General features: G+C 39.0%; 4 protein-coding genes across 4 annotated transcripts; 1 reads left to right on the top strand and 3 right to left on the bottom strand.

The window, feature by feature from the left end:
• Positions 1-35274: 35274 nt before the first annotated feature.
• Positions 35275-38403, bottom strand: rbm15b (RNA binding motif protein 15B). Its single transcript, XM_062415808.1, has one exon. The coding sequence runs from the start codon at positions 38401-38403 to the stop codon at positions 35851-35853; it is 2553 nt and encodes an 850-aa protein (XP_062271792.1). The 3' UTR covers positions 35275-35850.
• A 1589-nt stretch (positions 38404-39992) lies between these two features.
• manf (mesencephalic astrocyte-derived neurotrophic factor) lies at positions 39993-49549 on the bottom strand. Its single transcript, XM_062416438.1, has 4 exons — positions 49329-49549; positions 46418-46545; positions 44730-44871; positions 39993-42138 (listed from the first exon to the last, which is right to left on the bottom strand). Exons 1-4 carry the CDS (start codon positions 49414-49416, stop codon positions 41954-41956), a joined length of 543 nt encoding a protein of 180 aa, XP_062272422.1. The 5' UTR covers positions 49417-49549; the 3' UTR covers positions 39993-41953.
• A 3208-nt stretch (positions 49550-52757) lies between these two features.
• Positions 52758-58529, top strand: oser1 (oxidative stress responsive serine-rich 1). Its single transcript, XM_062416355.1, has 4 exons — positions 52758-53058; positions 55145-55254; positions 56394-56507; positions 57093-58529. Exons 2-4 carry the CDS (start codon positions 55178-55180, stop codon positions 58009-58011), a joined length of 1110 nt encoding a protein of 369 aa, XP_062272339.1. The 5' UTR covers positions 52758-53058; positions 55145-55177; the 3' UTR covers positions 58012-58529.
• Positions 58530-59427: 898 nt separating this feature from the next.
• Positions 59428-68224, bottom strand: LOC133976707 (uncharacterized). Its single transcript, XM_062414935.1, has 6 exons — positions 67957-68224; positions 65055-65324; positions 63010-63114; positions 62378-62653; positions 61397-61444; positions 59428-60115 (listed from the first exon to the last, which is right to left on the bottom strand). Exons 1-6 carry the CDS (start codon positions 68222-68224, stop codon positions 60051-60053), a joined length of 1032 nt encoding a protein of 343 aa, XP_062270919.1. The 3' UTR covers positions 59428-60050.
• Between the last annotated feature and the right edge of the window lie 1347 nt (positions 68225-69571).

Here is a 69571-nt window from a genome sequence, read left to right as displayed (position 1 = left end):
CCTTCCTTCTTCCTCCCTCCTTTCCTTCCTTCCTCCCTCCTTTCCTTTCCTCCCTTCCTTCCTTTACTCGAGGACAACGGGGGGATTAAGAACATCACTGCATCCTTCCTTCCTCCCTCCTTTCCTTCCTTCTTCCTCCCTCCTTTCCTTCCTTCCTTCTTCCTTCCTTCTTCCTCCCTTCCTTCCTTTACTCGAGGACAACAGGAGGATTAAGAACATCACTGCATCCTTCCTTCCTCCCTCCTTTCCTTCCTTCCTTCCTTCCTTCCTTCCTTCCTTCCTTCCTTTACTCGAGGACAACAGGGGGATTAAGAACATCACTGCATCCTTCCTTCCTTTTTTCTTTTCGGTGGTTATTTCTGGAGGATTAAGGAGGAAGTGAGGGGGGATTTTAGGGGATCTGATGGAGAGAAGGTGAAGCACTGAGCAAGCTGGATTAAAGGAGAGTCGGATATTCGGCCCCTTGAAGCAGCAGTTGTTCCCTTTAAGCCTCCATCTGCCAGCGTGGTGCTTTGGCCTCAGGCTCAGGTTTTAGTTACTTCATCACAAAGGCTCCAGCGAGGGGAGGGGAGAGGTTTCAGGGAGCGGATGTGACCCCCGAACACCTTTCCCCCCCGACCTGAAGGAAGTGTTGTATAGTCTGAGTCTGAGGCTCGGATCAGATAACTGGGAGACTGAACAACAGCTGATCTGGTTTAGAGGTAAAAAAGGAATAAAGGATGAAAAAGATGCCAAAAAAATGCAACAATAGCACAAACATTATATATGATAGATAGTTTTTTTTATATAGTTTATAGCCTTTAATTTTATTCTATTGTGTTTGTTTTTGATGTTTTAAATTTCATATTTCTTTTTTATTTGTATTTATTTATTGTCTATTTTTTTATCTATTTATTAATTTTTATGTTATTATTATCATTCTATAGTTTTATCTCCTCTTTTGTCTTTTAATCTCTTTCTTAACCTCATTTTAGTCTTTAACTTTTATTAAACTTCATTTTCTTTTAGTTTTCTTTTGTCTTTTTTAATCCATTTTTTTACTCTAACTTTTAATAAACTTTTTTTCTTATTTAACTTATTTATTTAATAATTTTTTTATCTATTTAATTATTTATTTTCACATATTTTATTTACATTTTTTAAGCATTTTTATCATTTTTATTTTCTCTTGCGTGCATTGGTCTCCAGTTTTGTCTTTAAATTGTTTTATTCCTTTTTAAAATTACTATTATTATTATTATTGTTAGTTTTCTCTTTTTTTTATTTAGTAATTTCTTCTGACTTATTATCAGCTTGTCAATAAAATAATTGTAAAGCACTTTGAACAATAGTCAGACTTTTCTAATGTGACTCAAAGTGGAAATAAAATGCATTTTTTCTTCTTAAATTTTTTATGGAGCTGATTAAACATTTTTGTAAACCAGAGTTATTATAGTAAACTTAAACTAAGACTAACGGTGAAAAAAGAAATGTAATTAATTGAAATAAAAATAAAGCAAGGCAGCTTTATTTATAGCACGTTTCATACCCAATGGCAACTCAATGTGCATAAAACAATCATTTAACATTAAGAATTGGAAACAAAAAACATAAAAACATACAATAAAAATAAAACCCAATTATAGTAAAAATTGGAAACATTAAAACATATAATTCAAAACAATAATAGTAAAACTAAAAACAGAGTACAGAACGAGAAAAAGAGACAAATAACATAAAAACTAGAGATATTAACCCTAAAACAGAAGTGTAACTATATTAATTAATACTATTAATTACAGTAAACTGACAGTAATTAACCTTTGTGTCGTGTTCGTTTCTCCCCCCTTACTTTGGTGCTCCCGGTCAAATTTGACCGGCCTGTTTTAACTGCTCTTACATTAACACAAAAACCATTGATCGTCACCAAATTGTATTTAACTCCCTTTTAACCTGTAAACAATGTCTCAGACTACTGGTTACATGAATAACTGCTGTGAATAGACACAGAAATTGAAAGTTGTATTCCAAAATTAACATTTATTGTAGAAAAATCAAAACAGAGACCAAATTCACAGAATATCAGAACATCAACATGAACACATTGTGTGTGTGTGTGTGTGTGTGTGTGTGTGTGTGTGTGTGTGTGTGTGTGTGTGTGTGTGTGTGTGTGTGTGTGTGTGTGTGTGTGTGTGTGTGTGTGTGTTCAGACACAGGAGTGGCATTTTGCAATCAGGTCACAGTGTGCCTTGCAAACGTAGGCATCACATTTGAAACATGTAAGACTTGTCTTATTGTCTCTAGGGGCACATAGCTTGCATCTCTTCCGTTTCTGCCCCTGTTTTGGGGGGAGAGTGGCCAGGGCAGTGGCTGGGGCTTGCAGACTCCTCCATAATTCTTGAGAGGACATGAAACTGTTGCAGGGACATAGTTGACCGGAATATAGGCCTCCCTGACTCTGCATCCCACACACTTTTTGTAGCCTCATTGTTGGACCGATGTACTCCTTCTAGAATCAACTGACCCATGTAGGCTTGGAGGTCTACCTGGTCCAAGGCCTTCCATGTGTCCGCAAACACACGCCCCCCTTCCAGGTTTGTCATCGCCAGTATAATTTCTACAATGGACTCTGGTAAAAAGAGTTGGAAGCTGGACTTGATGTCATCCACACAAGATGTTGCATACCGTGTTGGCCCTGGTGACATCCTAATGATATTTTCCCCTCTTGCTCTGGTATTCAGTCCCTGGGGGGATGAATACCAGAGCAAGTTGCCATCCTTGGACTGGAATGTCACCTCAGGTGTGTCTTCCACAGGGGCCTCTTCCCCAGGTGCCTCTTCCTCAGGGGCCTCTTCCTCGCCATCTGTTGACTGTTCGGTCTCATGATTGTCTGGATCAAAATCAGGATCGTTGTCTTCTATTTCTGAAACATCCTCCTCTATTTCTGGTCCAACTCCAATCCCGTCTTCATCAGTTTGAAAAAAAAGGTCAAGAGCCTCTCTGACAGAAAAACGTCTGATCGGGCGCCGACTCATTGTGTTCAGAGTAAAATAAGAGCAATGCACAAGCAAGCTATATATAGGGGATCTGTGAGAAGATATCATACGTTTTGTATCGAAAGTGTGGTTCACGTGGGGGGATGGACACATTAGCCCGGGAAAGAGCCAGGTTCCCATAACACACACCTAATTGGTAACTTTGAAGTGTTACACGTTTAGTCTGGAAGGTGTGGTTCACGTAGGGAGACAGGCACAAAAGCACGGGAAAGAGAGGACACATGGTCAGTCTGAAAGGGGTTCACGTGGGGTGGAGTGTGTGTGTGTGTGTGTGTGTGTGTGTGTGTGTGTGTGTGTGTGTGTGTGTGTGTGTGTGCGTGTAGGTGTGTGTGTGTGTGTGTGTGAGTGTAGGTGTGTGTGTGTGTGTGTGTGTGTGTGTGTGTGTGTGTGTGTGTGCGTGTAGGTGTGTGCGTGTAGGTGTGTTTGTGTGTGCGTGTGGTGGTGGTGGTGGATTTGTGGTTGTGTACTATCTGATGAATGAACACAATCTAGGGTCACCCATTCATTTCCTATGGCGGTCATTTTTGACCGGGAACACCGCAGGTGTTACAAAGTTGACTAGACAACTCAAAATTCAATGAAAGTAGTGATCAGCAATTGTATATGTTCAAATGCCTAGTGTGGAGGATATCATAAGCCCTTGAGACAATAAAATGTAAAACACAATATTTATGATTGATCGAAATGGAAATCGGTCAGATTTGACCCGAACACGACAGGAAGGATAATGTGTTCATACTGTAAAAGTAGAAATGATGAAATATAAACATTATTAACTCTGTTTTATTCTCTCAGGAATAAATAAATATCAGATATTAAAGCTGAAAGTGTTAAAATGAAAACATCACTTTATCATCATCTGTGTGCTTAGTTTATATTAACCCTCCTGTTGTCCTCGAGTCAAGGAAGGAAGGGAGGAAGGAAAGGAGGAAGGAAGGGAGGAAGAAGGAGGGAGGGAGGAAGGAAGGAAAGGAGGGAGGAAGGAAGGGAAGAAGGAAAGAAGGAAGGAAGGGAGGAATAAGGAAGCAAGGGAGGAAGAAGGAAGGGAGTAAGGAAGAAGGAAGGGAGGGAGGAAGGAAGGGATGAAGGAAGGGAGGAGGAAGGAAGGGAAGAAGAAGGAAGGGAGGGAGGAAGGAAGGGATGAAGGAAGGGAGGAAGAAGGAAGGAAAGGAGGGAGGAAGGATAGAAGGGAGGAAGAAGGAAGGAAGGGAGAAAGAAGGAAAGAAAGGAAGGAAGGAGGGAAGGGAGGAAGGAGGAAGGAAGGGAGGAAGAAAGGAGGAAGAAGGGAGACAAGAAGGAAGGGAGGAAGAAGGGAGACAAGAAGGAAGGGAGGAAGATGGAAGGAAAGGAGGGTGGAAGGAAGGAGGGAAGGGAGGAAGGAACAGAAGGAGGAAAGAAGGAAGGGAGGAAGGAAAGGAGGGAAGGAAGGACAGAGGAAAGAAGTAAGGAATGAAGGTAGGAGGGGAGGGATGAAAGAAGGAATGAGGGAGGGAGGGAGAAAGAAAAAGAGGAAGGAAAGAAGGACAGAGGAAAGAAGGAAGGTAGGAGGAAGGAAAGGAAGGAAGGAAGGAAAGAAGGAAGGAAAGAAGGGAGGAAAGAAGGAACAGTCAAAACAGACGGGGTCAATTTGACCCGGCAGGACGACACAAAGCTTAATATAATATTGTTCCATTTTGCACATTAAGGTTGTAAAATAGACTTTCAGGTCACATGTCTCTGCATCACGCTGAGGTGTAATCAGTCAACGGACGCAATCTTTTGGACCGATGACTCCGAGAATCAGCCGCTCGAAATATGCAGCAGAGAAAAATGTCTGAAACGTTTCTAATGTCTGCTGTGATGACTCATTATGGAAAGCAGTGTGTTCCTGCAGCCTCCTGAACTTCTCATCATGTGTTAATATAACAGTTGACCCCATTTTTTTCTTATTATTACTTTACTCATTCATCTCTGTAAGTGTGTTAAGTGGAGTTACATTTTTTATATTTTAACAGCATATTATTTACAGCTGTAGCGTCACAATGAGTCTCCACCAGGCGGGGAGTTCTGGTCCTCTGAAATGAGGCCAACCAGGAAGTAACTTAAAACTGCATTCTATCAAAAGGCCACCAGGGGGCGACTGTTTTGGTGTCAAAAGGACTTCCGTCTCTATACAAGTCAATGGAGAATTCACCAACTTCTCACTTGATTTCCCTCCTCCCTTCCTTCCTTCGTTCCTTCCTTCCTTCCTCACTCCTTCTCTCTCTTTCCTCCCTTCCTTCTTTCCTTCCTCCATCCCCCTTTCTTCCTTCCTTCTGTCCTTCCTTCCTCCCTCCCTCCTTCTTTCCTTCCCTCCTGCCTTTCTTCCTTCATTCCTCCGTTCCTTCCTTCCTTCCTCCCTCCCTCTTTTTTTCCTTCCCTCCTTCCTTCCTTTCTTCCTTCCTACCTTCTTCCCTTCCTTCTTTCCTCTGTACTTCTCTCCTTTCCATCCTCCCTTCCTCTTTTCCTTTCTCCTCCCTCCCTCCTTCCTTTTTTCCTCCCTCCCTCCGTCCTACCTTCCTTCTTTCCTCCGTCCTTTCTTCCTTCCTTTTCTTCCTCCCTTCCTTTTTTCCTTTCTTCCCTTCCTCCCTCCCTCCTTTCCTTCCTTCTTCCTCCCTTCCTTCCTCCCTCCCTCCTTTCCTTCCTTCCTCCCTCTTTTCCTTCCTTCTTCCTCCCTCCTTTCCTTCCTTCTTCCTCCCTTCCTTCCTCCCTCTTTTCCTTCCTTCTTCCTCCCCCCTTTCCTTCCTTCTTCCTTTCTTCCTTCCTTCTTTCCTCCCATCCTTCTTTCCTTCTTCCTCCCTTCCTTCCTTGACTCGAGGACAACAGGAGGCCTCCCTGATTTTATATGTGACGATAAAGCAGGGTATGCATTAGGGCGTGGCTACGTCGTGATTGACAGGTTGATTGGTTCACAGGTTCAGGAGGGCGCCTCATGCTCCTCCTGATGCCCCTATAAGTAGAATCCGTGTTTTTATTTTTCCCAGCATGCACCTGAAATGTTCAAGATGGCGCTGCTCAGATCCGATACTATTGGCCTCCGAGCAGCAGTCCACAAACCAATGGGTGACGTCACGGATGTTACATCCATTTTATATACAGTCTATGTTGCTAAATAATGATCCCATATTTATCTGTATTCTCAGCTTTGTCTTCATGTTTCTTTGCATCTAATTATGAGCATTTATTTATGAGTTACAAACTATTTTAACACTAAAAAGAGCCTTATTATTATTATTGTAAAGTGTAAAACATATCACCATGCAGCAGCAGGAGGAGGTAAAATAACTTAATAATAACAAGCTGACCTATAAAAACCTTATTTCTAACTTGTTGCATGTTTGTGTGACTTTATAAGACTCATTTTATAGCAGTTATAAATATCTATAAATCATAATTTAATTCTCATAATGAGATTAGATAGATGGGGGAATATGGGATTAGGTTATAACTCATTTATAACTGTTAATTAACGGTTTATTATGTGTTGTTTCATTGAGAAAAATCTTTCTACTGGGTTTTAAAGATGTATATTATTGGCAGTAAAATGTCATTAACCTTTGTTTTTATATATAGCCGTTATATAAATTCTCTTTTATATCCATAATGTCTTTTATGTGTCTCATTGTTTGTTGTTTTATGTATTTTATTCGGTTTTTATGTGTTATTAAATGCTGGGGACACATTGTACTAACTTGCAATGACAAAGATGTTGAATTGAATAGTTAGATATTTAAGTCCTGAAAGAAAACTGCAGTAAAAAAAACTAAAAATGTATTTAAATACCTAAATGGTTAAAAGGGAACATGTTTTTTCTTTCTTTTTCTGCGTTGATTTGGGAACTTTTAAGTCTTAAATCTAACTTAATAAAGCAATAATTACCTAAATGAGCACAAGTAGACTTATTAGAGGGCCTGAATTCAGAGATTCAGACCATAATGATATGTTGAAATCAAGGATTAAAAAAAAAAAAAAAAAATTATTTGCATATAAAAGAAGAAAAAAAACAAGCAGAATTTTTTTTAAGATTAGGAAAGATATCCAAGAAAAGAGAAATGTGATGAGAAATGCAACATAAACACTTAAATAGTAAAGATATACAGACAAAAACATAAAAACTAAAGTATTAAACTGTATTTCTAAAGAGAAGTTGAGGCTTTTTTAATGGGAGTCAGTCGGAGCCTCTAGTGACACCTGGTGGTGAGTTAAGGAACTGCAGCCTCAAGCCGTGATAGTTGCTGTTTGCTTTAATGTTTAAAAAGTCATCAGGAGGTTATGTTTTATTTTTAATCAACTCGTGAAGCTTTATTTATCTTAATTTACTTGCTAGCTGATTAAATCACTGATGGAGAGAAACTTCTTTTATCTGAAATTAAACAACAAGAACTTAAACGATAAAAACCTGATTCTGTTATCATCGTAAACTGCAATCATGTTGGTTCAAGTGTTTCCTGTTTTTCTTCTTCACATTCCCCAGAACTCTCTCATCCTCCTCCTCCTCCTCCTCCTCCTCCTCCTCTTCCTCCTCCTCTTCCTCCTCCTCTTCCTCCTCCTCCCCCCTCCTCCTCCTCCTCCTCCTCTTCCTCCTCCTCCTCCTCCTCCTCCTGTCCTGTAGACAACAGTGACATTTAACCACAGCTCATCAGCAGCTAAACTTATCTCTTTCTCTCCAGGCTGCTCACAAATCCTCCTATTGTTCTGACTGTAGCACCATGCTGTGAGCAAGCGGTCACCAACTCCTCCTCCTCCTCTTCTTCCTCCTGTTTATCCTCCTCCTCCTCCTCCTGCTCCTGTTTCTCCTCCTCTCTTTCCCTCAGCTTTCTTCACCATCCTCTGTTTCTGTACCACGCCCTCCTCCTCCTCCTGCTCCCTCCTTCACACCATCTATTTCTCCTCCTCCTCCTCCTCTTCTTCCTCCTGTTTGTCCTCCTCCTCTTCCTCCTCCTGTTTCTCCTCCTCTTCCTGTTTCTCTTTCTCCTCCTCCCCCCTTCTCCACGCTTTATGTCTCCTCCCATCTTTTCTTTGCTTTCATTTTCGTCCTTCACACCATCTATTTCTCCTTCTCCTCCTGTTTCTCCTCCTCCTCTTGTTTCTCCTGTTTCTCCTCCTCCTGTTTCTCCTCCTCCTCCTGTTTCTCTTCTTCCTCCTCCACGCTTTGTCTCCTCCCATCTTTTCTTTGCATTAATTTTCATCCTTCACACCATCTATTTCTCTTCCTCTTGTTTCTTCTCCTCCTGTTTCTCCTCCCCCTCCTCCTTTTTCTCCTCCTCTCTTTCCCTCAGCTTTCTTAACCATCTTTTTTCTGTACCACATATTATGTCTCCTCCCATCTCTTCTTTGCATTAATTTCCATCCTTCACACCATCTATTTCTCCTTCTCCTCCTCCTCCTCCTGCTCCCTCCTTCACACCATCTATTTCTCTTCCTCCTCCTGTTTCTCATCCTCCCCCCTCCTCCCTCCTTCACACCATCTATTTCTCCTTCTCCTCTTCCTCCTCCTCCTGCTACTGTTTCTCCTCCTCCTCCTGTTTCTCCTCTTCCTGCTCCTGTTTCTCCTCCTCCCCGTTTCTCCTCCTCCTCCTCCTCCTTTTTCTGCCCTCTCTTTCCCTCAGCTTTCTTTACATCCTCCTTTTCCTTTACCACGCGTCACGTCTCCTCCCATCTTTTCTTTGCATTAATTTCACACATCTATTTTCTCCTCCTCCTCCTGATCCTCCTGCTCCCTCCTCCACACCATCTATTTCTCCTCCTCCTCCTGCAGACAGCTGTGATATTTAACCACAGCTCATCAGCAGCTCATCTCGTCCTTCTGCGGCCTGAAGAGGAATCTGTTGTTATGTTGGTCCGTCTCCTCCTCCTCCTCTTCCTCCTCCTCCTCCTGTTCCTCCTCCTCCTCCTTTTTCTTCCCTCTTTCCCTCAGCTTTCTTAACCATCCTCGTTTTTCTGTACCACACTTTGTCTTCTCCCATCTCTTCTTTGCATTAATTTCCTTTCTTCACACCATCTATATCTTCTTCTCCTCCTCCTCCTGTTTCTCCTCCTCCTCTTTCTCCTCCTCCTGTTTCTCCTCCTCCTCCTCCTCCTGCTCCCTTCTTCACACCATCTATTTTCCTCCTCCTCCTCCTGCAGACAGCTGTGATATTTAACCACAGCTCATCAGCAGCTCATCTCGTCCTTCTGCGGCCTGAAGAGGAATCTGTTGTTATGTTGGTCTGTCTCCTCCTCTTCCTCCTCCTCCTCCTGTTCCTCCTCCTCCTCCTCCCCCTGTTCCTCCTCCTCCTGTTCCTCCTCCTCTTCCCCGTTCCTCCTCCTCCTCCTCCTGTTCCTGCCCGTTCCTCCTCCTCCTGTTCCTCCTCCTGTTCCTCCTCCTCCCCGTTCCTACTCCTCCTCCTCCCCCTGTTCCTCCTCCTCCTCCTGTTCCTCCTCCTCCTGTTCCTCCTCCTGTTCCTCCTCCTCCTCCTCCTCCTCCCCCTGTTCCTCCTCCTCCTCTTCCTCCTCCTCCCCCTGTTCCTCCTCCTCCTCCTCCCCCTGTTCCTCCTCCTCTTCCTCCTCCTGTTCCTCCTCCTGTTCCTCCTCCTGTTCCTCCTCCTCCTCCTGTTCCTCCTCCTGTTCCTCCTCCTCCTCCTCCTCCCCCTGTTCCTCCTCCTCCTCTTCCTCCTCCTCCCCCTGTTCCTCCTCCTCCTCCTCCCCCTGTTCCTCCTCCTCTTCCTCCTCCTGTTCCTCCTCCTCCTCCTGTTCCTCCTCCTCCTCCTGTTCCTCCTCCTCCTCTTCCTCCTCCTCCTCCAGCCTCAATGGACAAACATTTGTAGCATCTGTACAAAAGTAGAACATTTAATATATTTTCATTTTTGTGCATTTTGGGCAACTTTAGGAAAAGTCATTTAGGGAAAGTGTTTCTACAGCTTCTAGAATCAGATTTAACTAGTTGGCTCCTTTAAGCTGCATCATCTTCATCGCTTTACTCTTCCTCTCTGCTAACTTTCTTAATCTCATCTCCGTCCTTTCCCTCAGACTCATTCCAGCTTCGTCCTTCCTCTGCCTCTCCTCATCTTCCACCAATTCTTCTTCTTCTTCTCTTCCCAAAATAATTACTTTGCACTCACTCTCACAATCCTCCTTTTTTTCCTGTGTTATTTCTGCAGCTGTTGTTTTCCTTTCTCTCCTCCTCTTCCTCATCTTCCTCCTCTTCCTCGTCTAATCCTCCTCATCTCATTCGTTTTTAAGGAGCGTCTCCATCCTTTGATCTGAGTCCTGTCAATAATCTGTCGCTATATTCTGTTAGATGTCTTCATGATAGGAAAGAAAGTTTAATTTATTTGACTTCTTATCAAAATGATGATTTAATAAACATTTACTTAACCTTCGTGTCGTCCTCCGGGTCAAATTGACCCCGTCTGTTTTGACTGTTCCTTCTTTCCTCCCTTCCTTCCTTCCGTCTGTCCTTCCTCCCTCCCTCTTTCTCTCTTTCCTCCCTTCCTTCTTTCCTTCCTCCATCAACCTTTCTTCCTTCCTTCTGTCCTTCCTTCCTCCTTCCCTCCTTCCTCTTTTCCTTTCTCCCTCCCTCCCTCCTACCTTCCTTCCTCCTTTCTTTCCTCCGTCCTTCCTTCCTTTCCTCCCTTCCTTTCCTCCCTCCTTTCCTCCCTTCCTTCCTTCTTCCTTCCTTCCTTCCTCCCTTCCTTATCTTCTTTCCTCCCTCCTTTCCTTCCTTCTTCCTCCCTTCCTTCCTCTTCCCTTCCATCCTCCCTTCCTTCCTTCTTCCTCCCTTCCTTCCTCTTCCCTTCCATCCTCCCTTCCTTCCTTGACTCGAGGACAACAGGAGGGTTCAGTTAAACAAATTATTATCACTTTTATTATTATTATGAACACACAGGTTAAACCTTACTGTGGGTCATAATAATAATAATAATAACAATAACAATAATAATAATAACAATAATAATAATAATAATAACAATAATAATAATAACAATAATAATAATAATAACAATAATAACAATAATAATAATAACAATAATAATAATAACAATAATAATAATAATAATAATAATAATAATAATAATAATAATAATAATCTTTATAAAGAACTTTTAAAAATCCAAGTTACAAAATACACAAATATTAAAATAATTGCATTTTAAAAGAAACAAATAAAAACAATCCGATGAGTAAAAACACATTTCAATGAAGAAAAAAAGATAATATATATAATAATATAATATAATAAGAAGAATAATGCATGCATTTTATTTATAGGAGCCTTTGAAAGCACTGAAGGACATTTTACTAACATATAAACACACAATGCAGCATCTTCAAGAGAAAAGTGGTTTTGGAGCAATTTAAGGAAAAGAACAATTAATTAAAATCTTTTTTAACATCAAACACAAAACATACAAGACGCAGGGTCAAGGCCATTTAACTAAGAGATTATTAAAGATCTAAAAACACATAAATAATAATAATAACTTTATTTTTATAGCATCTTTCATACAAGAAATGCAGCTCAAAGTGCTTTAAAGGAAATAAATTACATAAATTACAAGTGCTGCAAATTAAAAGGACATAAAAACATGAAATCAATGTAATATTCAATCCACACTTGATGACATAAATAGAAATAAGATGAAATAAAGTGACAGTGCAGTACACAGAAACAACCCTCCCAACCAATAGTATATCAGTTTAAGTCTTTTTCAGTCATTTTTATGTCTCTTTTTTGTATTTTTTAGTCAAATTGTGTCTTTTAGTCATTTTTATGTCTCCTTTTTATATATTTTATGTTTCTTTAATCAATTTAAGTGTTTTTTGGTCATTTTTATGTCTCTTTTCTTGTAGTTTGTAGGTTTCTTTAATCAATTTGTGTCTTTTTTGGTCATTTTTATGTCTCTTTTTGGTACTTTTTAGGTGTCTTTAGTCAATGTGTGTCTCTTTTTAGTCATTTTTATGCCTCCTCCTCTTCCTGTTTCTCCTCCTCCTCCTCCTGTTTCTCCTCTTCTTTATTCCCTTTCTTCCCTCCTCATCTTCTTTTCCTTAAACCACTCATGTTCCCTTCTTCTGCTTCCTCTCTTCAATTCGTCCTCTATTTTCTGTTCCTCTGCTCCGTCCTTTGATCAGTAGACGTCCACCCTCCTCCTCTTCCTCCTCCTCCTCTCGCTGCCTCTTATTTCTGTTTCATTTCCTCTTACCTATCGCCTCCTCTTGTTTTGTTCTCTCTCCACTTCTTTGCCTGATTTCTCCGGCTTCTCCTCCTGCAGCTTCACCCCTCTCCTCATCTTCTTTCTCCTTAAATTTCTCCTTCTAACCTCCAACTCACACCAAATCTACATCCACCATCTTTTTATCATCTTCCCTTCACTCCTCTCTCATCTCTTTCCTTCTTTATACTCCCCCCCCCCCTTCCTCCCTTCCCTCATCATCACCCTCCACTCTGCGCCCCAGACAGCTGTGATATTTAGTAAGCATTCATGAGCATCAGCAGTAAATCTCTGCCTCTTCAGGGCTTGTTAGAAATCTGTTGTATTGTGTAGCTCGTGCACCATACTGTCAAATAACTAGGTTCTCTGCTCGAGGGCTTCGTTTCATAAGAAATCTAATTCAAAGGCATTCACAGCTCAGAAAACATCTCTCCCACTGTCTTTATTTACTGCTCCTAACATATTTATAGATCAAGTTCAATTGTTTCATACAGATATAGAAGCAGAGGGCTCAATTTTTTGGGCCAAATTTCAGTTCCAGTGCTTCGACCATTGTCCACCAGATGCTGTTATAGTCGGTGTGGAAATGTGCATCACCTCTGCTTGTAATGGATGTATTATAAGAGCTGGATACTGGACTGAAAATGGCGCCAATTTAGTCTAATAGGGATTTCTTGGCTGGTGCATACACCATAAAAAAGTTTCTAGCTTCCAGGATTGCTTCGGCATTATTCGGCCCACTGCACATGCTCAGTAGTGTTCCTCCTGCTCGGCCCACATACTCTACATTGTGATGACGTCACTTTTCTCAGCTTGAGTAAAGTTTTACAAATATAAAACCTCCATGAATGATAAGTTCATAACAGAAAGAGTGATAATTGAGCTTGTCTGCAGTTCCTGTCAACAGATTTACAGACGTCTCTTTTACAATGGTGGTCTATGGGGAAGCTGCAGTACCGTAAGTCACCACTGGGGGAAAATCAGCTGCAAGTCTGAGTGGTGGCGCCCTATGAAGAGGAGCTATATCTCTTTCTTTTCATCACATCACAGTTGATCTAGTAAGAAATAGGACAAACACATCTCATTAAACCTCTTCTCATTAAAGTTTCTAGCTTCCAGGATTGCTTCCACATTTTTCGGCCCACTGCACATGCTCAGTAGTGTTCCTCCTGCTCGGCCCACAGACTTTACATTGTGATGATGTCAATTTTCTCAGCTTGAGGAAAGTTTCACAAATATAAAACCTCCATGGATGATAAGTTCATAACAGAAAGAGTGATAATTGAGCTTGTCTGCAGTTCCTGTCAACAGTTTTACAGACGTCTCTTTTACAATGGTGGTCTATGGGGAAGCTGCAGTACCGCAAGTGACCACCGGGGAAAATCAGCTGCAAGTCTGAGGGGTGGCGCCCTACCAAGAGGAGCTATATCTCTTTCTTTTCATCACATCACAGTTGAGATTTAGTAAGAAATAGGACAAACACATCTCATTAAACCTCTTCTCATTAAAGTTTCTAGCTTCCAGGATTTGCTTCGGCATTATTCGACCCACTGCACATGCTCAGTAGTGTTCCTACCGCTCGGCCCACAGACTTTACATTGTGATGACGTCACTTTTCTCAGCTTGAGTAGAGTTTTACAAATATAAAACCTCCATGAATGATAAGTTCATATACAAAAAGAGTGATAATTGAGCTTGTCTGCAGTTCGAGGTCTCCTGTCAACAGTTTTAAAGATGTCTCTTTTATGGTGGTCAATGGGGGAGTTGCAGTACCACAAGTGACCACTGGGGGGAAATCAGCTGCAACTCTGAGTGGTTCTGCTACGTCTCTTTCTTTTAATCACATCACTGCCAACATCTAGTAAGAAATAGGACAAACACATCTTATTAAACCTCTTCTCTGTCCCTTCCTGCTCTATGTTATATAGAGGTCTTCATATATCCGACTTAGACCATGTCCAAATTCTAGATAAAATTCTGGGTTTGATAAATGAAATTAATCTCATGACGTTAAGGGTCATGTTTGTGTGTGTGTAAATGTAATTGTCAGCCTGGCTTCCTACATGTCTGTCTGTATTAGTTTCTCACCCACTGGTCAGTCTGTACAGCTTCCCACCAATCAGCCTTCCTTTCCTTCCTGTCTGCCTTGTGTCTCTGCCCGCCACCGATCAGCTTGTCTGCTCGGTCTAATTACTAAACACGACTAAAGGCTCATTCAGACAGGATGAACATTACAGGAGGAGGTGGAGGATGAAATACTCACTGTGCTCCTCTGTAATTAACTCACTGTTCCGGGCGACATTTTAACCACGGGGAAATTGACAGGATCTGGTCTGTAATAGAAATGGACTTTCACTGGGAACGAGCCAAAAGCCTCCACAGGGGTGTCAAAGGTGAGCCGAGGATACTGCGTGAGGTGAAGAAGGGTCAAAACTCTTCGGAGCCATAACTCTGAAAACATGAAACACATATTGATATCATTCAGTGTGACTTTCATTTTCTGAGGATGTCATTATCAGCGATGTCCATCACCAATTAACCTCCGTAGGTTCACTCAGAAATCAGAGAAAAAAGAGGCTGCAGAACTGAGAATGATCACATTTTTAAGTCTCATTCGGTATCAAAGTAATCCATTCATAGTTGTCTGTACATAAGATAAGATAAGAATATTCCTTTATTAGTTCCACAATGGGGAAATTTGCATTATTGCAGGAACAAGTGGACAGTAAAACAGAAGAGTAGCAATAAGAAAAAGAATAAAGAACAATAAATAATAAGTACAAAAACAATAAGAACAATAATAGTAAAAATATACAGGGTGTCCACAAAGTCTCTTTACAATTTAAAAAAAATCATTACAAAAGCAATTGATGAGATCTGTTAATCAGATTTGTTGTATGTAGTCAGCGGTTATCAGAGTTTTTAATCACATTGCATTAGTGTATCATGAATGGAACAAAGATACAAGACATCAACGACCTGAAGCTAAACATCACTGATGCCATTGATGAGGCGAAGCTGCAGCGAACATGGCAAAAAATCGAGTACCGTCTTGATGCTTCGTGCAACTAATGGATCCATATAGAGGTTTATTAAATGATTACATTTCCACAGATTTGTCTATTCATTTGCTTTTGTAATAAATGTGTTAAATTGTAAAGACACTTTATGGACACCCTGTATAATAAAAATAATTGTGACATTATTTACATTATTTCGAAGAGTTCATCTTGCTACACTGCAAACAAGAGCTGCTTACACCTGATTCAGCAGACTCTTACGCCGGGAACACACCGAAGAGCTGCGAAAAGCGGCCTGCGGCGAGTTGCCATGCAATCTCTATCGGCTGTGGCGGCGAAGTGCAGCCGCTGCAAGTTTACATAGAGATTGCATGGGAACTCGCCGCAGGCCGCTTTTCGCAGCTCTTCGGTGTGTTCCCGGCGTTAAAGGTGCAGTGTGTAGGTTTTAGTGGCATCTAGTGGTGAGGTTGCAAGTTGCAGCAAAGTGAATTCCACCCTCTGCTTCCAAGCATGTAGGAGAACCTTTAGTGGCCCCAAAACTCACGAAAGACCCTCTTTAGAGCCAGTGTTTGGTTTGCTAATGTAGAAACACGAATGGCCACGAATGTCAGAAGAAAGTTTTGTACCAATCCATCAAGAACATTGATATGTCGATTGATATTTCACTGCTTACTGGCAATGTTTGACCTGTTGGTGGCGTTAGAAGTAAAGTGGGATCACCAAAGTCAGTAGGATTTATCCTCTGGGGATCATGAATGTCTAAATGTCATTGCATCCAACAGTCTGAATGAATGCACTGACCATCAGATCGACGTCATGCTGCAACAAAAACTGGAAAAAGAACACAAGAAAGACGAGCAGTCAGAGAAACCAGGACGAGTTTGTGGTGAGAAGGAAGAGATCATTTAAAAAAGGACCAGAGAGACAGATGAAGGGAAAGATGACAGCAGAGAGGAAACCACTGCTGTCGGGTCTGCCGGTGTACATTTCTGCTGTGCTGGTATAAAAGACGATATATGTAGATGTGGGAAAGCGGAGAGGCCTATTGACTTCTGTATCAGGAACATGTAGAGAGGTCTCGAATAGCCTGCTCTTTCTATTGATTGTGTGTCCTTGTAGATTGCATTTGATCACTGCTGGCCCTGCATTAGATACCTGAGCCACCATTTGAACTCAGAGCATTTATAGGAGTGTTTTCTATTCACAGACTTCAGTTCAGTTGTTATAATGCATAACTTATGGTATGAAGGTGTCTGAAAAGGTGGAACATGTTGATTTTGTTGCTTTCGGGGGAGCTCGGGTCTCTTTTAGGGGAGCTAGGCCGCCAATGCCTCCATAATTTGAGTACTGCATTAAGCTCAGCAGTTGGACTAAAAAGCGACGACTGTTTGATATTGATTTTAGAGGCCTGAGGAGTTTTTAAGAGTACAAATATCCAGTATTTTGAAAGAAAAAAAAGCACAGATTTAACCCTCCTGTTGTCCTACTGGGTCAGTTTTCACCCAGGAGGACAATAGATGTTAACTCTATTTCCAAAAATATGAGTAAAACCTGTGGAAAGAGATGGAATGAAGTTGGCTAAAAAGGTCGAACCAGGTCCATTTTGAGGGGGAGACAACAGGAGTTTTAAGAAAAGACATAAAAAACACATTACTTTAGTTTTTCCTGTCCACTTAATCACTCCATGACCCCTCACATTTATCTTGCAACCCCAACGTCTAAAGGTTGAAGGGCCTCTAGACTACTTTATAAAAGACTTTTGGTCTTAACAAAACTGGACTCACAGAATAAAAACATGGGGAGTAATTCACACATTTCATTACAGCACACTATAAAATGTACTGTTGACTTATTTAAAATCAATATTAGTGGTAATATTTATTAAAAACACACTTGACTACAAACATTACCTTGATATTTCATTAAGGAATCTACAAAGGCACATTTCTACCACCTAATCCCCTGTAGATACTCTATTTTACTTCTATCTTTATCTTCATCAGGGACATTTAGAGGAAGGGGAGTCTGGCTTTGCTTACTCATCCCATTGATTTTAACCCTGCTAATGGATTTCATCAGGCCTCCCATGATTCTACATTAATATTTCATCATCCCGCCATTTCCACCACCACCGCTGCTGCTGCTGCTGCTGTCGGATTACTGCAAACCGGGGGAAGACGAGTATGTGCGATGGAGATACTGAGGTTGTGTTACGGCTGTATATCGGAAAGGAAAGGAAAGGGAGGGATGGAGAAAGAAAGATAATGAGGGAAAAGACAAGGCAGAGAATTTTCATAATCAAAGGCCACACACTGAGGAATCTCTGCATCGCCCGTCGAGCGTCTAATGAGTGAATTTAGTTTATTGATTGTGCCGTTGCCTGGTTTTCCACAGCTGGGCCATGATGGGCTTTATCTGGGGCGGAGTGACACAGCATGCACTTCGAACCAAAAGAATATAGATTTTTTTTTTTTAAATGTTGGATAGTTTTAATTTTAATCTGAAATTGAAAACCTCTCCAAAAGATGTACACACTGGAGCGTTTATTGAAATTGCACAGCTTGAAAACGACTATTAAAATTTAAATGAGAGGAAGTCAGACCACATAGATGCAGTAGATCAGTGGTGTCAAACTCATTGTAGTTCAAAGGCCACATAAAGACCAATTCGACCAGTAAAACCATTACATGATAACCTATAAATTCTCTATATATATATTATGACATTACTGTAATAAACCATCTATAATATTTACAACACAGATAAACAGCCTGAGATATCTGAAGAGGGTCTAGGTCTGATCTAGTTGAAAAACCTCTGAAGCAGCAGAAAAATAGCAATTTTCATACTTTGCAGACTAATCCAGAGGGCCAGATTGGGCCATTTGGCGGGCTGGTTGTGGCCCACGAGCCGTATGTTTGACACCTCTGCAGTAGATGGTTTTAAAAGTAAAATATTACGTTTTAATAATCAAGTCAAAATTTCACAAATATGTATTCAGATGCTTTAAGACGAGTTTCTGAGATGGATTTTGGAGGAAATGGATGTAAACATGTTTATATCCTGTTAGCTTAGAGTTCAGAATCAGCTGTTAGCTTTGAGCTTTTACTCTGAAACTTTAGGAGGAAATGCTAATTTAAAGGTCAGACAGCTTCCTGTGTTACTGTGTTTTTAGCGAAGAGTGAAAATGTTCGTCAGACTCCGATCAATATGTTAATGATCAGTTCAAGCTTCATAATACGTACTGTAGATATATGCTATAACTTGTCAAATGCTAAAAATATCAGATAATGTGATTTAGTACTGTATTGTTTGTTTCAATGGTTAAATGTGGTACAATGTATAACAGTGAAAACATGATGTGTGTCATAAGGATAGGAATACATGAAAAGCATGGGAACCAGTATCACACGGAGGTGTGATTGGAAGGGGGTGACTGTATTAACATAGTCCTGAGCCTCCATCTGTTGATCAGCTGGTAACAACAGGGTCAGAAAACATATGGATTGTTTGTATGGGTAACTTTTAACCTTTTGTTGGACAATGGGAACAAACCCTTGAAAGACCCCCCGCAGAATTTCTGGAGATTCTGTAGGGGTCAACACGGGAATCACACCTTACCACCTGTAAGGGATTTTCACAGGGAGGTCACAGATCCTGGAGTCAGAAGATGAAGGATGAAGCCAGACCTACAGCCCAGCGGGAGAAGGCGCAACTCACATTCAATTTGCATTCTGTTTTCCTATTTAAGAAGGTCAAGGGAAAGAGATAGGAGTCAGAAATTTACGAACGCTGACAGAGATGCTGTTGACGTCAGGGAGAGTAAATTGACCCGGAATTCTGTATATGCTTTATACATTTACTGTTAAATAAATAGCGTGTTGAGACCGAATATTCTTCTCCTATTTTTTCATCAAAACGAACACGTGGACTGAGCTCACACATAGAGAAAGATTTAGCAAGTAGAATAGCTCAGACCGCAACAATTGGTGACCCTTGACTGTGATGAAAAGGGAGAGATGACGGAGCACGGAAAAGAATTGGAAAAACAGCAGACAACTCACGTTTTAGTGACAACAAGTGGCCACAAATACAAGGTAAGCAGACGCCTGTTTTTTTCGAAGTTCTGCAATTGGATATACCAAATTTAGTGTTGTCATTATACTGCAAGTGTCTTAGTAAAAGTAAATGTATAAAGCATAAAATATTTTTAAGGGGTTTGAGGCCCATGGATTCTTAAGTTCCATAAATTCTAAATTTGGGTTAGAGGCCCTTGGACTTACTTTAAGTTCCATAAATTCTAAGGTTGGGTTAGAGGCCCTTGGACTTACTTTAAGTTCCATAAATTCTAAGGTTGGGTTAGAGGCCCTTGGACTTACTTTAAGTTCCATAAATTCTAAGGTTGGGTTAGAGGCCCTTGGACTTACTTTAAGTTCCATAAATTCTAAGGTTGGGTTAGAGGCCCTTGGACTTACTTTAAGTTCCATAAATTCTAAGGTTGGGTTAGAGGCCCTTGGACTTACTTTAAGTTCCATAAATTCTAAGGTTGGGTTAGAGGCCCTTGGACTTACTTTAAGTTCCATAAATTCTAAGGTTGGGTTAGAGGCCCTTGGACTTACTTTAAGTTCCATAAATTCTAAGGTTGGGTTAGAGGCCCTTGGACTTACTTTAAGTTCCATAAATTCTAAGGTTGGGTTAGAGGCCCTTGGACTTACTTTAAGTTCCATAAATTCTAAGGTTGGGTTAGAGGCCCTTGGACTTACTTTAAGTTCCATAAATTCTAAGGTTGGGTTAGAGGCCCTTGGACTTACTTTAAGTTCCATAAATTCTAAGGTTGGGTTAGAGGCCCTTGGACTTACTTTAAGTTCCATAAATTCTAAGGTTGGGTTAGAGGCCCTTGGACTTACTTTAAGTTCCATAAATTCTAAGGTTGGGTTAGAGGCCCTTGGACTTACTTTAAGTTCCATAAATTCTAAGGTTGGGTTAGAGGCCCTTGGACTTACTTTAAGTTCCATAAATTCTAAGGTTGGGTTAGAGGCCCTTGGACTTACTTTAAGTTCCATAAATTCTAAGGTTGGGTTAGAGGCCCTTGGACTTACTTTAAGTTCCATAAATTCTAAGGTTGGGTTAGAGGCCCTTGGACTTACTTTAAGTTCCATAAATTCTAAGGTTGGGTTAGAGGCCCTTGGACTTACTTTAAGTTCCATAAATTCTAAAGTTGGCAAAGCGTGTGGGTTTGAACACCCGTGAGGTTAAATCCTGACGAAAGCTGGACATACACGCAATAAATTAAAAGAGAGTGGGTTTAAAGTCCGTTGGGTATTTATTTCTCATAAAAGCGACGCTCTCTATGTATCATTTTCAGTTGTATGAGAATGAATGTGATATGTGTTTAAACTGACGAAATAGGATTTGTATTGTGCAGTGAAATATAAAATCTTTTTTAGTTGGTGGGATCCCTGCTCATGTAATCTCCTGTGTGGTATTGACAGACTAGTTTAAACGTAGGCCTAGAGAGTAGCTGCAGTTATATATTAAATGTGCACACTAAGTATACTATACACACGCGTTATATAATTCTTTTTTCTTTATATGATTATTATATTATTAATAACATCTTGTGTGTGAAATTTGCGAAGAGGATAAAGGGATCTCTAGCTGATTTTTATGACACAAGTTAAAACATTCTTGTTATAGTATCATTTGTTTTGGTGTAACTCAAATTCAGTGTCTAGTACTGTAAGTACTAAGGGGTGTGTTGCTCGGAACGAAGGTGTCGTTGAAACCCCCTGGCTGAAGTGTGTTACTCAAGGGCAGTATGTGCTTGATAAGATCAGAGTGACTGTGAATTTTTTTTTTGTATGCTGTCTCCTTGTTCTACAGCAATATTTGTTTAATCTTCAACCAAGCAGTGTTGTGTATTATTCTTTTTTTTTATGTTTACTGTTTTAGACAATTTCCAAGTTATTACTTGAAGGTTTGCACCAAAATGCCACAATCTGTTGTCTGTTTCAAGGAACGATTTTCATCTTGTGATCAGGGCAGCTACATTAGGTAACTGGGGAAACCTCTATCTCATCCTAGTGGGTGTGATGTTAAGAGATGCCTGTGATTTTCCTCTCCTCTGAAACAGGACACAGTACGTGCATTTCACTTTTGGTGGATCATAGAGATTTAATTGATGTGAAAATTCTGTGGAAATTGTATTTTGTTACTTTTCCACATTTTAAAAGTGCATAGGTGTGGTTTAAGGCACACACTGCTTATGGTTGAAGTTTTGTTTGTCTGTTTGTGTTTTTCTAAGCTTAGAAAGGGAGAAAAGATTATTTCCGGGTCCGTTCGGTGTAAAAAAGCCGATAAAAAGTGTTTAGTGAGTGGAAAACTCACTCTTTTTGTTTCTTGTGGATTGTTGTTGTTGTGTTATTGTTAAAAAGTTTGTGTGCTGTTTTGCTGGAAGTGTGTAAAGATAAGGCAGATCACACATGCGTGTGATCCAGCTGAGTGCTTGTGCCCCCCCTTCCTTATATGTGTGGGTGAAATGAGTGTTAGGTGTTGTATGTAAAAAAAAAAATATATATATATAATAATAATAATTCTCAAGATTTCTGGTTTAATCTATCACTAGTAATAGTGTCTTTAATCCTGATTGAAAAGTTTTAATTTTACTATTGGTTTCCGGTTATTCTTTTTTAGTTTTTAACAGAAGAATGTTTCATTGAAGAACAATTATTTGGGGACATTGCAGGATTATTTTCATTTGGAAATTAATATAGTTCACTGATATGAATTGCATCCTGGATAAAATGCCTCCCCCCACTGAGGGAGGGGGAAAATGGATGACTAAGTTTTGTCAATACACATTAGGCCATAAACTAGCACTGGGAGACTGGAGAGCATCATTGGGGAAACAATTGAGTTTTTGGGAAATTAAACAGATCGAAAATACTGCAGGGACGAAGACTCTACCCGATTCAGAGGCGTTTGCTCCACATGCTACAGAAATAAGGGGTGCTATGAGTGAAAGATTTCCAATTCCACACGGGGCAATGCACTCACATCACATACACCACATGGGAAGACACAGGACAGATGAAGATAAGCAGAATATATTGGCAGCTCAAGTACAGCGGTTGACATTACAATTAAAAGACGCTAAGAAAAAGTTAAACGATGCAAAGAAACACTGTTTCGTATGCGGCCAACCAGGGCACTGGAAAAGGGAGTGCACGCTGTGGGAAACCCAAGGGAGACAAGCCCACGCAGACACCCGGTTTTCCCAACCAAGCATACCCCAACAAAGAGGGATAACTACAAGCCTACGCTTCCCCCGCAGACCCCCTCCACGCAACCCTGCATTATGATAGAGAAAGTAACAATAAAAATTCAATTCCAATAAAAATGGAATGGTATGAGCGTTCCTGATTAAAAGGTTAGCAGAGACCAAAACAGCAAGAAATCAGGAAACAGACTTAGACAAGCCATACTATGCTCAACTAATAGCTCTGGTTTAAGCTTTTCTTTTTCAAAACAGATTGGAGCTGTAACCCCCAGAGTCAATGTCCCATCAACCACAGACTGTCCAAGAAGGACTTGAGCACAGATAACACAAGGAGAAGCAAAATGGAGAATTATTAACACATTTTTCTTTTTAGCAGCCTGCGGACAATATTCTGGTAGAAGTGATACCTGTTCAAGGATGAAATGTGAAATGTTTAGTGGTCTCATGTTTTATGAGACCAAAATGGGGAGTTGTAGATATATGCTATAACTTGTCAAATGCTAAAAATATCAGATAATGTGATTTAGTACTGTATTGTTTGTTTCAATGGTTAAATGTGGTACAATGTATAACAGTGAAAACATGATGTGTGTCATAAGGATAGGAATACATGAAAAGCATGGGAACCAGTATCACACGGAGGTGTGATTGGAAGGGGGTGACTGTATTAACATAGTCCTGAGCCTCCATCTGTTGATCAGCTGGTAACAACAGGGTCAGAAAACATATGGATTGTTTGTATGGGTAACTTTTAACCTTTTGTTGGACAATGGGAACAAACCCTTGAAAGACCCCCCGCAGAATTTCTGGAGATTCTGTAGGGGTCAACACGGGAATCACACCTTACCACCTGTAAGGGATTTTCACAGGGAGGTCACAGATCCTGGAGTCAGAAGATGAAGGATGAAGCCAGACCTACAGCCCAGCGGGAGAAGGCGCAACTCACATTCAATTTGCATTCTGTTTTCCTATTTAAGAAGGTCAAGGGAAAGAGATAGGAGTCAGAAATTTACGAACGCTGACAGAGATGCTGTTGACGTCAGGGAGAGTAAATTGACCCGGAATTCTGTATATGCTTTATACATTTACTGTTAAATAAATAGCGTGTTGAGACCGAATATTCTTCTCCTATTTTTTCATCAAAACGAACACGTGGACTGAGCTCACACATAGAGAAAGATTTAGCAAGTAGAATAGCTCAGACCGCAACAGTACGAAAATAAGTTGTGTTGATACGTTCAACGGTTTACAGGAAGCTAACGTTACAAATATAAACAGAACCTGTGCTGTGCAGCAACGTATCAAGCTAACGTTACTTTTATTGTTTTCACACTTACAATATTTTGTTTTAATGCTAACGTTACTTTGTTTAAATATTATTTATTTAATTGTATTCACTACTTTATTGTTTTCATACTAACGTAACTATAGTTTGCATGCTAACATTACTTTATTGTTTTCAAGCTAACGTTACTTTGTTTTTATGCTAACGTTACTTTATTGCTTGAATATTATATTCTCGTAAAAATAATTTGTTTTCACGATAACATTGATTGTTGTCTCGCTAACATTACTTAGTTGTTTTATGCTAACGTTACTTTATTGTTTTCATGCTAACGTTACTTTATTGTTTTCATGCTAACGTTACTTTATTGTTTTCATGCTAACATTCTGTTTTTAACTAACTTTTTAACTTTAACTGTTTGAATAGTTTATCTCAGCCTGTAAAGCTAACTTCGTGTAGCCTGTGTTAGCATTATCACTGCTACTAGCTGCTATTTCTCTGGTCAACATGTGTCCCGTTAGCCAGCGAGAGCTAACGGATGTCTGTCAAAGGTGGCGAGGAAATGTGTCACATACTAACGTTACTTACTGGTTATTTTACTGGTTTTCAGCTAATTGCTTTGATAATAAATACTAAAAAAGTCCAAATATAAGCTTCCAGGAAACTGTGGCGACGGACTTTCTACCACATTTTTGCTTTAAAGTGACTCAAGAGGTTATAACTATTTACAGATTATTTTTCTTCCTCTATGATTGACACAGAGGAAGAAGTATGAACCCTCCCGTCTGTCAGTTCCAGTACACTGAAGCTTTGAGCTGATTGGAAACCAGTTTGTCAGTTTGAGCCGACGTCAGCGTCTGAGTTCAGTCCCAGTTAAACCCTGAAGAGTCTTTTCCCTTCGGCTCGCTCTCCCTTCAGAGTGGAAAGATTAGATTAAGGAACTGCAGTCTCATGTTTGAGTCATCGCTGTTTCCTTCTCTTTGGCTGTGCTGCCCCCTTGTGGTCAGACAGAGGGGGTGGACACAATAACGTGAACAGGATAATGCAATCCAATGCAACACTACAAAGAGCATCCTCTGAAGGTGATGCATCAGCTGGTTGACAGTCGTTGGGTTTTTATTACACAGCTGCTGTAGTGGATTGCATTATGAAGCATTCAACCTGTAGTTATGCTGCTTTAACTCTTTACTTTAAAGTGTAACTTGTCGTAGATGTTATTACTTAACTATCATGATAAATCTATACAATGCAGAGCAGAACTATGAAACTGTAGGGCTCAGTTCTATGTTCCCACAGGGTTAGGGTTATATTTTACAACTGCATCCATTACATTCACCCCCCAAAATGTTCCCCACACTCGTCTATGGTCTATGGTAAAAATAGCAATATGTCAAAGGGAAATTAAACAAACTCTATAACACAGATTAGTACAGAAATACTGGCAGAAAAATGTACTTAACACTTGATGCTCCGGGGGTCGTTAGATGTAGCTGTGCACATCACTCGGTCCTGATATCTCTCCATCATCACTAACTGCTGTCAGCCAGTAATCAATTAACCTGTCGTCCTCCCGGGTCAGATTGACCCCGTCTGTTTTGACTGTTCTTCTTTCATCCCTCCCTCCTACCTTCCTTTCCTTTCCTTCCTCCTTCTTTCCTTCCTCCCTTCCTTCCTTCCTCCCTTCCTTCCTCCCTCCTTACCTTCCTTTCTTCCTTCCATCCCTTCCTTTCTTCCTCTCTTTTCCTTCCTTCCTTCCTTCCTTCCCTCTTTCCTTCCTTCTTCTTTCCTTCTTCCTCCTTCCCTCCTTCCTTCCTCGCTTCATCCTCCCTTCCTTCCTTCCTTCTTCCTCCCTTTCTTTTTCCTTCCTTCTTCTTCCTTCTTCCTCCTTCCCTCCTTCCTTTCCTCGCGTCCTTTCCTCCCTTCCTTCTGTCCTTCCTTCCTTTCTTTCTCTCTCTCTCCCCCCCTACCTTCCTTCTTTCCTCTGTCCCTTCTTTCATCCCTCCCTCCTACCTTCCTTCCTTTCCTTCCTCCCTTCCTTCCTCCCTCCCTTCCTTCTTTCTTTTTCTCCTTTCCTCCCCTCCCTCCTTTCCTTCCTTCCTTCTTCCTCCTTCCTTCTTCCTCCCTTCCTTCCTTCCTTCTTCCCTCCTTCCTTTCCTTCTTCCTCCCTTCCTTCCTTCCTTCCTTCTTCCTCCTCTCCTTCCTTCCTTCCTTCTTCCTCCCTTCCTTCCTCCCTTCCTTCCTTCTTCCTCCTCTTCCTCCCTTCCTTCCCTTCTTCCTCCCTTCCTCCTTTCCTTCCTTCCTTCCTTCTTCCTTCCTTCCTTCCTTGACTCGAGGACAACAGGAGGGTTAAAGAAAACAAGTATTAAAGTTACTGTTATGAATGATGACTCAGCACATTTCTGTCAGATCAAACATTGAACGCTGACTCTCACATATACATGTTTTTAATCTGGATTTATCTCAACTATTTAAAAAAAAGACTTTGAGACGTGACGATTTATTGAAATGTAAGGGGAAAAACGGTTACTTTTTACCATTATTTACCGTAAAAATAATCTTAGTTTTATGTTAAAGAATCAAAGATCAGATTACTTGTTATGCTTAATGTCTCGATTAAGATTTATTTATCATATACTTTATATTATTATATGAATATTATTATTGATCCATCAAAAAGTCAAAAGCATTTTAATTTTGAACAATTTAAACTGTCATTGTAGTGTAATCTACAACAATACTGATTTATAAAGTTTTATTTATAAAATTACTGATCTGAAAAATAAGTTTTATGTAAATGCAGTAAAGTAAAAAGTACAATATTTCATTATGAAATGTAATAAAGTGGAAGTATAATTTTACTTAATTAAATTACATGAGTAAATGGACATTAATAATATCATTAATATTATTATTGTTATTATAATAGAAATCATAATCATATCTACACATGTCAATAAATTAATGAATAATCATACTTGCACATGTTCTGTGACTGTCTACATAATTATAGATATGTATATATAATATTTTATTATTATTAGACAGTCACAAAACACCTTTATATATGATTCAATTACAGACAAAGAGCTTAAATGACATTTTTCTGATGTAATTTCTGTAAGGAATTATTTACATTTTACTAATTAATTACATTTTTAATTAATAACCTGAAGAGATAATTTCCAGTTAAATGTTGTTGCTGTTGTTGTATTTTCTACATTAATCTGCTAATTTACACGAGTTTAACAGGTCAATATATTACTATATATATATATTATACTACATAATATATTAAACATACTACACACTCTATACAATATACACATAATGTCTGATAAAAGTCTTAGAAAGAGCATAAAATGTCAATTACACCTTAAAGAGCTTAAATGGCATTTTTCTGATGTAATTTCTGTAAGGAATTATTACTTTTAGTACATTTTTAATTAATAACCTGAAGACATATTTTTTTACGAGATGATTTCTCAGGTAAATGTTGTGTTGTTGTATTTTACCCTGTTATAAGAAACTAATAAACGTGATGTACGACATTAATCTGGTAATTTAAACGAGTTTAACAGGTGAATATATTACTACATATATACTGTAAATATATAATACTACATATATACTGTAAATATATAATACTACATATATATATTAAACACATAATGTCTGATATAAACAGCACATCTCCATCCAGTCTTAGAAACAGCATAAAATGTTTATTACATTTCTTATTTTTAATACATTTTTAAATGTCGACACAAAAACAACCAGAACAAGAATCTGTGTATAAAAACAGATTGTCTTCATTAATCAAACTAAACTTTATATTCACAACGTTTCTTTATTTATATTTTATAAACATGAAAACTGGTGAATTTATTATAATTAATGCAGTGATGAACATTCAGGGATGTGTGTGTGTGTGTGTGTGTGTGTGTGTCTGTGTGTGTGTGTGTGTGTGTGTGTGTGTGTGTGTGTGTGTGTGTGAACTCGTGTTTCTCTCTTTTATTTATTTATTTTAATTATATTTTATTTTATTATTGCAGCTTCAGCTTCTCTACATTAAACACTTATTTTAAAAGCAAAAAAATCCAAAAAATCTGATGTAAAAATGTGACAATAGTAAATATCAGAGGTGAAAAGATACGAAAATATAAAAAATAAAAACACTAAATAAAAAGGTTAATTAACTTCATAAATCCTCATTATGCAGAATGGCTCCTTTCATAGTTTCATATATATATTAAAGGATTATTATTATGATGATGATGCATTAATGTATAATATAATAAATGGCTTATAACACACTTTAATGTAATAGTTAGCAGATATAAATGTTTATTAATGTAACTTTAACTCCTTCATAAGTCTGTGCTGCTGTTTAAACAGGCAGTAAATGTAAATATCAATAAAACACAGCTGTAATAATATAAAATATAACTTTTATAACAGCTGATAAATACTGTACATTAATAAACAATCCTCATATCTGCTTATTAATACATTAAAGTGTTAAATTGTTACTTATACTGCTTGTAAATGCTCAATATGCAGATTTAATTTGGTTGTTTAACTTGAAAAAACAACTTTTACAAAGATTTTTTGTTTATTTTTGAGTCTTAAAATCAGTGTAGTAATATTTAAACCTGTTTTTTAATTTTTTTATTATTAAATCAGCTTGTTTAAATTCTATAAAGAAGCATTTGTGTCTGAGATATTGAGGTAAAGGTTGATTTTTTAAAGAAAATAGTTAAAATAAGTTGATTTACATTAAAAACAGGTTGAAATATTACACAGCATCTCATGTTTTCCACCTAATAATAAGAGAAAATACAGTTTTACAGCTTAATTTCAGACTAATATGAGATAATAAAAGGGAGATTTTTGTTTTAAAGTGGAATAAAAAGTGAAATATTTCCATCTGAAGTGTCGAGAAGAAGCAGAATCAGAAAGAAAAATGATTTAAAAATCTATAATAAATGTTCTTTCCACTGCTGGTAGTTACAGTCACATTATGAACTGCTGCAGGAACCCAAAGATGAAAGCAGACAGTAATTTAATTTGTTGATATAAACTAACATTAATCTGCAATAACTTTAATATTCGTCATTATTTAAAGCAGAAATTTAAACTATTTGATGTTTTCAGCTTTTTAAATGTGAGTATTTGCAGCTTTTTGTGCTCTGTGATACATTTTTTTAGTCATTTTCTGATGTTTTATAAACCAAATGATGAATTAATTTAGATAATAATCAATAGTTGCAGCCCTGTGTGTTATAATTTATTTAAAAACAGCAACACTGCCCCTACAGGCCATCAGTGGAAGCACAACTACAGGAGATGTTGCTGCTGTTTGTGTCTGTATTTTGAGGTAAATTACATATTTTGGAGAATCTGCAGAAAACAGATATTAATAACAGAATATAATAGGCAATAAAAGGTATTAAATTAAATTGAATTGAACTGAATTAAATTGGAAAGTTAGATAATTAAGTCCTGAAATAAAACTGCAGTGAAAACAAATGAAAATAACCTAAATACTTAAATTAAAAGGGAGCAATATTTACCAAAAATGAGCACCAGTAGACTTCTTAAAGAGTCTGAATTTAGAGATAGAAACCAGAATGACTCGATGAAAACAATTATTTTTCTTTCCTCGTGACTTTTAAACTCTTAATTTACCTTTTTTTCTGGCTTTAATTAAACAATAAATATTAGACTAAAGGTGGCTGACAAGTGTTATAAATCAGATTAAAGTTGTTTTAATGCAGACGAGGTTTAATATAATGATGTAATAATGTCAGATAAAAACTCTCACATGATGTCACCGCTCCTCGTTTCCATGACAACGGGGAAAAAAAGTGTGCTGAAGAATTTATAGCATGCTTTTAATTAGAAATCTCTATGGTCAGTATCACCTGATTGGCTGAAATCTGTGTTTTTTTTACTCTTTAATTATAAATGAGTGAAGGCCAGTTTAGTAAATAAAATATAATAATTAAATCTGAATCTAATTTAAATCTTACCGGGCTTTTTTGACTCGTGTTGGAAACGTTTAAAAAGCAGAAAAAACATGATTTCTGCTGCTTGAACATGAAGTTTTGGTTTATAAAAGATATTTTTTGGAGCTGCAGTAAAGTGTTTGATGCTGCAGTAAAGTGTTTGATCCTGCAGTAAAGTGTTTGATGCTGCAGTAAAGTGTTTGATCCTGCAGTAAAGTGTTTGATTCTGCAGTAAAGCGTTTGATGCTGCAGTAAAGTGTTTGATCCTGCAGTAAAGTGTTTGATGCTGCAGTAAAGTGTTTGATCCTGCAGTAAAGTGTTTGATTCTGCAGTAAAGCGTTTGATGCTGCAGTAAAGCGTTTGATGCTGCAGTAAAGCGTTGATCCTGCAGTAAAGTGTTGGATCCTGCAGTAAAGCGTTTGATGCTGCAGTAAAGTGTTTGATGCTGCAGTAAAGCGTTTGATCCTGCAGTAAAGTGTTGGATCCTGCAGTAAAGCGTTTGATGCTGCAGTAAAGCGTTTGATGCTGCAGTAAAGTGTTTGATCCTGCAGTAAAGCGTTTGATGCTGCAGTAAAGCGTTTGATCCTGCAGTAAAGCGTTTGATCCTGCAGTAAAGTGTTTGATGCTGCAGTAAAGTGTTTGATGCTGCAGTAAAGCGTTTGATCCTGCAGTAAAGCGTTGGATCCTGCAGTAAAGCGTTTGATGCTGCAGTAAAGCGTTTGATGCTGCAGTAAAGTGTTTGATCCTGCAGTAAAGCGTTTGATGCTGCAGTAAAGCGTTTGATCCTGCAGTAAAGCGTTTGATCCTGCAGTAAAGTGTTTGATGCTGCAGTAAAGTGTTTGATTCTGCAGTAAAGTGTTTGATCCTGCAGGAGGAAGCTGTACGAGACTGTTTGTGTTCACTTTATAAATATAGTTGAAATAAACACATTTGTATATTTCTCGACATCAGAAATACATCGTTACTTTAAACTCTTTACATATTAATGATTTAAGGCAACTAAAGATTACGTCATTAGTTGAATCTTTGTGTTTACGGCTCAAATGAATCTCCAACTATTTTAATGATTGATGATTAATTGGTTTGAGTCTTTTTTTTTAAAAGTAAAAACGCCACATTATCTGCTTCTAGTTTCATCCTGCAGGAGAATATTTGGTGCTTTTCTCTGTTTTTAAGTCAAATAAAAGATATAACTCTGAATATTTTAAGGTTTGGAGATGTTGGTCGGATAAAATAAAATGTTTGAAGACGTCTCCTTGAACTCTGGGAAACTGTAACGGGTATTTTTCACTATTTTCTGACATTTAACATTACATAAATAAGGCTGCAATTAATCATTACTTTCATTTGTTTTAAATTAACAGAGAATTACAATTAATTGGTGGAAAACATTGAAATAAGTATTAGTTGCAGCCATATTTTTGTCAATAAAATGTCAGAAAATAGTGGAAAAAACAAAATAAAATATATTTAAATGTCTTTTTTTATTTTACCAACAGTCCAAACCCCAAAAACATCCAGTTTACTGTCATTTAAGACACATTAAATATCCAAATCCTCACATTTGAGAAGCTGCAACAAGCAAATATTTAACATGTTCCCTTTAAATAAACGACAGAAAGAATTAAACAACAGTCAAAATCAACTAATCCATTAACTGATGAATCGTTTGAGTCATTTTTAAAATAAATAAACCACATTTTGTGCTTTTAGTTTCTCCTGCAGGAAGATTTTGATGCTTTTTTCCTTTTTTTACATCTTTTGAATGAACTGAATATTTTAAGATTTGGATGTTTAAAGACGTCACCACCAACGTTTTTCCACTATATTCTGACATTTCACATTTACAGAAATAAGGCTACAACTAATTATTATTTTCATTTGGTTTAAAATGTGACAGAAAATTGTTAAATTGTGATCAAAAATCAAGTTTCTGACATCTGCAGGCGTCACATTGGACTCTGGAAACCTGACACAAAGGATAACAAATTGATTAAGTGGGAAATAATCATTAGTTGGAGCCTTATTCTTATCAATAAAATGTCAGAAATGATCTTAAAGTATAAGATGGTATCTTTAAATGTCAGTCCAAACTCCAAAAACCTTTTAAAACACTGAAATCGTCACATTTAAGAAGCTGCAATAAGCAAATATTTAACATTTCCTCTTTAAACAAATGTCAAAACAAATTACCCAACAGTGAAAATTAACCTCTGGCCTGATTTCACCTCAAAAAAACAGTAAAACTGCCTTTAAGTCAAGTTCACATTAACAGGAAATTAAAGAGAATTAAAAGAAAAGAAAGAAAGGAAGCAGAGATGGATGATAAATGGATGGATTGATGTATTCAAATTGAACAAAAAAAAAAAAATTCAGCTTACAATATATAAAATCTGCACCAACGTGAACCTTTTTATAGCTCGAAGTCACTCGATAAAAGGGGGGGGGGGGGGAGGGGCGTACAATTTCAGACGGACAAAAAAAGAAATTAACCTTTTTTTTTCTTTATATCTTTTTTTTTTCTCTCCGCTACTCATGCATGCAACAACAGACCAAACACACCTTTCCAAAAATGAAAGAAAACAAACTGGAATGGTTTCAATTGATAAAAACACTAGCTATGTAAAATATACAGTCACAGAGGGGGAGGGGGGTTGGGGGGGGGGGGGGGGGGGGGGGGTTTAGGGTTCGGATGCTCCGTCTGTCGGCCGGCGGCATCGCGAAAAAAAGCCTCAACCTGTGAGTTTTAAAAATGGCCGACAGAGGAAACACACTGGAGCTTACAGTACAATCACTTCTCGTAGAAAACCTCCGATATAGTCCAACTTATACTGGAAATACAGAACAACGTAGTAAACCTCGTAAAAGAAAAAAAACAAACAAACATAAAAGACAAATAAAGTAAACAAGCATATAAAACAACATTAACCCTCCTCTGATTTTAGTGTTGCAGGGTTTTTGTTTTTTTTAGCGTTTTGCCTGTTTTTGTTTTTTTTGTGCAGCTACATTTAAACCCTCGCTTCTTTTTTTCATAAAGTGTTTTTTTGTTGTTTTTTTAAGAAATGTACATTTAATGCTTTTAACATGTTAATTCTTCTACAACGTTAACGGTGAACGTGGCGACTACAGCTCGACACACGCAGGAGGTTTCATTATTCTTAATTTTCACACAACACGTAATTTAAATTAACGTTATAACGTGTTTTTAAGTTTATCGTAAAACTACACTAACAGGCTCAAATGTACGTTAAAAGAGGTTTTTTTGTTTGTTTACGTTCCTCCTGGACTTTAGCCTGAAGGCAAGTTACATAAAAGTGATAAAAGGGACAAAATTAACTCCTTTAAATACTCGATAAAAGTTCAGCTGAAGCTTAAAACAGTCCGATCAAAACATTTTTCTTACTAAATGAGAATTTTTTTTGGATGTGAAATTCCTTCTTTGTGATTCTGTCTTTTTTTATCTGAGGCACAAAACTGGAATAAAGTAGTAGAAAAAGAGAATTAAAGGTAAAACTACAGGTTATTTATCTCGATAAGTTTACTAAATTGTATATAACGGTGTAAAAAATAAGAGAAAAGGGCAATATAGTCATATATGACCAAAAAACATCACATTTGAGAAGCTGGAACATCAGAATATTTTGTATTTTTCTTTTTAAAAAATCACTGAAATGATAAATATATAAAAATATTTCAATTTTTCTGTTGACTGACTACTATAACTGTTTAATATTAGTTTTAATCCGCCAATTATTGCCTCAATAAGTCTTATAAATGTTTAAAAACAGTGTCAATTGTGATGTTTTCAATTAGCTTTTGTTTAACTGATAATCTTAAAAGCTTCAGATGTTCAATTAAAGTCATATAAAACCAAAAAAAAGTCACATTTGAGAAGCTGGAACATTTGAATATTTGGTATTTTGTTTTTTTTAAATTGCTGTATAATGAATTTTCTTTTGAGTGACTAATAAATAAACTTTAGATAATAACTTTAGAGGAGACGTTTCCATACTACTACATCTTATTTACACTAATTTTGTCCCCTCCATTCATAAACTATTGTTATTTAACCTGGACGTTAATTCTCTCTGTAGACTGATATTACGTGCTGGAGGTTTAACGGTATCGCGTGTTTATCCGTGACATTCCGTTTCGTGACCCAAATAATTAGTTTAATAATTCACGTAATCTTGTTCTTAACCCGTAACATTTCGTTTCGTGACCCAAAGAATTAAGTTTAATAAATCACGTAATCTTGTTAGTTTAATAAATCACGTAATCTTGTTCTTAATCCGTAACATTCCGTTTCGTGACCCAAATAATTAGTTTAATAAATCACGTAATCTTCTTCTTATTCCGTAACATTCCGTTTCGTGACCCAAATAATTAGCTTAATAAATCACGTAATCTTCTTCTTAATCCGTAACATTCCGTTTCGTGACCCAAATAATTAGTTTAATAAATCACGTAATCTTCTTCTTATTCCGTAACATTCCGTTTCGTGACCCAAATAATTAGCTTAATAAATCACGTAATCTTCTTCTTAATCCGTAACATTCCGTTTCGTGACCCAAATAATTAGTTTAATAATTCACGTAATCTTTTTCTTAATCCGTAACATTCCGTTTCGTGACCCAAATAATTAGTTTAATAAACCACGTAATCTTATTCTTAATCCGTAATTTTTCGTTTCGTGACCCAAATAATTAGTTTAATAAATCACGTAATCTTTTTCTTATTCCGTAACTTTTTTTGGGAGCGCATCACGTAGCCGTAACATTGACTGAGTGCAAAACGTATTATTAGAATATGAATTATATATCTGAGCTACTTTATATACAGTTAGACCGAAAATCACAGTTTCAGTTAAAATTACGTTTTTTCTGAATTAAATCACCAAAAATCGTATCGAACCGTGAAGTTTGTGCTTCGGTTTGTTTTTACAGTCGATCTGCTGAAGGAGGAAAGTTTCTACGGAGCCGAAACCGGACCGTTAGTTTCCTTCTTTCTATAAAGAGACGTGAGAGTGAAAGTTTTGATGTTGAATTTTGAAAAAATACAAAACTGTATTTTATTATTTTTTCTTTTCACAGAGTCAAATCTCATCTTTTTGGTTTCAGATCTTTTTTTTTTCACTTTCAGGTCAATTAGTTTCTTTTTATTCCAATTTTTTAATTTTAATACATTGTCGTATTTGTTCAAAATTCAATATCAAAACTTTCACTTCCAGGTTTTGATGTTGAATTTTGAACAAACACAACGATGTATTTAAATATATATAATTTGAATAAAAGGATCTGAAACTGAAAAAACTAATTGACCTGAAAGTGAAAAAAAAGATCTGAAACCAAAAAGACTTTCACTTCCACGTCTCTTTTTTTTTAATGAAGAAAACTAACGGCTCAGATTTGGCTCCGTAAATTACTCTGTGCTTAAATCTTTGTGACGTCAAAATCTAGTTTAAAGCCGATCGTGGTCCAGTTTACAACCTACTGTACGCTGAATATCTGACATATTAGTCTAAGAAGATTATTTTTTACATTTTAAAATGTCTCAAGCAGATTTTAAAGGATTAATCTTTGTCCTCCATCACTTACACAACAATTAAAGCAAACATTAACTCTCTAAATGCACATATGGAGCCTGTCAGTAATGTTTTAAGATTGAAAAAAGTCAATTTATCCTTTAAATTTAGTTTGTTTTTAACCTTTCTGTACTTTGAGTGTCATTAATCAGCTGTTATAATCTGATTTAGCCTCCTGGTTGTTTATCGGTCGAGCTGTAGCCGCCGTAGCCGAACACGAGAGAGAGGAGGATAAAGTAACGAGGGAGTAAAAGAAGAGATATAGTGTAAATTTTTGTTGTGTTTCAACTTATAAAGAATATTGGCTAAAACAATAAAAACGTCTTTCATAAAAACAACATGGAAGTAAATGAAGTCACCGAGCTCGTCCTGCGTGTTCATGCCTGTAAGTGTCTGTGTCCTCTTCAGTGTAATAATCAATAATCAATAATCAATTAGTGTCATTGACGATAACGATCACCATGTGCTCCTCGTCCAGGTTTCCCACAGTCCTTTTGGCGGCCTGCAGGTACTGCTGGGAGAAGTCTCCGGGGGGGAAGGCGTACAGCATCGCCCCCGGCCCGCCTTCCTTAGCGGCGGGAAGGCTCACGACGCCGGCCGCCTCCTTGTTCCGCAGGTAGGTCACAAGGTGGCGAAGCAAACGCACCTGCAAGCCGGGCTCGAGGGCCGGCGCCTGGCGGTCGACGGGGCCCTGCAGAGCGAGCAGGATGGCGAACCCGTCGGGGCGGCCAAGTTTGATGCGCCGCGTCACCTCGTCGAGCCGCGTCTGGTCCATGCGGAGCCGCTGGGCGATCTTCAGCTGGCTGGGCTTCTGCTTCAGGCTGTCCCTCATCACGCCGCTGAAGAAGGCGGCGCCGCCCTCCAGCAGGAACAGCTCAGTGGGGAAGCTGCTGTTCTTCAGGGCGAAGAAGCCGTGCCACGTCTTGGCGAGCGTCGCCTGGGCGAACTCCGACAGCGAGCCGGGCGAGGACGAGGTGTGCGTGTCCGTGTGGGCGGCGGGCGAGCCGGCGGCGATGACTTCACTGTTCCGGTGGTGGTGGTTGTTGAGGCGCTCGCTAGAGGAGCGTTTGCTGTGGTGGCGGCCCGATGGTGGGTCTTCTTCGTTGGTGGTGGTGTTGGAGGAGGTGTGGCGCCCCCCCACGGCGATATCGGGGGAGTGGCTTCTGGGCTCTGTGGTGGAGTCTGGGGCTCGAACTCTCGCCCGGTCGGGGCTCGCGTCCGGAGACACCGCCCCTCCCGGCGCTCGAACCCTAGACCTCCCCCGCTCCCGCTCCCTGTCCCACTCCCGCTCCCTCTCCTCCGGCTGCCGCTCAGCAGACGCGCTCCTGCTCCTCCTCCTGCTCCTCCTCTCCTCTCGCTCCTTCAACCACCGCTCCCGGCTGCGGCTCCTCGCTGCGCGCCCGCTCCTCCCGAACGCTTCCACGCCCCCTCCCGACGCCGCCCCCCTCCTCTCCAGGCTGCGGGTGGGGCTGGTGGGGAAGTCTCTCTCTCTCTCCACAAGGGTGCGCTCTCTCTCCCTCGGCTCCCTCGGGGGGGCGACACTGTGGGAGGGGGGCGACGAGCGCTCCCTCGTTTCCCTCGTTCCCCTCAGCTCCCTCTCCAGGCTGCGGTGGCGGCTGTACGCCTCCCCGATGAGCTCGTAGTGGGCGGGGAGCGGCACGGGCGGCTGGTAACCAAGCGGAAACGGGCGAGAGGGGCTTTCCTCAACTTTCGCAAAATCCACCCTGAGTCTCCGCTCGGGGCCCCCCAACGGAAACCCCCTCATCTGCGTGCAGGCGGCTTGAGCTGCGTCCAAACTCTCGTATTGAATGTAAGCAAAGTTGTCCCCCTTCACGTAATCGATGTTCCTGATGCTGCCGAAGCGATCGAACTCTCTGGCGAGGGCGGCGAGCGAGTTCCCCGGGCCGAGCCCCCCCACCCAGAGCCTGGTAGTCGGGTTCGCTTTCCCGTAGCCGATCTTTATGGGGTTGCCTCCGATCAGTCGCCCCTGCATGGCCACTTTGGCGCGGTGAGCCATGTCCAGGTTCTGAAACTTCACGAAAGCGTACGCCCCTCCTTGCCCGCGAGCCGGACGTTTAATCACGACGTCTTCGATGATGCCGTACTTATCGAACCCTCTCCGAAGCTCCACCTCCGTAACGTTACCATCAAGGTTTCCTATGAATAGGTTGCTCGTCGCTCGCTGGTCGTCCTCCGGTTTTAAATCCTCTACGACGGGCATCGGAGGGAAACCATAAGGTCGCCCTCTTTCATCTAGCATCCCATAATAATCCAGCAGCCTCTCCCTCTCTCTGCTCAGCCCCAGCGTCTCCAGAGCGTAGTGCCTCGCCCGGATGTCTCTGATGGTGCTGGCGCCCGGCGTCGGCGGGGAGAGGGAGCGCTGCCGGTAGGGGTACGGAGCGTGCACAGGAAGATAACTCACATCTGGCGGCGTCACGCTCCGCCTCCTCACGTACATCGGTTCGATCTTCAGCTGGCGGTCCCCTAACACCAACCTGGAAGATTTGGCGTGCCGGGCCTCCTTCGCGTCCTCAGGGTGCCTGAAGTTGACGTAGGCGACGCGTCCGAGCTCAGGCGTGTGAGACAACTTCACGCTAACGTCCCCAAACTTCTTAAACTCGTGAAATAAAGCGTCTTCTACATCTTCGTCAGACACCTGTGGACCCAAGCTGCTGATGAGCAGGGTTTTATACTCCAGGGTGCCCGGCCTGGTGGAGGAGGTGGTGCAGGAGGAGGAGGAGGTGGAGGTGGAGGAAGGGGGGGGCGGCCGGCCCAGGAGGCTGAGCTCATGCCGGTGGTGCAGCTCCACAGCCGGCCGTGGCTTCTCCCTCTCCCTGCTGCGGCTCCTGCGGTGGTAGCTTCGGCTCTCCGCCAGCAGCAGAGCCAGAGGAGGTGGAGGCAGCTCCTCCCGCCGCTCCCGGTCCCGCTCACGGAAGCGTTTGGCGGCCCTGGACGGACTCTCTCTGCCGGCCTGCCTCTTCATCTCCTCCCCGCTGATGGAGCTCCAACTTCTGCAGCAAAGCGATCAGACCTTTTAGATGGAGCTGCTACCGTCTGTGTTAGATATTAATTAACGCGAGACGGCGGGGGACAGCGCTCTAACCTTCCGGATGCTCAATTGTTGCATAAACGTGTGAAAAAAGCGGTTAAAATGGTTTAAAAACATGTCAGCATCAGAGCCTCTGCACCTCCGCCGCCATCTTGGACAATAGGAATGTGCGCGTTCCCAGCCGAGGGCGGGACCGCGCTTACGTAATCGGCGTAGTGACGTGGTACGTTTTTGTTTTGGACAACAATCAAAATTTAAAACAACAGAAAGTTTTATTTAAAAGTACATTTCTTTTATCCACTAGAGTATGGAGGCATAAATGTGGCAAATAAATTATTAATAATAATAATAATGTTTTTTCTATTAATTATATATAACAGATTTATTTAGATTTACTGTTTATAGTTTTTTTTGTGTTTGTTTCTTTCTATGCAAAGATGCAGTTAAAATGAAAATAAACAATAACATTAAATATATATATTTAAAACGTTTGTTTGATCACAATACAGTAAATTATATTAACATTGATACCAGTGAACTGATATAAAAAAGAGGTTTATTTATAATTTTAAATAATGTAGATAAGTAAATTATTAAGTATTATAATTAGTAGTATTTGTATCCTGTGTTATTTAAGTAATCTGAATGTATTTACTTACCTTTACATTAAATAAAGATCCACATTTAAAAACATACAACACATTAAAACATTTATAAGTACATAGTTACACATTGAAATCCTTCAATTTCCCTTTTAAATATTCTTTACAACTATTTAGAAAATATCTAATTTACTAAGATCTTTTTTTTTAAACATGTAAAAAAATGTTGATGAAAAAAAGATTTTAAAATCAATTGTAAAAGATAGTTAGATGGTGTGGTGATGCAAGCAGAGGGATATTATTATTATTATTATTATTATTATTATCATTAGTAGTAGTATCGGGCCAAATCCTGGCTGCAGCGTTCTGAATTAACTGTAATTTTTCTATATTTTTTCCTTTTTTAATATATATATTTGTGTGTATGTATGTTTATATATCTATATATACATATATATTTAATCTGAATGTATTTACACTATAACTTGCATTTATGTTAAATTAAGATTAATTAAGAAATATTTACACGTTTGCAAATTTAAATCCTTGAATTTCCCCTTTTTTAAATGTTCACAATATTATTAATAATAATAATTTATTAACACTGAAACTTAAATTCACAGGAAATGAAATCAGAGGGTTTTTTTTCATATTTTAATGAAAAAGTAGAATAAGTACAGTTTGTAACAATGACTGGGCTTTTACAGGAAAGGTCAAAATGAAACAACAGCATCTTTTATAAGTTTCCCGTTTCAAGTCTTCATCAAACGTCACACACTCATTTTATATCATGATTTTTGCTTCTTTTTCCAGCAAACACCTTTTTTTATCTGCTTACATCAAACAATGAAACATTTTCCCTTTCCCCCCCCGTTCCTTTTCCCGCCATGTTCAAGAGTCAATTTTTCTTGTTTTTATTCAAATTTTTAACCCTTTTATTTGTTTTATCTCTTTCCCGACTGGATTAAATCATTCAAGTGCTGATTGGAGGTGGAAGTGTGTTTTTTTTATGAGTTATTATATTCACAACTTTTAACAGCAGCAGTACAGAAACCGTCTGGGATTTAATCATTTGGACCAAAAAAAAAAAAACAACCCAAAACAACAACTATCACTTTTTAAGAAATTTAAAAAAGAAGAAAGGCAAATCTTAAAAAGAAGAAGAAAAAAAAAAGTCCTTAATAAATATCTTGAGTAAATAAGTCTGACTTTGCTGACCGGTTTGTGCCGTTTGGACCCTCGAATTGTTCACATCAACCTTTTAACACAATCACCCAAAAATCTGCATAAATCCAGCCGACTTCAAGCTTTAAATCCAGTTTTATAAACATTTCTAATATCTGGATTTTACAGATTCAGTCAGTACAAAACCTTCATTTTATACGTGGAAGCTGCTTTTAATTAAAATAACTCGTTGTGTGTGACTGACCGGCTGCTTACGGGCGACTGTGTTAAACTCTTAAATTGAAACAGAAAGACTAAATTGGAGATGAAATGAGGTTTGAAAGCAGAGAAAGTCTCTACAGGAAGGAGATCAAGGGTTTTATTTTATTGTTTTTTTTAATATAATGTAAATTATTCACTTTCTTGCTGAGGGTTCGATCTCATACGGCTCATTAATTAACACGTTACATCTCATTTGTTTTCATTTCTACAAAAAAAACCCACAAAGTGAATAAATGAGAGATATAACGTGTTAATTAGTGAATTTTTAATGTTGAATTATTCCTTTAAAGTCTCAGTATCGGAGGGGGAAGTGGTTATATTGATCCTGGATATATAAAAAAAAAAAAAAAAAAAAAAAAAAAGGTAAAGATGGAGCAACATCACAGAAAACACAACGATGATTTATATCCAGAAGTGTAATCAGCTGTGAGAAGTGATGCAGGACGCTGCTGCAGAAGCTCGAGAGCGGCCGGCTGCAGATTGAAATCCTGGAGCGGTGTGAACGACAAAAAAAAAACAACTTTTAAAACCTCCGACTGCTGCAGGAAGTCTCCAAAAGTGTGCTGTAATTTTTTATTTAAAGTGAAGCTTTTACTGTTAAACACCATCCGATCCACTCTGAGCATGCAGGAGGAGGCAGCTGCTACCCTGTGACAGTCTGCTGCTTAGTTTCATTCCTCTAACAGTGAATTAAAGGATGCTGACATTAGGGAATAAAGCTATAAAAAAAAAGCCCTTTTCAGACATGCAGCTCTTTAATCTGATGGAAGTTTATGACGTGTTGGTTTTTCATAAAAGCAACGACACAAACTGAACTGAAGCTTCGTCATCTTTTATGCACAAAATCAGTCGATATTAAACCTGGAAACTGCGTCAATAAACCTCAGTAATAATCAGACAAGCAAACCCTCTCTAGAGGTTTTTTTTTTAATATACAAACAAATTAAATGAGAGTCTCCACTAAACATGCTGCTGTCACTCAGTGCTTGAAATGATGAAATATTCACTGATTCATTAAGACGTCAGCAGCTAAATTCTGAAAATCCGTCAGAATCAGGCTTCTTTCGCAGCGTCAGTGTCTCTCCTGTCACGTCTGAATAAAACTGTAAAGAACTGTAAAAGAAAAAAAGACACAAAAACCCGTAATTTGAACAGTGAATGAAGCTTTAAGTGTCTGAAAAGGGCTTTGTGTGGGAAAAATGCTAAAGTTAAACATTAATGATGAAATGCCTCCCTTCACCGTTTCCTCCTCTTCTTCATGTGTGTATTAAACTAATATCTACACTTCTGAATCTGTGTTGGATTATCACCTCCCCCCCAAAAAAAAAAACACCCCAAAAAAGACCCAGACAAACACGTCCTCCTCCTCCTCCTCCTCCTCTCCAAAAATGCATTCTGGTCCAAGTCGAGTCCAAAGTTGTTGTTTTGTTTTTAGTTTAGAGGTCTGTCCGTGCTCTGGCGGCCGCCGGCGCGTACTTGGGCATGAGCTCCGTGATTTTGCGGATGAAGTCGGACTTCTCGGCGCAGCCTTTGCAGGACTCGCCCCACTCCTCCAGGATCTTCTTCAGGTCTTTCACTTTGAGCTTCTTCAGGTCCACCGTGGTCAGGTCCAGCTGTTTGTCTGCAGGAGAGAAGAGGAGAGACACAGAGTCAGGAGAGGAGAGGAGAGACGCAGAGTCAGGAGAGGAGAGAAGAGGAGAGACACAGAGTCAGGAGAGGAGAGACACAGAGAGTCAGAGACAGGAGAGGAAAGACACAGAGACGGGAGAGGAGAGACACAGAGTCAGGAGAGGAGAGACACAGAGTCAGGAGAGGAGAGGAGAGGAGAGAAAGAGTCAGGAGAGGAGAGACACAGAGACAGGAGAGGAGAGACACAGAGACAGGAGAGGAGAGAAAGAGTCAGGAGAGGAGAGACACAGAGACAGGAGAGGAGAGACACAGAGACAGGAGAGGAGAGAAAGAGTCAGGAGAGGAGAGACGCAGAGTCAGGAGAGGAGAGACACAGAGTCAGGAGAGGAGAGACGCAGAGACACAGAGTCAGGAGAGGAGAGACGCAGAGTCAGGAGAGGAGAGACACAGAGTCAGGAGAGGAGAGACACAGAGTCAGGAGAGGAGAGACACAGAGTCAGGAGAGGAGAGACACAGAGACAGGAGAGGAGAGAAAGAGTCAGGAGAGGAGAGACGCAGAGTCAGGAGAGGAGAGACACAGAGTCAGGAGAGGAGAGACGCAGAGACACAGAGTCAGGAGAGGAGAGACGCAGAGTCAGGAGAGGAGAGACACAGAGTCAGGAGAGGAGAGACACAGAGTCAGGAGAGGAGAGACACAGAGTCAGGAGAGGAGAGACACAGAGTCAGGAGAGGAGAGACACAGAGTCAGGAGAGGAGAGAAAGAGTCAGGAGACTAGAGACGCAGAGTCAGGAGAGGAGAGATGCAGAGTCAGGAGAGGAGAGACACAGAGTCAGGAGAGGAGAGACACAGAGTCAGGAGAGGAGAGACACAGAGTCAGGAGAGGAGAGACACAGAGTCAGGAGAGGAGAGACACAGAGTCAGCAGAGGAGAGACACAGAGTCAGGAGAGGAGAGAAGAGGAGAGACATGAGACAGAGTCAAGTAGAGGAGAGACGCAGAGTCACAGAGTCAGGAGAGGAGAGACACAGAGTCAGGAGAGGAGAGACACAGAGGCAGGAGAGTCCCAAAATGTTTTCTCAAAAGCCCCGAATATATCTAAAAAAATTAAAAAATTGTTAAGGTCTGTTTTTTAACCCTGACTTCAACCAGCTGCCGACTGAATCTGAGTGAGTTTGTGATTAAGAGTAAAAACCTGTGAAGGCTTTCTGTGTATGATTACAACACAGCAAAACAAAGGAAGTGACAAAGGAAACATAAAAGAATAAATAAACAAGAAGCGTGAAGCAACCGGAGCCGTTTCCTTCAGTCGCTGTTTAAAAGTCCAAATAAAGTCACATCTAATGTTTCCTCTGTGTCATGTAACTCTATAAGAGGATGAAAAACAAGTTTCTCATTGGTTTCATTATTCATTTAAAACTGCTGATGAATTTTAGTCGCTTTTGATCTTCTCACAGCTCAGTTCAAGTTTGCATTAATTCATTTTAATAATTGTCTCACATGCATAAATGAATCTGGAGGAACATCACTGCAGGGTTTAAACTATAATTAAACACCTGCAGTATAATATATATGAAAGATGAGACTGTGAGATGTTTTCAGATTAATTCATTAATGCAGTTAATGTTTGGCTGCAGTGCATTTAATCACATTTTATTTATATAGTAGCTTTAATAAAGGTTAGAGTTGTTCAAAGTGCTTCATAGTTGATTGATAGGTTGCAGTCAGACTGTACAACGCTGCACTATAGATGCACTTTAGGGTCCTTTTTTTCCTTTTTTTTAGTTTTTAATTTTATTGTTGTATATTTATGATATAATTGCACTTTAAGGTCCTTTTACTTAGTTTATAATTGTATTGTTGTATGTATAAATATATGTTATAATAGCATTTTAGGGTCTTTTTTTTAGTTTTTTAATTTTATTGTTGTATATTTATGTTATAATTGCACTTTAAGGGCCTTTTACTTAGTTTTTAATTTTATTGTTGTATATATATATTTGGGTTTTTTTTTGGTTTTTATCTATATCACAATTTTTTAAGCTACTGTAGCAATTAATTTTCCCCACTGTGGGATCAATAAATTAATCTTTATCTTTTATAATAAAACAGAACAAGTGACGACAAATAAAGAAAAGGAAGAAAACTTAAGAAGAAATTACAAAGAAAAAAACAAAAAATTGAGACCATGGTAAAAAAAAATAAAAATAAGAATGATAAAAATGTAATAATATAAATAATAATAATAATAAAAATAAATTTTAAAAAATATGAGAAAATGGAAAAAGTTAATAAAAAGGTTAAAATAGATTTTAAAAAGACAAAACAAAAGTAAAATTGAAATAAAAGATAAACCTTAATAAAAGCTTGACTATAAAATAGGTTTAAAAGGTTAAATAAACTGTATAAAATCAAATAAGATGATAAAACCTACAGAATGATAATAAAATTAGAAGTACAGTAAAATTTTAAAACATCAAAACAAATAAAAATAGAATAAAAAAAGACTTTAAAATAAATATACTTCTCGTCCCTGTGCGATACGTTAGAGAGATGAATAATGTGAAGAGGTTGTTTTTAACGTACCGTATTTGAGCTCACAGATCTGTCCGTCCTTCTTCTTCAGCTTCTCACAGATTTTCTCCACTGGGACGTGATAGCTGAGCGGCTTCGACACCTCGTTGATGATCTTAGTGGCGGCGTCGCTCGTTGCTCCGATGTAGTAACACTAAAAAACACGGAGAGAGGAGAGAAAAGATAAGAGAGAGATGGGAGAGAGAGGAAAGAGAGGAAAGAGAGGAGAGAGAGGAAAGAGAGGAAAGAGAGGAAAGAGAGGAGAGAGAGGAAAGAGAGGAAAGAGAGGAGAGAGAGGAGAGAGAGGAGAGAGAGGAAAGAGAGGAAAGAGAGAGAGAGAGAGGAGAGAGAGAGAGAGAGGAGAGAGAGGAAAGAGAGATGGGAGAGAGAGGAGAGAGGAGAAAGAGGAGAGATAGAAGAGAGAGGAAAGAGAGGAGAGAGATATAGATAGAAGAGAGACAAGATAGATAGAAGAGACGAGAGAGATAGAAGAGAGAGATAGATGAGATGGGAGGGAGATAAGAGATAGAAGAGATAAAAGAGATAAGGAGAGATAGAAGAGAGAGGAAAGAGAGATATAGATAGAAGAGAGATATGAGAGATAAAAGAGAGAGGAAAGAGAGATATAGATAGAAGACATAGAAGAGAGATAAGAGAGATAGAAGAGATGAGAGATAGAAGTATCAGTCAGCTGATATTACGGGCCGATACTGACCTATAACAGATGTATGGTATCAGTGAATATGTTGATTAATGTATATTTGATCCTTTTTCTTTATTCAAGTTTAATATTCATACATGTTTTTTTATTTATTTATTTATTTTATAATTATTAAGTGTAGTTTACTGTTCGAAATCGACATCGGAAGTTTTTATTCCTTAATATATATCGGTATCTGCCCCGAAAACCCAGTATCGGTCGGGCCCTAATAATAATAATAATAATAATAATAATAATAATGATTATAAATGTTATTTAAAAGGCGCCTTTCAAAGCACTCAGTGACAAATACACAAAAAAAAAGAAGTGATTTCTATCCGTCTCCTCTGGTGTCACAATAAGAACAAACTGGTTATAAGTATTATTATTTATTATCAGTCATGTGGAAAAAGTAGATTTGTCAAATTTAGTTCATCATATATTTTTATTTTAAACTTTAACAGCACAGAAATAACTAGATTTCTTTAGTTGTTGTTGTTTTACTGTATTTTATTTTTCTCTGTAAATTACTTTAAAAGGTGCTTAAATAAATAGTTTATTATTATTATTATTATTATCATTATTAACATTAACATGTGTCACCTTTAAAAATATAATCTGTTGATTAATTGAAAAGTTGTTTCATTTATAAACTTTTATCTACTCTGAAAAATGCTGATAACTTTTCCCCAAAAGTCAAATATTCTCCCAAAAACATGACATCACAACTTGATATCAATCAGAGTTAAACAAAAAATGACATTTAATCAACATTTTAGTGTTTTTTTTAATATAAAGAGTTTTCTGGAGCATGTAGAGTACTTCTCATATATTATTATTATTCTCTCTCTTTTAGCAGTTTTCCTTCTCTACCAGCTCCTGAGGGGAATATCTAAATGCTCCGTTATGTTCTAGTATACGGAGGCTTTTTATAGTCTCCAAAAAACACACACGAGGCAAAAATGATGGACAGTTTTTCTCACTCTGCAGTTTTACTTACAAAGCGGTTTTCTTTGCCTTTGGCGTCTTTGCAGGTTTTTACGATGGCCTTCTCGATGTCAGCGCTGGTGAACTTTACGTCGTTCTCCTTTAGTGACTGATGAAACTTGTCGAGGAAGCTCACACACACTGAAACCAAACAGAACATGCAAATCAGACAAAGCTGCAAGAGTACGAGACATTTTACTGGCAACAGCCTGAAGCCACAAAAACATGATTATACAGAAATGATCCACAATCACATCCACCTGAAGTATTATAGTGATGTAGTATGCAGTATTACAGTAAAAGTACTGCAGTATTATAGTGATGTAGTATGCAGTATTACAGTAAAAGTACTGCAGTATTATGAGCGATGTAGTATGCAGTATTACAGTAAAAGTACTGCAGTATTATAGTGATGTAGTATGCAGTATTACAGTAAAAGTACTGCAGTATTATGAGCGATGTAGTATGCAGTATTACAGTAAAAGTACTGCAGTATTATAGTGATGTAGTATGCAGTATTACAGTAAAAGTACTGCAGTATTATGAGTGATGTAGTATGCAGTATTACAGTAAAAGTACTGCAGTATTATGAGCGATGTAGTATGCAGTATTACAGTAAAAGTACTGCAGTATTATAGTGATGTAGTATGCAGTATTACAGTAAAAGTACTGCAGTATTATGAGTGATGTAGTATGCAGTATTACAGTAAAAGTACTGCAGTATTATGAGTGATGTAGTATGCAGTATTACAGTAAAAGTACTGCAGTATTATGAGCCATGTAGTATGCAGTATTACAGTAAAAGTACTGCAGTATTATGAGCGATGTAGTATGCAGTATTACAGTAAAAGTACTGCAGTATTATAGTGATGTAGTATGCAGTATTACAGTAAAAGTACTGCAGTATTATGAGTGATGTAGTATGCAGTATTACAGTAAAAGTACTGCAGTATTATGAGCGATGTAGTATGCAGTATTACAGTAAAAGTACTGCAGTATTATAGTGATGTAGTATGCAGTATTACAGTAAAAGTACTGCAGTATTATGAGTGATGTAGTATGCAGTATTACAGTAAAAGTACTGCAGTATTATGAGTGATGTAGTATGCAGTATTACAGTAAAAGTACTGCAGTATTATGAGCCATGTAGTATGCAGTATTACAGTAAAAGTACTGCAGTATTATGAGCGATGTAGTATGCAGTATTACAGTAAAAGTACTGCAGTATTATAGTGATGTAGTATGCAGTATTACAGTAAAAGTACTGCAGTATTATGAGTGATGTAGTATGCAGTATTACAGTAAAAGTACTGCAGTATTATGAGCGATGTAGTATGCAGTATTACAGTAAAAGTACTGCAGTATTATAGTGATGTAGTATGCAGTATTACAGTAAAAGTACTGCAGTATTATGAGTGATGTAGTATGCAGTATTACAGTAAAAGTACTGCAGTATTATGAGTGATGTAGTATGCAGTATTACAGTAAAAGTACTGCAGTATTATGAGCCATGTAGTATGCAGTATTACAGTAAAAGTACTGCAGTATTATGAGCGATGTAGTATGCAGTATTACAGTAAAAGTACTGCAGTATTATGAGTGATGTAGTATGCAGTATTACAGTAAAAGTACTGCAGTATTATGAGTGATGTAGTATGCAGTATTACAGTAAAAGTACTGCAGTATTATGAGCCATGTAGTATGCAGTATTACAGTAAAAGTACTGCAGTATTATGAGTGATGTAGTATGCAGTATTACAGTAAAAGTACTGCAGTATTATGAGTGATGTAGTATGCAGTATTACAGTAAAAGTACTGCAGTATTATGAGTGATGTAGTATGCAGTATTACAGTAAAAGTACTGCAGTATTATGAGTGATGTAGTATGCAGTATTACAGTAAAAGTACTGCAGTATTATGAGCCATGTAGTATGCAGTATTACAGTAAAAGTACTGCAGTATTATGAGCGATGTAGTATGCAGTATTACAGTAAAAGTACTGCAGTATTACAGTAAAAGTACCGCAGTATTACAGTAAAAGTACTGCAGTATTATGAGTGATGTAGTATGCAGTATTACAGTAAAAGTAGTGGTTTGGTCCTCTGACTGATATATTATTATTATGACATCATTAGATTATTAATAGTGAAGCATCAGTGTTTGACTGTTCCAGCTGTTCTCTTATTTTACCTTTTACCTACTTTGTCATTATATCCACATTACAGATGATTATCAAAAATGTCATTGTGTAAATATTTTATGAAAGCATCGACAGACATCTCTACAATATTGTTGCAATATCGATATCGAGGTATTTGGTCTAAAATATCCTGATATTTGATTTTGTACATATCGTCCAGCTCTAGTTCTGATACACAAATGAGTTTTCAGGTGTAAACTAACATTAATATAATACTGTAGGACTGTAAACTAACATTAATATAATATTTTAGGACAGTAAACTAATATTAATGTAATAATAGTAATATAACAACATAAATATAATATAATATAGTAGTGTAGGAGACTATACTAATAATAATATAATAATATTATATAATATAATACAGTACTATAGGAGTTTAAACTGATAATAATATCATAATATTAATAATATAATATAATACTGTAGGAGTCTCTAGTTTTCATGCAGCCATTCAGAGGATGTTAGCATCGGGCTAACGGAAGCTAGCCGGTGTTACGCTTTAACTGGTGACTGTGTTAACTGATGACTTCCTCCTAAAAAGCGTTTGATTGTAGTTTAACCCTTTCAAAAACACACGTTCATCTGTTTAACATGTAATCATTTATGTAAGTTAACTAGTGTTCAGAGGACCCATTCACCTCTCCTAACGTGGTGTAACGTGAGAGAGGCACCAACTAACACGGTGACCAAGATGAACTGTAACACCGGCCGGTCTTACCTTCACAGTCTCCCTCCTTCAGGACTCCGGAGGTGCCGGGCAGCAGGGCGAGGGCCAGGGCCATCCACAGCCCGCTCAGACTACACATCTCTCGGCTTGTATGTGTCAGTGATCACCGCTAACAGGAGGACTGAAGCTCTGTGTGGCTATCACTCATGAAGCCGCTGCTCCTTCAAGCTTCAAGCACAGAAGCCGGCACACACACACACATACACACACGCGCACACACAGCACGCAGGCGCCTCTGATTGTACGGTCTTCCCGGTGCCACGTCACGCTATTCTAAGTCACCTCATTGGTCAAACAGCCCGACCCTCACTGTAGCCGTCCACGCACTGCTCTCTGATTGGTCAGTGAGGGAACATTCCGGGGGACAACGTCCAGTTGGCGCCGTCTGATTGGTCCACAGCAGCTCTGAGCTTTCACTGTGTATTTGCGTGGAGTAAAGTTGCGTTCAGGTGAATTAGGAATTATGAATACTTACTTGTAAATAGCGTTCACATTAAGCATTCAAGTGATAATATCGCCTGGGAAACTCGGGTTTTATTTGAAAGCGGTGATATTTTTGCTTCTACCGCTTAAAAGTATGCTAGTATCACATTTTTATTACTGTAATTTTATCCGTGCATAATATTATTAGTTGACTTGAACGCTCGTAAGTCATTCACACTGGAATGTTCCCATATAACTTGAACGCAACATACTTTTTTAGGCCAATATTAACAAATGATGAGTAGATAGATAGATAGATAGATAGATAGATAGATAGATAGATAGATAGATAAATAGATAGATAGATAGATAGATAGATAGATAGATAGATAGATAGATAGATAGATAGATAGATAGATAGATAGATAGATAGATAGATAGATAGATAGATAAATAGATACATAGATACTTTATTGATTCTACCAAATATCAGTTTATAACCTCTTCCAATTCAGAACTGCCAAAACTGTGTATCTATTTTCTTATTTTTAAGTTTATTTTATTAGTTTTTGTTGTTTTTTTTTTGGCATCTGATCCATACATCTTTTATATGTGTCTACCAAATATAACTTTACAACCCTCTACACTGTGGACTTCAAGCACAACTCTGAGTCATGCCACATGCAGAAGTTTTCTGATGATACTGCAATAGTTGGGCGTGTGAGGCACGTACAGGAAGGTGAGTACAGGAGCCTGGTGGAGAAATCGTGCACAACAAACCACCTGCAGCTGAATGCCACCAAGACCAAGGAGATGGCTGTGGACTTTAGGAGGTCCAGCCTACCTCTGCCTCCAGTCTCCATGGAGGGGGTTAATGTGGAGGTAATCAGGACCTACTAATATGCTAGGCTGCATCTGGATAATAAACTGGTCAGCAAAAACAAATGCAGTTTACAGGAAAGGGGCAGAGACGGATCTATTTCCTCAGGAGGATGGAGTCCTTTAACATCTGCAGCAAACTCCTCCTGATGTTTTACCAGTCTGTCATGGCCAGCGTCTTTTGTAATATCAACCTGTAACTTTTATTTGACTTTTATATAGTATTATTCAGTTAGAATTTGACTCATTTTTACATTTGACAGCAGTAAAAAAACACCTGACACACATTTTTGCACAGCTGATACACATTTCTGTATATATTAAAAAAGGTGTTCACAGTTAAGTTTGATAATTAAAAGAGTTTAATTCAAAAATGTCACTGAAATCATTACGGCTGTTTATGTTCTGTTGTTTTATGCAACGACTGTAGGATTGTTAATGGGTTTTTTCTCCATAAAGATTACACTCTTTGCTCTCTGAAAGCTACATTAAGGATTAATTGCCTATTTATTAATGACTGATGAGGTATTTATTAATTCGATTATTAGATTCATGGTTCAGGGGTTTAGCATAGAGAATAATTATGAGCGTTTACTGTTTGAGGAGTCAGAATATGAACAGCATGTAACCTCAGTAGCATTAAAAATACAGATAAATATGTTTAAAATCTGTATATTTATATTTGGTGTGAATGTATCTTCTTGCACCTCCTGTTTCTTATATATTTCTGACCATTTTTCTTACTTTTCTTTTTATTTGTATTTTTGTATTGTTATTGTCCTGTTTCACCACTAGATGGCGCTGTTGCAGTGTTTGTGTACTGCTGTTGATTTCAACAATAACAAAGGGGGAGAAATGTGTTGTGCATGTTGTTTATGTGCATCTCTTTACTCACAGTGTTTCTCCCTGTGATAGAAGCTGATTAATCCCTGCTGGTCTGATCAATAATCATCCACACAGAAACTGCTCATGTTCCCATATTAGACAGCAATTATAATTAAATTAAGAAGCACTTAACTAATGAAAGGGCAGATTGTATTTATATATTATATTGTCTATTTCATAATGTTAAGAATGGTGTTAAAAACCCCTTTTTGTACAAAAATATACAAAGCGTAAAATTCAACTTGCTTAAAAACAGTAAATTTTCAATAAAACACCATATCAACTAGTTTGGCATGATCTTACATTATAACTTTTATATTAAATAAAGCAAATGGAATACAATTGTTCTAAATATAATATTTCATGTATAACACCAAATCTCAATTCAACAGTGCAATATATATATATAATATACTTCTCTTCGCCTTTTAATTGTAAGTTTTAATGTTTCCATGTTTTTACTATTATTGGGTTTTATTTTAATTTTTCAAATTGTATGTTTTTATGTTTTTATGTTTCCAATTCTTACTGATAAATGTTTGTTTTATGTAAAGCACATTGAGTTGCCCCGGGTATGAAATGCACTATATATAAATAAAGCTGCCTCGCCTTTAATATGTGCAATAACAATATCATCTTTGGTACATTACCACTCAATACTAATATTACTGTTGTGCTGTAAATAATGTAAATAATGTCACAATTATTATTGTTTTTATTATACACTTCTACTATTATTGTTATTGTTTTCCGTACTTATTTATTGTTCTTTATTCTTTCTCATTGCTGCTCTATTTAACTGCCCACTTGCTGCTATAATACTGCACATTTCCCCATTGTTGGATTAATAAAGGAATATCTTATTTTATTTTATCTTATTATAGCTGGTTGGTTTTTGTGAGTTTAGTATCTCAGTCTGTTGGCAGTAAAGTGTCTCTGAAGAGCAGAGAAGTTGTCATATGGATCCCATTAGCTGTGCCAAGCTTTGTTCTCCTGCACAGAGCTGCTGCATGCTGCCTGTTATATAAAGGTGACGTAACTCTCACACAAACACCGAACAAAAAAAAGATATTTTTATTTTAGTTATTAAATATTAAATAAAGCTGCGGACAGTTTAGTTGTAGTGTAACATACATATATATATAATTATTATTTTTAACTTTTATTTTTTTGTATTTTAACTTTAAATAACCGGAGTGACGTCAGCGTGGGGTTTTTGGGCGGTGACGTCAGCAGCGTTGTTGCAGAGTCACTGCGATTCGACTGTAAACAAGCTGAAGGAGGAAAAGTGACTAAAATAAGCCTTTAAAAGCTGCTCTGATCGTTTCTGCTGGGAGATATTATTCATCCTGAAGCCTGAGAGGAGCAGTAACAGCAGTCTGAGTCTGTTTATCATTATTATTATTATTATTATTTAATTAAAGGAGCAGGTCGTGTTTGCAGCCTTAGCTTAGCCTCAGGGGCCTTTAGGAGAGAAACGCCTTTTTATTCCTCTGATAGATATTTCTACTCAACAACCAGGACACCTTTCACCGTGAGTATCATGTTTCAGTGTTTCTGAAGGATAATAAAGCTGCTGAGGTTAGTTAAATATTAAAAAAACATGTACAAAAGCGACGTTTCCCCCCCAGTGGCTAACTAGCAGCTAGCAGCTAGTTGGAGCTGCTGCTGTTTACAAGCTGCTGCTTTATTATTAAATAATAGTACTGTTATATTAAATAATATTACTGTTATATTAAATAATATTACTGTTATATTAAATAATATTACTGTTATATTAAATAATATTACTGTTATATTAAATAATATTACTGTTATATTAAATAATATTACTGTTATTAAATAACATTACTGTTATATTAAATAATATTACTGTTATTAAATAATATTACTGTTATTAAATAATAGTACTGTTATTAAATAATAGTACTGTTATATTAAATAACATTACTGTTATTAAATAATAGTACTGTTATTAAATAATATTAGTGTTATATTAAATAATATTAGTGTGTTATATTCATATAAATGTAATCTTTAAACAGATTTTTAGCTTTAATTTATATTTTGTGTGACTGTCTGACACATAAAGGACGATGATAGTCAATGTATTTGATCCTGTTTCAGTTCTGTGTGTTGAACCAGCAGTCAGTGAACAGTGAAGAGGTGTAAATGCATTTTAAAGTCAGCATGAACAGGAGGAATGAGACTAAACCCACAGTGTGTCTACAGTCATTTAAAAGTATCTGCTCAGCTTCTATTGAGCTTCATCAGTGTGAGTTAGTCATATCAAGTGATATCTGACACATTTACAGTCTTTTTAGCATCAGATTCCCTCTTAGTGTTTCCCTGTTGAGCTGTGGTGTAACCACAGTAACAAAAAGACTTTGCTACTAAAAACACTGTAACGTTGAAACATAGAAGATGAAGATTTGACTCATTCAGACGACTGAAGCTTCATATTAGCTTCAGATCAACTTTTAAATCCATGTTGTCCTCAAAGAAGGAAGGGAGGAAGAAGGGAGGGAGGGAGGAAGGGAGGGAGGGAGGAAGGAAGGGAGGAAGGAAGGAAGGAAGGAAGAAGGAAGGAAAGGAAGGAGGAAAGAAGGAAGGAAGGAAAGGAAAGGAGGAAGGAAAGGAAGGACGGAGGAAAGAAGGAAGGAAGGAAAGAAGGACAGAGGAAAGAAGGAAGGTAGGGGAGAGGAAAGAAAGAGAGAAGGAGGGAAGGAAAGAAGGACAGAAGGAAGGAGGAAAGGGGGATGGAGGAAGGGAGGAAAGAGAGAGGAAGGAAAGAAAGAGAGAAGGAGGGAGGAAGGAAGGACAGACGAAAGGAAGGAAGGGAGGAAAGAAGGAACAGTCAAAACAGACGGGGTCAATTTGACCCGGGAGGATGACAGGAGGGTTAAATCCATGTTTCCACAGAAGGAGGACTGTGGGTTTAGTCCTCCATCACTTCCATTGTAAACATTATGAAGGGATCTTCTAATGCTCAGTATGAACAGGAGGAATCATTACAGACAGATAAACACACTTAATGCTCATTTGGGCTCCTGACTGTTGGTTTAAGACACATTCTCAGTTAATTGATTTGTTCTTCAGCCAATAAATGTCAGTAAATTGTGAGTGGATGATGTTCTTAAATGTCTCATTTTGTCCACAACTCAAATATATTCAGTTTTCTGTCAAAGAGGACGAAAGAAACCAGAAAATATTCATATCAGAGAAGCTGGAATCAGAGAATTTGGACTCAATTTTCCTTCATAAACGACTCAAAATGATGAATCAGTTATCAAAATAGTTGGTGATTTTCTTAATAGTCGGGATCTAATTGATTAACTGACTAATTGCTCTTCTTCATGGACGACCACACTGTCAGTAATAATGATTATCACCATTTCCAACAAGCATACAGGAAGACTCACATCTAGATGAGTTAATTATAAAGAGAATATTTCACATTAATGTAGAGAAACAGAGAAAAACACCCATTTTTAAAAGAGATGAGGGAACTCTGAGAGGCTTTTGGGTCACAAAAACTAAAGGGTAGAAAAATATAATGAAGAATATTAGAATCAGGTGATCTTTGGAGGTTTTAACCCCTCACATCTGATGTGTTGCAGCTGGGTGGCTGGTCAGAGCGGCCTCCTCCCACCATGGAGGCAGGAGGGAAGGACTGCGAGGAGGAAACGCTGCAGACTGCGTTCAAGAAGCTGAGGGTCGACGCCGAGAGGTAAATCTAGTTTTTAATTCCTGAAATGTATTTAATAGGGGTGTCACGATCTTGATTTCTAAATCGAATATCGATCGAAATGATGTCACGATCTCGACCTTCGAACTCAACGGGGGAATTGAGGATGTAGCCACGCCCCCCAAAGTCACGTCCAGCAGGCGAGTCAACATTACCTCCTCTAACCTGAAGCTGCAGCCGGTAAAAACACACCATGGCAACCGCTGATAGAGGAGACACATTAACCAAACTCGACCTGGTTGTCGGTCCGTTGGGGGGCGATTGGTCTAATAAGCAGCAACACAGAGCTATAAGGACGCTGTGCTCTCACACGCGCTGCATTGATAGTCACACAAACACATGCAGTCACTTTATAGCATGCACTGTTGCTCACTCGCTGCAGATTCTGGGAGATTGTGTTTAATTTGCGGGCGTCAGGAAGCTGCTATCAATATGCAGGAGAGTTGGGATGTCTGCACTAAAGCAATAACTAGCGCTGTAGGAGTATTTGTAGCACCCATAGACTGTATATAAAATGGACGTAACATCCGTGACGTCACCCATTGGTTTGTGGACTGCTGCTCGGAGGCCAATAGTATCGGATCTGAGCAGCGCCATCTTGAAAATTTCCGGTGCATGCTGGGAAAAAAAAACAGGGATTCTACTTATATGGGCATCAGGAGGAGCATGAGGCGCCCTCATGAGACTTGTGAACCAATCAACCTGTCAATCAAGACGTAGCCACGCCCTAATGCATACCCTGCTTTATCGTCACATATAAAATCAGGGAGGCCAAAATGTCCCAAATGAACATCATACTGCATTGAAGAAGGCTTTAAACTAGCGATTGAGACCATAAACACAGTTTGAAAACGTTTACTGAGGTTAGAAATCAAGTGAGAAGTTGGTGAATTCTCCATTGACTTGTATAGAGACGGAAGTCCTTTTGACACCAAAACGGTCGCCCCCTGGTGGCCTTTTGATAGAATGCAGTTTTAAGTTACTTCCACTTTGGCATCATTTCAGAGGACCGGAACTCCCCGCTTGGTTTTGAATAATAATTTAAAAAAACCTTAGTAAAATGTGTGTTTGTCTTGCTGATGTGTTACTAAATCTCTCTCCCCCTTTCCCTCCCTACCCAGCATGCCCGGAGCAGCGAGCGTTTCCGAGGCGTTGGCTCCCCGAGCGTCTCGAGCTTCTCTCGATACCGGCGGAGCGAAGCCCAAACTCAGCTGCCCCAAAGACAACTGGCACGGGTGAGTGTCTCAGTGATGGTTAGTTGTGCCTCACACAGCTGCTGTTATTCACCTGTACTTACTTAAAAATGATGTTAATAAAATAAAATGATGATTCACAGCGAACGTGGAGTCGCACTGCTGATGAGACAGAACAAGTGAACACATAAAGAAAAGGAATAAAAAATTAGACCAATGCACGCAAGAGAAAAATGTGTAGACAATTTAAATAAAGTAATAAAAGCTCGACTAAAACATTTAAGTTTTAAAAAAGGGATTAAAACAAACATGAGTAAAATTGATAAGATAAAACCTGTAGAAGCAGCCGTCTTAATTAACGTCAATTCTGTCACAAATTTTGTCAGTGATGTCCCAAAATAAAAAGAAGATGAAGAAGAAGAGATGTTTCTTTATGAAATCAACCTGTAAACACTACTGTGGGCGCGTGTTGTCTTCATCTAGACTGTCGACCCCAATGAAAATATATAACGCTGTTTTAATAACAAGATGGTTTTGTGTAGATGTTTCTTTACATTAATCTAAAGATTGTTCTCCCCTTCGTCTCCTCTGCTCCTCCTCTCCTCTTCCTCCTGTTTCTCCATCCAGCTGCATGAGGAAAACATCTCGAGGAGCATCCAGAACGCAGCGGCGTCGGAGGTCCAAGTCGCCGATCCTCCACCCGCCGAAGTTCACCTACTGCAGCGCCTCTGCAGCCTCGGCGCTGTCGCCCCCTAGTGTCTGCCTGAAGCACCAGCGGCTGGCCGTGCCCGAGCCGGCGGAGCCTCGCCCCGCAGCCGACGGTAGAACCACCTCCTCCGTCGCTTCCTCCGAGCTCTCTGCTTCGGGCGCCGCCGGCCACATTTCCCCCGTCGTGTTTGGAGCCGACGCTGCCGTCTCCTCGCCGTCGTTACAAGAGATCCCCGTCGCCGTCGCCGCCGCCGTGATGTCACCCAGGCAGGACGGAGGAGGCTGCAGAGATGTGCGGTCGAGTGAGGAGAACGGCGCAGAGAAAAGCGACGGAGGGGAACTCGGAGCGGGAGCCGAAGCCGCCGACTTCCGAGCTTTGTCCGAGCTGCACAGTAGCGGCTCGGCAGAGGGCGCCCACGTCCCCTGCTCCTCCTGTGCTCAGAGAAGTTGCTCCGATTCCCCGAAAGGCCCGGAAGAGAGCGCGCAGGGGACCGAGTCTCCGTGCCAGTGCCGGCCTCATCACCTGGGCTGGAACGGCGTGGAGGTGTACTCCTTCACGGGGCTCCGCAACGTCATCTCAGAGTGTGAGAGGAGCCTGCCGAGCCACGACGCCTCCAGAACTCTCAGCGCCAGCAGCAGCAGCAACGCCGCCGCCGCCGCTTCGTCGCCTTCACCTTCGTCTTCATCGTCGCTGTCGTCAGGCTCTCCTCGCTCGTGTTCGGAGCAGGCGCGAGCTTACGTCGACGACATCACAATAGAGGACCTTTCTGGCTACATGGAGTATTATCTATACATCCCCAAGAAGATGTCACACATGGCTGAGATGATGTACACTTAAATAAATATTATTATTATTATTATTATTATTATTATTATATCAAATAAGGAAATAAGATGATAAAGAGGTTGATTTTTTTCCTCAGAGGAATGTCAGTAGTGGGTAGACGAATGAATCAGGCATGAAAGTTGTAATTTAAATATACAACGTTAACTGATTTTGAACCCAGGTTGAGATGTTTTCATTTCCCTGCCCTCTGTTTAAACCTTCCCCTCATTTCACTGAAACCGACAGAAACACAAGACCGGCAACTATTTCTCATTAGTTCAGCCCCCCCCCCCCCCCCCCCCCCCCCTCCCAAACACCTCCTCCTTCCTATTTGTGGTACATGGATCATTTGTTTTCTTGATTTTTTTTTGTGTTTGTTTTCAGTTTACAAATGAAGTTGCCAAAGCTCTTGGTGCAGTCTTGCAAAAGGAGATAATTAGCAGGAATATGCAAAACTTGTAATGCCAAGTGTGATTATCTTTGTGGTGTTGTGGCCTTCAGAGTCACCTGTCTGGATTTCATTCACTCAATAAAAGAAACAAAATGTTTTTGTGGAAACGTTTGTCATTGTTTTTTATTTCATCAGTGTTAGAGCAGCATGTTACTGTTGTAGCTGCTGGAGGTGGAGCTAGTTTACACTACTTTATATACAGTTAGCTAGTTTAGTCCAGTGGTTCCCAACCTATGGGTGGGGCCCCTCCAAAGGGTCAGCAGATAAATGTGAGGGGTGGTGAGATGATTAATGGGAGAGGAAAGAAGAAAAAACTAAGTTCTGATACATAAATGTGTTTTCAGTTTTTGGACTTTTTCTCTAATCTTTGATTTTTGCTGAAATATTGGATCATATGAACATTTATTGAAATGAAAGCATGTGAGAAGTTTAGAGGGAAAAATCAGTATTTGGTGGAGCTGTTAACACCTCATAGACATCTGAAATGTGAGCCGACTACACACTGTTTTTTGGTTTCATCTTTAACAATGTGTTGTATTTATAAAGCTTGTTATATTATCCATTGTGTCAAATCTGCATCTGAAAAGTAACTAAAGCTGTCAGATAAATGTAGTGGACTACAGGGGCCATTGTAGGATCTGAACTTTAGGGGGGGGGGGTCAGCTCCTAATGAGAATTTGACATTCATCACACAAGTAATAAAAAAACAAAAACCCAAATACTTTGTTTCCCAGAGAAATTTGGTAGACTATGGTGGCTCCCCCAGATACATTTTTAAGTCAAATGCATCATTCTGGTGCACTCTGAGAGCAACATTAAGAGGTTATAACTATAACATATAGTTTTCTACAGTGTTTCAAGTTTGCATTGTTTCTTCAAATTACTAAACTGATCAATAAAAGACTTCTAGATGTTTTAGTGGATCAAGATCAGAGTTGATTTATTGTACAGATAGAAATAAAGAACATCGCCGACAACAGGTGATCCGAGACGTTTGTGGCAGGAAGTCAAAGTCATCACGGACGATAAAGCCCCCACACAGGTCTGTGACCGCGGTTTGAGGCCACAAACATCGTACATACCACGACCGGAGGAGCAAACTCTTCATCTCACACCATCCAGAGTGAAGAGAGTCTTGTCCCATATCAACCCCCGCTGGGCCGCTGGGAAGGACAACACACCTGGACCGGTCCTCAGAGACTGTGCCGACCAGCTCAGCTTACTTTGTACACCTGGAAACTAATTTGCTCTCTTCATAATTTACCACTTATAATTCATGTCAAGCTCAATTGTTAAAACGAAGTAACGGATTTAAAAAAAAACACATTTGTTAACTAAAAAAATAAATAAATAAATGTGAACAGCACAAATACAGAAAGTAAATGTGACTGCAGTTCATACAGCTCCAAACTCTGATTCATGAAGTTCCTGCAGATAACTTGAAAAAGTTCATGAGGTAAAATGTGTGGGACTGTAGTTATGAAGAACTCCAGTTTAAGGTTCAGGCAGCTGAGACTGTTTTTGGCCAGTGTTTTCTATTTGATATCATGTAGTGAGCTACACTGCCCCCTCCTGGTCCTGCTTACTGCAAGGCATGTTGTCAGACTGGAGAGTTTCCATTTGAAGGCATGAATGGTATACTGGTTTCATCATCATCACCTCCGTCTGCAGGAGAGAAAACACAATTATATTAAAGAAAATCTCAACTTTGGAAACACAAGTTCTTCAGTAAACGCATTGGGCCCCATGTAAAGACATCACATTGGGCCCCATGTAAAGATATCACATTGGGCCCCATGTAAAGATATCACATTGGGCCCCATGTAAAGACATCACATTGGGCCCCATGTAAAGACATCACATTGGGCCCCATGTAAAGATATCACATTGGGCCCCATGTAAAGATATCACAGTGGGCCCCATGTAAAGAGATATCACATTGGGCCCCATGTAAAGACATTACATGGGGCCCCATGTAAAGACATTACATGGGGCCCCATGTAAAGACATCACATTGGGCCCCATGTAAAGATATCACATTGGGCCCCATGTAAAGATATCACATTGGGCCCCATTTAAAGATATCCCATTCGGCCCCCATGTAAAGAAATCACAGTGGGCCCCATGTAAAGACATCACATTGGGCCCCATGTAAAGATATCACATTGGGCCCCATGTAAAGATATCACATTGGGCCCCATGTAAAGACATCACATTGGGCCCCATGTAAAGACATCACATTGGGCCCCATGTAAAGACATCACATTGGGCCCCATGTAAAGACATCACATTGGGCCCCATGTAAAGATATTACATTGGGCCCCATGTAAAGACATCACATTGGGCCCCATGTAAAGATATCACATTGGGCCCCATGTAAAGACATCACATTGGGTCCCATGTAAAGACATCACATTGGGCCCCGTGTAAAGACATCACATTGGGCCCCGTGTAAAGACATCACATTGGGCACCGTGTAAAGACATCACATTGGGCCCCGTGTAAAGACATCACATTGGGCACCGTGTAAAGACATCACATTGGGCCCCGTGTAAAGACATCACATTGGGCCCCGTGTAAAGACATCACATTGAGCCCAATGTAAAGACATCACATTGGGCCCCATGTAAAGACATCACATTGGGCCCCATGTAAAGACATCACATTGGGCCCCATGTAAAGATATCACATTGGGCCCCATGTAAAGACATCACATTGGGCCCCATGTAAAGACATCACATTGGGCCCCATGTAAAGACATCACATTGGGCCCCACTACCACACACAGATCACACCAACCATGCACCATTGCAGTAAACCACAGCTCTACCTATGAAAGCACAATTTTCTATCACAGAAAACTATTTAATCATTCTTGTTTTCATAATAAGAAGAAATTCCCACAGAGGTCCTTCAGTTATACTCATTCAACACAATGCTGCTCACCTTTTAGTCCAGTTGAGAGTAGGGGTACTTCATAATAGGGGGTTGGGGCTGTTGTTCCAGGCAGCAGGAGAAGGAAGAACTGAGTTAGTATGAATATCTGCTAAAAGTTGACCTGCATTGATTAAATGTCACATAAAAGAGGAGAGAAATGCAAACACTCTGAATCTTCTGTGAAGATATTAGCAGTAACTAATATTTGGGGAGCAAATGTTACATTAATGTTTCACTGTGGACTAAGTTTAACTAACAGGTTCATTTCCACTCATGGACTAAACCCACCTTTAAGAAACATTGGCTGACATATTGTGGCCCTCTCACTTCTCTCTTGTCTTTCTTTTCTTTGTTTTAATTTGGAGCCCTGATTTTATTTGATGAAGATGTTGGGACATTTTGCTCTTGTAGCTCCTCCTCACTCACAACTCACTGCTAGCAGTGCTGCCTGGTTTGGAGACAGGACTGAACAATTTCATGTCAATAGAGGGGGGTGTTTGGGCAGTACACATACACAGAATAAAATGGACGTAACATCCGTGACGTCACCCATTGGTTTGTGGACTGCTGCTTGGAAGCCAATAGTTTCGGATCTGAGCAGCGTCATCTTGAAAATGTTTTCCGGTGCATGCTGGGAAAAATAAAAACAGGGATTCTACTTATATGGGCATCAGGAGGAGCATGAGGCGCCTTCCTGAACCAGTGAACCAATCAACCTGTCAATCACGACGTAGCCACGCCCTAATGCATACCCTGCTTTATCGTCACATATAAAATCAGGGAGGCCAAAATGTCCCAAATGAACATCATACTGCATTGAAGAAGGCTTTAAACTAGCGATTGAGACCATAAACACATTTTGAAAACGTTTACTGAGGTTAGAAATCAAGTGAGAAGTTGGTGAATTTTCCACAACTAAACTACACAACTAAAAACATGTCAACTATTAAAATCATTTCAATATTAAAATATAATTAGGAAGAATCTCACCAGGGAAATGCACATATGTCTCAGCATAAGTCTGATAGTTAATTTCCTTCTGTGTAACAACACAGCGGTAGATGTCGGTCTTAGTCACAATAGTTCGGAGGAAGATGTCGTAGAGTCTTCCTCTTTTTATCTCCTGTGGTTCATCAGCTTGAAGTTTGTTTCCAGCTCCGTCCTCCCAGTGTAATTTAGGTTTTGGAGAAGCTCCTCGAACTTCACACTGCAGCACCACCCTGTCATTTGTTGGCTCAAGTATCCTGATAGACAGCTGTGGTGCACCTGTGAGCAAAGTATAAAATAATAAGTTGTAAAGAACAATTAGAGGATTAGACATGAACTGTAATACTGAGATGTTTTTGTTCAGCTTGTCTCTGCTTGTATATGATCATATTTCAGAGGAGCAAAAACAGAGAAACAGTGAAATAGAAAAGCACATATATTTATTTTTAATGTCTTCTATAATCGATTCACGTAGACTTGGTGGATTTTGTATGAAAGCCAACAGAAAGATAAAAACAAATGTTAAAAAATAAACATGATATATTAAGAAAATATTATATTACAAACATTTCTAAAGAATCTGTTGTCTGCTCATTATGATTATATGGATACAAAATATCACCTTCAAAACTCACCTTTCATAAGACAGCTTTTGATGCGATACCACCATCTGTACACAACGAGAACAACAAAACCAACAGAAGCGATAACTAAACCAGCGATGTGTCCTCCTGTGAACCCTGAAACAGATAAAAAGATAAAGTAACAGTTATAGGAATCTATCTTATTTTATTTTAGTTTAATTTTATTTCCAAATTAACACTTTTAATTAGGGATGTTCGATATTGACTTTTCTGCCGATATCCGATATTCCGATATTCCCCAACTCTTAATTTCTGATACTGATATCACCCGATACCGATATTTGCAGCTTCTTACACCAAAGCTATTAGGTAACAACATAACATATCTCCTATTGTTGAATTAACACATTATGCCTAATTTTATTGTGATGCTCCACTGGATGCAAACATAAATGCAACATGGCTTTCCACATGTAAACACTGTCTGTGCAAAATAAGAGAACAACTTCAACTTAAGTTATGGAAGAAAAGTGCCAATATGGCACTGCCATATTTATTATGCTGCTTTGCAGTCATTTACTATCTGTAGGGAACACTTGGAAATAGTTCCAAACCACAGACATAAGCCCCGTTTCTGAAGGCGGCACCTGTAAGATAATTCCTTGATAACTATACTTTACTAATCTTTAAAGTAAGAGACCTGGAGAACAGAAGTATCGAACAGCCAACTTGGGACCTTTATTGAATATGCTTTGGACACGGCATACAATCAACAAGATTATCGAAAACAGCTCCCGCCTCAGCCTCTCTCTAGGCTATATATACCACTGGTTTGGCATACAGGTGGCCTTTGGCCTTTGGTGTGGGCACGTACACCAGATCTGGTTTCTCCTAAAATTAAACTGTTTCACAATACTGTTTTCACAATCTGCCACTACACACCTTTTATAGGAACGTCCTCTCACTCGGTCCTCTCATCTGTTGTGTCTCCAGCAGAGTAGGACCCAGATAGGATCCACCGGACTCTGACGGTCACGTCACAGAGGCGACTCGCCGAAAGCATAACAGAGAAAATGACAACGAGGAGGTAAACCTTGTGTTTGTGTGTTCGTGTACATGGCTGTGGACGCTATGAACTTGTTAGCCACAGTTAGCCACGGTTAGCGACCCACGAGTCTAGCGTGTTGTTGTTGTTAAACGTCATCAAGTGCCGGTAAACGTCCAATGCTGCGTTCATGCAGGCTCGGAAATGCTGAAGCCTACAGAACAAACATCGGTTAAAAAAAACTAATACCGATACTTCCCGATATTACATTTTTAAGTGAATATCGGCCGATAATATCGGATGGCCGATAATATCTGGTTTCTCCTAAAAAAACCAGATATTGGCCGATAATATCGGCCATCCCTACTTTTAAATTTTTTTTTCTGGCCATGTGTTGCTTTTATATTCTGTCTGGATGCATTTTTATGTTTCATGTAAAGCACTTTAAATTGCCTTGTTGTTAAAATGTATTATACAAGTAAGTTTGCCTTGCCTTAAAACAAACCACAACTCAAATGGTTTCAAGTGCAGGCAGAGTTTACACTTTACAATAAAGCGTGCAGCTCCAAAGCCTCTATGAGCCTTCATGCTATCATATTATTAGCAGGCTCTGTCATTGGATAGATTTAGAGTCTGGTCCTAGTTTTAGTTTGACTTCAGTTTCTAGTTAAAGGGGACATATTGTGCTCTTCTGTTATTTGTATACTGTCATGATGTTTGATATCTATGTTAAACATATTATCACTCATCATTGTTTAACAAGTGTTCACACACTATAACTCCAGTTTACAGCAGTTTACAGCAGTATCAGGTCAAATAATGATTCTACTCAGATCTGATACAGTATACTATAGATAGTATATGTGTGTCCTTCTTATCTCTGCAGTTTACTGAAGTGGAGTCACAGAGCTTCAGTGTGAAGTTTTCACTCAGTTTAAAATGTTTTCACTGTGTGTTCAGTCTGAGCACACACTGACATTTATTCACAACTAAAAACATGTTAACTATTAAAATCATTTCAACATTAAAATATAATCAGGAAGAATCTCACCATGGGGAGACACAGGTATGTCAGCATGAGCCTGATGGTTGATTCCCTTCTGTGTAGCAACACAGCGATAGATGCCGGTCTTGTAAACAGTAGTTTGGAGGATGACGTCGTAGATTCTTCCTCTGTCTGTCACCTCTTCAACAGGAAGGAAGTTTCCAGCTCCGTCCTCCCAGTGTAATTCAGGTTTTGAAAAAGCTCCTCGAACTTCACACTGCAGCAGTGCACTTTTATCTCTTTGCTCAACTATCCTGACAGACGGCTTTGCTTCAACTGTGAACAAAGTATAAAAGAATAGAATAAGTTGTAAAGAACAATTAGAGGATTAGACATGAACTGTAATACTGGGATGTTTTTGTTCAGCCTGTCTCTGCTTGTATATGATCATATTTCAGAGGAGGAAAAACAGAGAAACAGTGAAATAGAAAAGCACATCAGCCTTAACTACACATCTCAGGAATGTTTGATCAAACTAAATATTTGGTAACTTCTCACCACTGCAAACACTATTTCTGACTCATATCATGACAGAGACACATACAGTCAACACGTTTGGACAAACCTTCAATTTCTGAAGTTTCTTGAACCACAAAAATGAAAATGAAATCGTGTCATGTGTTGTCTGAGATGTAGACAGTATTTTCTGTTCCACTAAATATAAAAACTGTTCTAAAATGTGAATCATAGCTTCTTGTGCAGCATGTCTGAGCCTTTGTGTTATCACAGTTTCATTGTGTCAGTGAGAAACATTTGATCAACAGTCTCAAGCTGCCAGAATGAAAAACTGACCATCAAATGTGTTGTAGTTCTTCTTTAGTAGCCGACAGCAGCTCAGGTACGAGTGTGATGGAAAGAAAAGCAGTGATCAGCTTTTCCTGATCATTGATCTAAATATTCAATGAGTTGATCAGTTTCCTGTTTCTAGCTATGACAGATCATTATAAATACTGTAGCAAAGGCTCCTAAATGAACTCTATCCCAGTATATATTTTTTTCTGATCAAAATGTTATTGTTTTTCCAAAAAAAGGGGGTGGGGGTGGGTGGGTTAGAAGACATAAGAAAAAATGCATCATGAAAACAATAATATATAAATAAATGACAATATGAGGAGACATACTAACACCTTGGCAGACATCAATCAACACTATAGTTGTTGGCTCTAGTCCAAGATGACACTTTGGTAGAAAAAGCACTCCAAGCTTCCACAGTCCTCGGACTATTGAATCGTGCAGTTGTATGTTCCATATTGAGGATGTTGATGAGGTTATGGATCCCGAAAGTATTCATACACATATCAGTGGTAAACCAATTTTTTAATATTGTTTTCTTTGCAGAGGTAAACCCAGCAAATAACATTTTATACTGAATTTGCTTTAAAGTAGTATCAGAATTATCATTTAGCAGACAGCATGCAGGATTAGGTACATAAGAAACATACGCCCTATGTACTCTACTAGATACATACTCCCATGGTCTTATTTAGGGCACATGATGATACAATTAATCTGTAGTGCTTATTTTGAAATTAGGCCGCATCACAATGTCAACCTGTTCTTGGTGTACATACTGAAGAACACAAGTGCGGTTGATAGCGGAGTTGAGTTCATTTACATTTAGTGATAATATGTTCATTGACTGCATAAGAAAATTATATAGTTGAGATCTGTCTTAAATTTAAGATTAAAAGAAAATAGAGTGCTAATACAATAAAGATGCACTGCCAAGTACTGCAAAGTTCTCCAAATGCTATGATTCCAGTGTAGAGAAATGATATGTCTGTAAAGGGAGGGTGGGGAAAACTATATACAAAAACAGACACAGAACGCACAGAAAAAAATCGTGGGCCCAATGTACATAGGTCTGTAGGAACCATAGACTGTATATAAAAATGGACGTAACATCCGTGACGTCACCGATTGGTTTGTGGACTGCTGCTCGGAAGCGAATAGTTTCGGATCTGAGCAGCGCCATCTTGAAAATTTCAGGTGCATGCCGGGTAAAAAATCAAAACACGGATTCTACTTATATGGGCATCAGGAGGAGCATGAGGCGCCCTCCTGAACCTGTGAACCAATCAACCTGTCAATCACGACGTAGCCACGCCCTAATGCATACCCTGCTTTATCGTCACATATAAAATCAGGGAGGCCAAAATGTCCCAAATGAACATCATACTGCATTGAAGAAGGCTTTAAACTAGCGATTGAGACCATAAACACATTTTGAAAACGTTTACTGAGGTTAGAAATCAAGTGAGAAGTTGGTGAATTCTCCATTGACTTGTATAGAGACGGAAGTCCTATTGACACCTAAACGGTCGCCCCCTGGTGGCCTTTTGATAGAATGCAGTTTTAAGTTACTTCCACGTTGGCATCATTTCAGAGGACTGGAACTCCCTGCCTGGTAGGAACATAAACTTTGTCTGATCCGTGACCCATCCAACCCAACACATAGCTACAGGCCTAGTACCTGGTGTGCCCATGTAGTCACTACACATAAACAACATACTCGGCATCAATCAAACAAACGAAACCAGGTTAGCTTAGATGGATAGTCCATTAATAAACCAAGTATCAAGCTACTGGAAATGAAATATCTAAGTAATCAAACATCTGAGAACGGAGATGTTATAAACAATCACAAATAGCTTGTTGAAACGGCTTCAATAAAGTCCATAGTTGTAGTATGAAGGATATGATTCAGTCCTGGGAACAAACAATGTTCTTTCATTCATATCTACCAAGTTACTGTCAATAGCGTGTGGATGATGACCTTTGTTTCTCGGTATTCGTGGCTGAAGTTGAAGCTCAATCGTCGCGTTGCTCCAGAGCAGGGGTAAGCTGTGGTGCTATGGAACTGATGAAGTCTTCATCTGTGCAGGATATATGAGAAATAGCTCCAGACCCATGGCTTTAGCCTTTTTCATGGCAGGACTGAAGCTCTTCCTTCTCGCTGTTGTTGATGGACTGAAGTCAGGGAAGAATAGGAGCGTAGTAGTGGTTGGTGCCGCTGCTGTAGGGGCTTCAGTTGGAAAATGAGGGTACATGGTTTGTTGGAGTTGGCCCTCCACAGCTTCAAGCAAGCCAACAATTCTCACGTTGTTTCTACGGTCCCTGTCTTCCAAGTCTGTCAACTTTGTGGTGAGTTGGTCCAGCTGCGTTCTTAACTCCATAACCGATCGTCTATCCTCGCGGCTGCCTGTACACAGTCCCCTCGATCTTGAGTTCTTTTGGCTGCTGTGGCTATTTTCTCGAGTTCACTGCTTATCTCTTTACAGCTTCACTTGTCTTTTGCATTTCTGTTTGTAAGTCATGTAAAATCGGGACTAGGATTTGAATCCACAGCCTCTTTAAAGCAGAAGCCACTGCTGCATCTAGAACACGTTGTTGTTCTTTGAGGGCTAGCTTTATACCGTTAGCAATAGCGTCATCCAATTCCTCTTTGGAGATGGCGGAATCCTTCAATTTAAATGTCGCAGTATTCGATATACGTGCAGGATTAATGAAAAAATATGACTTTGTGAGTGGAACTAGACTCTATGCTGGCATCGCTGTCGAAGGGTCACCAGAACTCCCTCTTTTATATTTATGTAGAAAACTGTAAAAATAAAGAAAAAACTTGAATAAGTAGGTGTGTCCAAACTTTTGACTGGTACTATATATATATATATATATATATATATATATATATATATATATATATATATATATATATATATATTTAAATAACTGCTGTTTTACATTAATATTGATTACTGTTATTAAGATTATCAAATAAGAGATTTATAGTTATTGTAGTTATTCTGTGCTGAATGATCCAAATAACGGATATTGATCAGGTGATTAATTATTAGTATTATTAGCAGTGGCGGCTGGTGACAAAAATGTTTGGGGGGGCGCAGTTTGATGGTTGGTGATCCTAGGGTTAGTGTCAAATAAGCCGTAGCACCACTTCATACCGCAGCAAAAAAATATAAATAAGAAAGAAAAACTAATCTAAAAACAACACAACACACTATAATGTCCCCTGGTTTGTCCCAGTATGGTATCTCTGACCCACAGAGAGAGGAATAAAAAATTATAACCAGACATGATAAAATGCACATTTCACTCACATCACCTAAAGATACCAGCAGTTAAAGCAGAGTTACCAATAAGGTAATATGCTTAAAAAGAGACACCACCTATATTTTAGTTATTGTGTCTTCAGTCCTGATTTCACTGTAATCTGTTAGTTGTTGCAATACCTAAACATGACAATAGATGGCGCATTAAGCACTATACACTGCTGTGATTAGGCATAATTTATTTAACTTATTTTAATAATGAAATGTACCCAAATCAACTGTAATAGTCAAAATTACTTTCATCATTTCTTATCCTGCATTTATGCATTTTAGTTTTTTACACTTCATAGATATGTCTTTTATAAAGTATTTTTTTAACACTTTACAATATTAATAACAGCAATGCAGCTACTACCTGATCTTTTATATGTCCTGTTGGAGCTGCTGGATGCA

This window comes from Scomber scombrus, chromosome 3, assembly GCF_963691925.1.
Source record: "Scomber scombrus chromosome 3, fScoSco1.1, whole genome shotgun sequence".
Lineage (NCBI taxonomy): Eukaryota > Metazoa > Chordata > Actinopteri > Scombriformes > Scombridae > Scomber > Scomber scombrus.
This window is presented reverse-complemented; position numbering and strand designations above follow the sequence as displayed.

What these genes read in the sequence shown, in the direction of transcription:
- oser1 (XM_062416355.1), top strand. Translation starts at nt 55,178, where the DNA reads ATGGAGGCAGGAGGGAAGGACTGCGAGGAGGAAACGCTGCAGACTGCG. An exon ending in CTGAGGGTCGACGCCGAGAG is followed by an intron (nt 55,255 to 56,393) that starts GTAAATCTAGTT and finishes CTCCCTACCCAG; the next exon opens with CATGCCCGGAGCAGCGAGCG. An exon ending in CCCAAAGACAACTGGCACGG is followed by an intron (nt 56,508 to 57,092) that starts GTGAGTGTCTCA and finishes TTCTCCATCCAG; the next exon opens with CTGCATGAGGAAAACATCTC.
- manf (XM_062416438.1), bottom strand. Translation starts at nt 49,416, where the DNA reads ATGTGTAGTCTGAGCGGGCTGTGGATGGCCCTGGCCCTCGCCCTGCTG. An exon ending in AAGGCAAAGAAAACCGCTTT is followed by an intron (nt 44,872 to 46,417) that starts GTAAGTAAAACT and finishes CGTGTTTTTTAG; the next exon opens with TGTTACTACATCGGAGCAAC. An exon ending in GATCTGTGAGCTCAAATACG is followed by an intron (nt 42,139 to 44,729) that starts GTACGTTAAAAA and finishes TCTCTCCTGCAG; the next exon opens with ACAAACAGCTGGACCTGACC.
- rbm15b (XM_062415808.1), bottom strand. Translation starts at nt 38,403, where the DNA reads ATGAAGAGGCAGGCCGGCAGAGAGAGTCCGTCCAGGGCCGCCAAACGC.
- LOC133976707 (XM_062414935.1), bottom strand. Translation starts at nt 68,224, where the DNA reads ATGGAGTTAAGAACGCAGCTGGACCAACTCACCACAAAGTTGACAGAC. An exon ending in GAAAAAGGCTAAAGCCATGG is followed by an intron (nt 65,325 to 67,956) that starts GTCTGGAGCTAT and finishes CTTTGTTCACAG; the next exon opens with TTGAAGCAAAGCCGTCTGTC. An exon ending in ACTCTCAACTGGACTAAAAG is followed by an intron (nt 60,116 to 61,396) that starts GTGAGCAGCATT and finishes TCTCTCCTGCAG; the next exon opens with ACGGAGGTGATGATGATGAA.